This window comes from Nicotiana tomentosiformis, chromosome 3 (genome assembly GCF_000390325.3).
Source record: "Nicotiana tomentosiformis chromosome 3, ASM39032v3, whole genome shotgun sequence".
Lineage (NCBI taxonomy): Eukaryota > Viridiplantae > Streptophyta > Magnoliopsida > Solanales > Solanaceae > Nicotiana > Nicotiana tomentosiformis.
Window position 1 is genome coordinate 57,172,769 of NC_090814.1, and position 72,089 is coordinate 57,244,857.

The 72,089-nt window shown below is 38.3% G+C and overlaps 2 protein-coding genes and 1 long non-coding RNA gene across 4 annotated transcripts; 1 reads left to right on the forward strand and 2 right to left on the reverse strand.

The window, feature by feature from the left end:
* The first annotated feature begins 12,344 nt into the window (after positions 1–12,344).
* On the forward strand, positions 12,345–16,064 carry LOC104097773 (probable sugar phosphate/phosphate translocator At3g11320). Its single transcript, XM_009604389.4, has 4 exons — positions 12,345–13,159; positions 13,664–13,767; positions 13,883–14,111; positions 15,473–16,064. Exons 1-4 carry the CDS (start codon positions 12,710–12,712, stop codon positions 15,617–15,619), a joined length of 930 nt encoding a protein of 309 aa, XP_009602684.1. The 5' UTR covers positions 12,345–12,709; the 3' UTR covers positions 15,620–16,064.
* Positions 16,065–29,389: 13,325 nt separating this feature from the next.
* On the reverse strand, positions 29,390–32,905 carry LOC104097772 (LIM domain-containing protein WLIM2b-like). 2 transcript variants are annotated; one of them, XM_009604387.4, is made up of 6 exons: positions 32,727–32,905; positions 32,328–32,521; positions 31,868–31,967; positions 31,740–31,774; positions 31,554–31,643; positions 29,390–29,878 (listed from the first exon to the last, which is right to left on the reverse strand). In XM_009604387.4, exons 2-6 carry the CDS (start codon positions 32,460–32,462, stop codon positions 29,669–29,671), a joined length of 570 nt encoding a protein of 189 aa, XP_009602682.1. In that variant the 5' UTR covers positions 32,463–32,521; positions 32,727–32,905; the 3' UTR covers positions 29,390–29,668. The 2 variants fall into 2 exon arrangements, with proteins under 2 accessions (XP_009602682.1, XP_009602683.1); XM_009604388.4 differs by having other exon boundaries at positions 32,622–32,811.
* An 11,263-nt stretch (positions 32,906–44,168) lies between these two features.
* Positions 44,169–45,712, reverse strand: LOC104097771 (uncharacterized). Its single transcript, XR_686610.4, has 2 exons — positions 45,645–45,712; positions 44,169–44,426 (listed from the first exon to the last, which is right to left on the reverse strand). It is a non-coding gene; the product is annotated as an uncharacterized lncRNA (long non-coding RNA).
* Positions 45,713–72,089: the final 26,377 nt, after the last annotated feature.

The window sequence follows — 72,089 nt, forward strand, 5'->3', positions numbered from 1 at the left end:
AGGATTTTCCTCCAGCATATCCCAAGCGCATGTGCCATAGCTTCGTTGCTTCTGCCTCCTTGTCATCATTGGATGTCACTGTTGCTGTCGCAATAACTGTACTACCGTGATAGTGGTACATCTTATTATTTCGCCGAATTCCCTTCATTACCACTAGTGCACCGGAGCATATTCTCATTATCCCATTTTCTGCAACGACTTTGAGCCCCTTTGACTCTAAGGCTCCTATAGAAATGAGATTTTTCTTCAATTCCGGTACGTATCAAACATCTATTAATGTTCTGATCAATCCATCATTTTTCCTTAATCGGATTGAACCAATACCATATGCGGTAAGAGGATTGTTATTTGCGGTGTGAATAACTCCACATTTTCCTTCTTGAAAATCAATGAACCAGTCCTTGTTGGGACACATGTGATAGCTACAAGCTGAATCCATCTGCCATATGTCAGATGGTTTGAATGGCTCCGTTGTAACTAGTGAGAAATCAGAGTCGTCACAATCAACTACATTTGAATCCATGACAACCTTCCCATTGTTTGGTTTGGCCTTATTTTTCAACTTTGGACAGTTTTCTTCCAGTGCCCTTTTTCTCGGCAAAAGGCGCAATCATCTGTGCTAGGTCTGGATCTTGACTTGGATCTTCCTTTCTTCGTTCTCATATGATTTTGATAACGACCTATCACAACCAGTGCTTCTCCTTCTCCACTCTTTTGCTTTTCTCTCTTTCTTTGTTCATATCCGTATAAGGCAAAACTAGCTTCTTTGAGAGATACATCATCATTCCCATGAAGTAGAGTTGTTTCGAGGAACTCGTACTCATCGGAAAGTGAACTTAATAACATTAAGGCCATATATTCATCACTAAAGGTTATATCCATATTATGCAAATCTGTCACCAACTTATTAAAACTAGTGATGTGATCATTCATTGTAGTACCAGAAACATATGTGAAGCGCAACTGTCTTTTTTTCATGTAAAATTTATTTTGACCTTTTTTCTTCAAGAATTTATCCTCCAATGCATTCCACAATTTACTTGCAGAAGTTTCTTTTGTGTATGGATACTTCTGTTCTCTTACGAGGTAAGATCGAATGGTACCACAAGCAACGCGGTTGATAATCTTCCAATCTTCTTCTCTGATATTGTTTGGTTTATTTTCTTTTATGGCAATATCTAGCCCTTGTTGAAAAAGGACACCAAGAATCTCAGCTTGCCACATCCCGAAATGTCCTGACCCGTCAAAAATTTCAACTGTAAAATTCGCATTTGACTTAATTCTTGTCGTAAGCGAAGATGACAACGACGTACTACTGACACCCGAGGTGGACTCTTCATTTTTATTATCTCTCATTTTGCTACAGATACTATTTATTTGCTGACAGTACAGAACACCAAAGTAATTCTTTTCTAATGTGAAAGTTCACACTATGTTGCAACCACGGAGCATACTAAGATAGAACCTTGGCTTTGATACCAATTGTTGCGGAAGCCGAATATATAGAGAGTGATTAAATCACAACTACTATATCTAAAGGTAGCTAATAAATAATAAGTGAGACAATAATAAAAAGAATACCAGAAATTAACGAGGTTCGGCAAAATTTGATTTTTGCCTAGTCCTCGGACACAATCAACTCAAACTTTATTTCACTCCAAAAAATACAAGTGAAATACTACAAGATAGAAAGAAAATTCAAATACCTTAGGTGATAAGAAGGCAAGTGAGAGATGTTTACAAATGAATAAAACCCTTGCTATTTATAGAAGGAAAATGCCCTTAATAATATCATGCATGACATCATATTAAGTGTGATCATGCAATGTAAATGCATGAAAAATGCATCTACCAATTCCTTCCAAAAAAGAGGCTTCAAATGTTCACACTTGTTCACATTAATCTTGTCAAATTCAACAAATCTCCACCTTGGCAAGATTCGACTTTTTCAATTTTCTCTCATTGATAAATTTTGATTGTGTCTTCAACTTCAATCTTCAAAGTTCAACAATGTTGATCAAGTTCAAACAATGTTGAAACTTCATCCCGGTCACTACTTTTGTTAGCATATCGGTAGGGTTGTCTGTAGTCCTAATTTTCTACACCATGACTCCACCTTCTTCTATAATATCTCGTATAAAGTGATATCGAACATCAATGTGCTTCATCCTTGCATGATAAACTTAGTTCTTTGCTAATTGGATAGCACTCTGACTATCACAAAATAGTGTTATGCTGTCTTGACCAATACCAAGCTCTCTAAGCAACCCTTGAAGCTAAATTGCCTCCTTTACAGCCTCCGTAATTTCCATGAACTCTGCCTCAGTAGAAGACAAAGCAACCGTTGACTACAAAGTAGACTTTTAACTAACTGGTGCATTTGCAAAAGTGAAAACATAACCAGTAGTTGATCTACGCTTGTCCAAATCACCTGCATAATCCGAGTCACATTATCCAATCAGATACTGACTATCTTCCTGCTCAAAAATCAATCCAACATCTACAGTATTACGAATATACCGTAGAATCCATTACACAGCTTGCCAATGCTCCTTTCCTGGATCATGCATATACCTGCTTACAACTCCGATAGCATGTGAAATATTAGGTCTTGTGCAAACCATTGCATACATCAAGCTACCAATGACATTCGCATATGGCACTCTTGACATATACTCTCGTTCAACTTCATTCTTCGGCGACATAGCAGCACTAAGCTTAAAGTGAGGAGCAAGAGGAGTGCTAACCGACTTCGTGTTCTCATTCATGCCAAATCGATCTATTACTCTCTTCAATTATTATTTCTGAGATAGATAGAGTTTCTTTGAATGTCTATCTCTTTTTATCTCCATGCCAAGAATTTTCTTCGTCTCACCCAAATCCTTCATCTCAAACTCCTTTCTTAGTTGAATCTTCAACTTCTCAATTTTCTCTTGACTTTTGGAAGCTATCAACATATCGTCAACGTATAGGAGAAGATATATGAAGGATCGGTCTTCAAGCTTGCGCAAATACACACAATGATCGTATTTGCTTCTTCTGTACTTCTGCCGCAACATAAATTTGTCAAATCGTTTGTACCATTGTCTAGAAGATTATTTCAATCCGTACAATGATTTTTCAAGTTTGCACACCATATTTTCCTTTTCAGCAACTTTGAATCCTTCTGGATGAGTCATATAGATTTCCTCTTCCAAATCTCCATGTAAAAATGCAGTTTTTACATCTAACTGAACTAGTTCCAAATTCAACTGTGCTACCAAAGCCAACAAAACTCTAATGGAGGAGTATTTCACGACTGGAGAAAATACTTCATTGTAATCAATTCCCTCCTTTTGAGCGTACCCTTTGGCCACCAATCTTGCTTTGTAGCGAATATTTTCTTGGTTAGGAAATCCTTCTTTCTTTGCAAATACCTATTTGCACCCAATTGATTTCTTGCCCTTCGGGAGATTGGCCAATTTCCATGTGTAATTCTGATGAAGGGACTGTATTTCTTCATTCATGGCAATCCTCCACTTATCTTCTTCTGAACTTTGGACTGCGTCTTTATAAGTGGTAGGAACACCATCAGCTACAATTGAGGCTGCACAAGCCACCGTCTCTATGAGACGAACATGTTTCTTTATTGTTCTTTTTGGCTTGCTAGTTGCTATTGATTCAAGTTGTTGTTGGAGTTCCTGAGTTGGAATCTTCCCTTCCACTGACTCTTCTTCCAGGGGAAAATCTTCTATCATTTCCTTATTTTCTCCCTGTGTTGGAAAAATTAATTTTCCCTCAAACTCCACCTGATTTGAAGCACCATCAGTTTGTTTGACATCTTCAACTGTCACCTTATCTGTTATGGCAGATTCATCAAAGGTAACATCTCTGCTGAATATAATTTTTCTTGTTTCTGGACACCATAATCGGTATCCTTTGACTCCAGAAGTAATCCCCATAAATATAGCTTTCTTTTCCCTCAGATCCAATTTTGACTCTTTCACATGATAGTATGCACTTGAGCCAAACACATGCAAAAAATTATAATCTTCAGCAGGTTTTCTATACCATTTTTCAAATGGTGTCTTACCTCCAATAGTGGCAGATGGTAGACGATTAATGAGGTGGCATGCATATGTTATTGCCTCAGCCTAAAATTCTTTGTCCAAGCCAGCATTGGACAACATATACCGGACCTTCTCCAGCAAAGTCCAGTTCATGCGTTCTGCCACTCCATTTTGTTGTGGTATATTTCTGACGGTGAAATGTGTCAAAATGCCATCATCTTCTCAAATCTTATTGTAAAGATCATTTTTGTATTCTCCACCGTTATCTGTGCTAAGACATTTTATCTTTCTGCCTGTTTGAGTCTCTATCATCGCCTTCCATTTGAGAAAATTTCCCAGCACCTCATCTTTGGTTTTTATAGTATACACCTATACTCTCCGGGAAAAGTCATCAATAAAGGTTACAAAATAGTGTTTCCCACCTAATGAAGGTGTTTTGGAAGCACCCCAAACCTCACAATGAACATAATCCAAAATACCTTTAGTATTATGGATTTCTGTTCCAAATTTAACCCTTGTCTATTTTTCCTTGACACAATGCTCACAAAACTCCAAATTGCAAGTCTTTACTCCTTTTAACAATCCTTGATCTAATAAAATCTTCAAGGATTTTCCTCTATCATATCCCAAGCGCATGTGCCATAGCTTGGTTGCTTCTGCCTCCTTGTCATCACTGGATGTCACTGTTGTTGTCCCAATAACTGTACTACCGTGATAGTGGTACATGTTATTATTTCGCCGAATTTCCTTCATTATCACTAGTGCACCAGAGCATATTCTTATTATCCCATTTTCTGTAACGACTTTGAGCCCCTTTTACTCTAAGGCTCCTATAGAAATGATATTTTTCTTCAATTCTGGTACGTATCGAACATCTGTTAATGTTCTAATCAATCCATCATGGTTCCTTAATCGGATTGAACCAATACCATATGTTGTAAGAGGATTGTTATTCGCGGTGTGAATAACTCCACATTTCCCTTCTTGAAAATCAGTGAACCAATCCATGTTGGGACACATATGATAGCTACAAGCTGAATCCATCAACCATATGTCAGATGGTTTGAATGGCTTAGTTGTAACTAGTGAGAAATCAGAGTCGTCACAATCAACTACATTTGAATCCATGACAACCTTCCCATTGTTAGATTTGGCCTTGTTTTTCAACTTTGGACAATCTTTCTTCTAGTACCCTTTTTCTCGGCAAAATGCGCATTCATCTTTGCTAGGTCTGGATCTTGACTTAGATCTTCCTTTCTTCGTTCTCATATGATTTTGAGAACGACCTCTCACAACTAGTGCTTCTCCTTCTCCACTCTTTTACTTTTCTCTCTTTCTTTGTTCATAGCTGTATAAGGCAGAACAAACTTCTTTGAGAGATACATCATCATTCCCATGAAGTAGAGTTGTTTCGAGGTACTCGTACTCATCGGGAAGTGAACTTAATAACATTAAGGCCATATCTCCATCACTAAAGGTCACATCCATATTCTGCAAATCTGTCACCAACTTATTAAAGCTAGTGATGTGATCATTCATTGTAGTACTAGAAACATATGTGAAGCGCAACAGTCTTTTTTTCATGTAAAGTTTATTTTAACTTTTTTTCTTCAAGAACTTATCCTCCAATGCATTCCACAATTTACTCGCAGAAGTTTCTTTGTGTATGGATACTTCTGTTCTCTTGCGAGGTACGATCGAATGGTATCACAAGCAACGCGGTTGATAATCTTCCAATCTTCTTCTCTGATATTTTCTGATTTATTTTCTTCTATGGCAATATCTAGCCCTTGTTGAAAAAGGACACCAAGAACCTCAGCTTGCCACATCCCGAAATGTCCTGACCCGTCAAAAATTTCAATTGCAAATTTCACATTTGACATAATTCTTGTCATAAGCGAAGATGCCAACGACGTATTACTGACACCCGATGTGGACTCTTCATTTTTATTATCTCCTATTTTGCTACAGATACTATTTATTTGCTGACAGTATAGAACACCAAAGTAATTCTTTTCTGATGTGAAAGTTCACACTATGCTGCAACCACAGAACATACTAAGATAGAACCTTGGCTCTAATACCAATTGTTGCGGAAGCCGAATATATATAGAGTGATTAAATCACAACTACTATATCTAAAGGTAGCTAATAAATAATAAATGAGACAATAATAAAAAGAACACCAGAAATTAACGAGGTTCGGCAAAATTTAATTTTTGCCTAGTCCTCGGACATAATCAACTCAAACTTTATTTCACTCTAAAAAATACAAGTGAAATACTACAAGATAGAAAGAAGATTCAAATGCATTAGGAGATAAGAAGGCAAGTGAGAGGTGTTTACAAATGAACAAAATATTTGCTATTTATAGAAGGGAAATGACTTTAATAATGTCATACATGACATCATATTAAGTGTGATCATGCAATGTAAATGCATGAAAAATGCATCTATCAATTCCTTCCAAAAAAGAGGCTTCAAATGTTCACACTTGTTCACATTAATCTTATCAAATTCAACAAATCTATTTTAAGTTATAATTTGCGCAACTCTTCTCTCTCCATAGAATATTCCTAATCGTTTGCAATAAAACACCCAATCCAAACAAATAATATATTTTTGAAAAATTCGAATTCGAAATCATGGCTTCGAAGCTTTTTTAATGGTTGTCAATGGTGGAGAATCAAACACCTTCAAAATTTATTGATTGGCAATTTCAATTCGATCAATCTAGCCAAATAATTAATATCCATCTACTGCTAGCCCGCCATCGGAACGCCAACAAGAAAATGGGAAGCCCAGAAAAGATCCAAACTCCAGCCATGGCAAAATTCATATTGATAAAACAATTAATCCCTTTCTTCGCCATTGTTAGAGAAAATTATGAGCTTTAGAAGAAAAAATCTTGTAGGATCAGTGTACAGAGAGGGTTGATTTCAAAGAGAGAGAAAGGAAAAAAGTATTGTGATTGGGGGGATTTACTAAATTAATGGGCTACAATCAAGGGAGACTCATTTAAGACTAATTTGTATATAATTGATAAATTGTACATGACCATGTAATTAAGTTAAAACTTGATTAGGAAGGGTAAATAAGTTTCATATGTAATATAGATGGGTAAAAATCCCTTTTGAAAAACAATAACAAAAATAACACTTCAAATATCCGAAATAAATTAAGGTCAGTTTTATGAATTTTTATTGACTATGGGTGTGTTTGGTATGGATAAAATATTTTTCAATTTTCTCTGGCTGGCTTAAATATTTTGAAAAATATTTTTCTTATTAATTCATTTTCTTCCAATTGGAAGAAAATGACTTCCCTACCAAAAGGAGGAAAAATATTTTTCAAAACTCTTTTTCAATATTACTCACCCTATTCCCTCCCAACCCCCATCCCCTCTGCCCCCACCCTACCCCCACCACTACCATGCCCTGGCATCCCCACCAACCCCTTCCCTTCCCCCTACCCCGCCCCTGGACCTCGACCTACCATCCTCGCCCGCCCTTTATCTATTTTGTCTCCCATAGTGTTTGCCCAAATTATATATTTTCAAAAAATATTTTTTGCTACCTAACCAAACACCAAAAAATAAGAAGAAACCCATTTATTTTCAAAGAATATATTTTTCAGGAGAATATTTTCCATACCAAACACACCCTATATGTATAAAAAATAATATTGACATATATGTGTATATGTATGTTTTTATATATATAAATATGTATATATAATATATAGCAAAGCCAGGAATAAAATATAAAATATAATTTTTTGACCGGTAATATTTAATTGACATCCTTTAAACATACGAAACTCTGTAGTGTATAAAAGTAAAACTTATTGAAGTGTATAGAATGAAATGCCAATTCAAAATTTCAAATTACTCCCCCCCAACTTGCAGGCCTAAAAAAGAAAATTTGGGAAGTGTTAGATGTAAGTAAATAAGTAATTGAAGCAATGTGAAAGTAAAAGTCTTGGCAAGCTTTGGTTGGGCCTCACTATTCTCTGTTGACCTTTCTAAATTGAAGTTATACTAATTTTGTTGACCTCTCTTTTGCATGTCTGAAGAAATTTCAAATATATATGTATGCAGAAACTATCAATGACCACGTTGTCTAATGCCTGTCTTCACACGATTTAAGGACCACTTTTTTCTTTTCTTTCTTTAGTTTATCTTGGGAGTTTCCTTTTGTCATTTTCTTTTTCGTACTCTACCGAGTAAAAAATGTTTTATATTCGTAATATAATAGGTAAGTTACACATTTATTGTCGGTCAAAATATAATTACATTCGTTAATTAAATATATATTATATACATATTGTATATTAATATATAAAAAATATATTTTATCAAATATAATATTATTTTTAAAAGCAACTATACCGTGTAGTTTCCCTAGTTTAATCCCCGGCCCCTTATTTGCTGTTTTGGTTTTGTGATTTCAATTAAAGCTGAAGTTCATGTTTTTCGAGCAAAGCTACAATTTAAAACTACTAAATTAAGGCAAGCTACTTTAATTAAAACTGAATGGGTGTTTAGCTCTAATTTTAATAAGTGTTTTGTGCTTTTACTTAACCTTTCACCAAATAAATTGGAAACCCAACCAACTAGTTAAAGCATTCAATCATCAAATTATAATCCCATCTACAAATCCAACTAAATTAACTACTCCACCAAATGCACTAATTTTCACTTGTTTGGTAACAAAAAAAAAAAATACTATGTACTCCATAAAAGATAAATAAACAGAACTGCTAGTTGAAAATGAACTACTACCGTATTCGCCGGCAGACGTCGAAACTTTAATAATTATCAATTAAGGTTCAAGACACACTTACAAATTATTTTTCGTTCATTTATTCTGATAGTATAGTATTTACTTTTCTGTTTCATTAAATACAAGGAGGCTAAGGCCTTGGATCTGAATCTTAATCATTCAGATTTCAGATATTAAATGTGTTTGTTTTTAAAGTCCGAATCTTAATTATTAAGAGTGTTTATTTTTTTACTTCACAACCACTTAATGGGTCTGAATAGGTATGTATGGTTAAAATTTATACCAAAGATTTAATTTCATTAAGATTCTATAATCCACATTCATTATTAATTATCGTCAACGTCTAACATTATCAACTATCATCATGCCACCCATCACCACCATACTCAATCATAGCCGCCACCATTATCGACAACCACCACACCACCCACCATCCCCACTTCCCCCACCACCATCATTCTCGACCACAACCACAAACTCATCCACCTTAACTACCACAACTAACCACCCCATCGCCATTGACAACCATAGCAAGCACTACCTACCATTATAAACTATCATCACCTTCCTCAATCATATCAACAACCACTACCACCACCCAACATTATTAATTATTACCACCCACCACCACCATTCTCTAATCATAATCGCTATCACTACCATTCACCACTAGCTACTATCCAGAACCACCACCATAAATCAAAACCACCACTAACTACCATCTCTAGTAAGCATTCACAAGCACTGCCATTAGCTAGCACGATCACTAACTACCATATTTTAAAAAAAATATATATATTTTATTGATAGAATATTAGATTAATTAATATTTTATGACAAGAGCGGATTGCTCTAGTGGTCCACTTCCAACCAAAAGGTTGTGAGTTCGAGTCACCCCAAGAGCAAGGTGGGGAGTTCTTGGAGGGATGGAGCCGAGGGTCTATCGGAAACAACCTTTCTGCGTACACACTACCATCCCCGTACCCCACTAGTGGAATTATACTGGGTTGTTATTGTTGTTTATTAATTTTTAAATAAAGATACATTTTATATATTTAGTTGTTAAAAAACAAACAATCTTAATCATTTAGTATTCAGATCTTGATACACATCTTAAGATTCAGATTTATTAATCTTAATGCACATCTTGATATTTAAATGTATATTTAGATTCAGATGTGTTAATCTTAAAAAAAAAAAAATGAGGCAAGTAGATGGTAGTTGGCTCCCTGGCATGAAAAAAAACGAAAAACTAAATTAGTTCAATTTAATATGAAAACGAATTTTTAAAATCCATACTAACGTGAAAAAAGAGTCCCTTTGCTTGCTTCCATAATATAAAGCTTCCCTCTAAAAGATGTTACATTGAATCCTCCTCCATTTTAATATTCAAAGTAAATAACATTTTTTATTTTATTTTTTCTCACAATAATATTTTTTTTGTTTTAACTTATATTTTAAGGCCATCTCCAACGCTGCCTTCATTTGCCATAATGCAGTCGGTTTTCGGAGAAATTTAACTCTAATGCTGCTGCATTTTTGACTGCAAAATGAGGGATGAATTGGAGTGACACTATTTATCTCCTCCATTACTATTCCCTATTACGTTATTATTATTTTTATTATTTAATTCTTTTAATTGATCTCTTTATATATACCTAATTATGTTTATGTAATATCTTTATAATATTAATTTTACATCTTACTTTGGCGTATAATTTTGATAAATTAATTTTCGTGCATTTATTATCCGTTAATATATATATAATCTATAATATTTTTTACAAATTATATTATTTAAAAATTTATGGTATATAATAATTTTATATTAAATAGTTATATAAGAAAGGAATATTAATTATATGTGATGAATATGCAAAAAAGAAGAAAAGATAGAATTTCTTTAAAATAAATAAGAAAATAAAATTTAAATAAAAGATAATAATATAAAATTAAAGAGAGAGAAGAATATAAAATGAAATATATTTTTTTTGGAGTAAAAAATAGAGTAATAGTTGGCGTAACTTTACTTCATTTTGAAGTTTACTCTATTTTGGAGGAGAAAATAGTGGCGAAGGTTGAAGATGGCCTGACATGCTTTCTACTTTAGGATGGCCAATGTATCTTACACCAATCTATTCTTAAACAAAATTTTCGAATTTTTAAATATTTAAAATGAGTAAAATATTCATATTTAATTTATGATGTGTTGTTTGCACTCTTTTCAACTTGTATACTTTCTTCCATAACTATTACTAATATAGGTAAAATACATAAGTTACCACCTTATTTATGGACAAAATCCCTGGTACACATTTTTTACGGACGAAAATAACTTTACACACTAACCTTTTCAGAGTGTATCTAATACACACTACTCTTGTTATGTGGCAACGTCCGTGTTTAACAAAAATTATAAGCGCGTTAAACGGAATAATTTTTGTCCCAGTTCTTACTTAAAGGACACGTGTCAAAATTTTAATTTTTACTTTTTAAAAAAATATTTGTTTCCCTTCACTTTTAACACCCTCCTTCCCTCCCTGTTCTTCTTCCCCATAACCCCTCCCCTATGTGTTCATTGTTGACTTTCCCCCTTTCCCCATTTTCGTCTTCTTCCCTACCCCTTTTCCCCATCTTTTCGGACCACAATTTTAAGAATAGCAATAATATATAAAGGCTTTGGAAGAAATTGATTAAGAAAGTTAAAAAAAATCTATATAAGAGAATTTTATAGATTTGGGTTTGAATCTTAATTTAGTAGTAACAACTTAGGAACACATATTTAATGTGGTAAGATAATAATTTGGTGGTTGAGGAATATCAGAGATGAGCCAAAAGAAGCCGAGATTTGACTGACTCTATCGGAGTGAATCGAGCAGCCATGGATCTCGCCATAACCAATTTTAATGGAGTTTTGAGTTTGCATCCTATTTCTTGTGTTAGATCTGAATCTGGACTCACAAAGTCGTGACTAATGTACTTGCGTTCCTGATTTTGCTTTGTAATCGAAAGGTGATAATTGTGGATATTTTTACGGTGGACGTCAATGAAAATTTGGTGGAGAAGAGAAAGAGATGGAAGGAGAATAGTTAAGGGCTATGTTTGTAATTTTATATTAATTTATTTTATTTTAAAATTAATGACACGTGACACTATATTATTGGTGCGTGATATGCCTCACTTTTTCTGAGATGCTTAAATATAAAAGTAGTATGTATTAGACACATTCCGAAAATGTTGAGTGTGTAAGATTATTTTCGTCCGTAAAAAGTGTGTAACATGGATTTGATCCATAGGTAAGGTTGTAACTTATGTATTTTGCCACTAATATATGATATAAATTAAATTAATATTTAAATATCATATCCAATCAAATTATCATCACATAATAAAATTGTAGAATATTATTTAATTTAACTCAAAAAAGAAAAGAGGAAGAAAATTTAAGTCTACTAGTTAATTACTCTCTGAAAATTACATATATAAATGGAATTATAGTAGTAGTACTAAACTAAAAGCACTAGCCGAATACCCCCATTCTTTTTTCCCCAAATACGCGTTTACCTTTCTGTATGTTTACAGCAGCAGCGTCGGTAGTCTTCTAAACTCCCTTTCTTTTTTTCTCTCTACTCCGGCGTGCCCTTGTCATTCAATTTGCTGTTAACTCTACACATTTATATACCCAAAAAAAAAAAAATTACGAAAGAACGTAGCTTTTATTTCTTTGTTCAAGTGTTGTTGTCAACATACCTCTGTTGACGAAAATTGAATCAGATCCATACATGTTGAGATCTTAAATTCTTGATATACTTTTTGGGTATAAATTTTCTCTTTTGAGGTTCTGGGTCACAGAAAATAGGCGAATCTTGGATTTCTATGTCGGCAATGAAGACAACGGGGAAATTCTTCACGATTGGGCTAGTAACATCATGGTATTCGTCGAACATTGGGGTTTTGTTGCTGAACAAGTATTTGCTAAGCAATTATGGGTTCAAATATCCAATATTTCTTACCATGTGTCATATGACTGCTTGTTCTTTGCTAAGTTATATAGCCATTGCTTGGATGAAAATGGTACCAATGCAGACTATAAGATCTAGGGTTCAGTTCTTGAAGATCTCTGCTTTGAGTGCTATATTTTGTGCCTCTGTTGTTAGTGGCAACATCTCCCTTAGGTATTTGCCTGTATCCTTCAATCAGGCTATTGGTGCTACCACTCCCTTTTTCACTGCTGTATTTGCTTACCTAATCACGTTCAAGAGGGAGGCTTGGTTGACTTATGTCACTCTCATTCCTGTTGTCACTGGGGTTATCATTGCCAGCGGGGTATGTTTTTCCTCTATCCCAGTTTTACTTGAATTTTCGTACTATAGTTAATTAATTCGGTCTCTTGTGGTTGATTTAATCGATTGGAGTTCACATTTATACCCCCTTTAAAGAAAATTTGCATTCTTTTCTATTGCAATCTATAGCAAACTTTGTTTTTGTCCCCCCAAAACCCTTTAACCTCAACCCATTCGCATATTAGAAGTCATATGATAAGGTGTATTAAGATATAAATTTTTTTAAGAGAAATATTGTGGTAGTATTTTGAAGGTAGGAGGTCATTTTGTCAATGATTGATTAAATACAGGATCTTGCTGCACATGAGAATGTTAATAGGTGGGCAATGTTTAAGTTGTGCGAAAAGATGTATTTTGTGGGCTAGGCTTATTGAAAAGGCTGATTTAGATTTTGGATGACTTAATTATATTGACACTTTAGTTTCGTAGTTTAGTGCTGCAGGTGGAATCTGTCTTGCGACTGATTTGTTTTAGTTTATCTTCTCAGGGAGAGCCAAGTTTTCATCTATTTGGGTTTATAATGTGTATCGGCGCGACTGCTGCAAGGGCACTCAAGTCAGTGGTTCAGGGAATTTTGCTTTCCTCTGAAGGGTAATAATGCTGTTTTTGTGTTTCAGTAAATATGTAGTCGAATTCTATGCTCTTCATTATGGTCAATCCGGAGATAGGATAGGATGCTGAATTGTTTTGTGTTTACATATTACAGGGAAAAGCTGAATTCCATGAACCTTCTACTCTACATGGCTCCTATAGCAGTCGTGCTTTTATTACCGGCAACGCTCTTGATGGAAGATAATGTAGTTGGTATAACACTGGCACTTGCAAGAGATGATATAAAAATCATCTGGTTATTGCTGTTCAATTCTGCCCTTGCTTATTTTGTAAACTTGACCAATTTTCTGGTCACAAAACACACCAGTGCGCTGACTCTTCAGGTGATTTTTCTTGATTCTCCGTTCAAGATATATTTAAGATGATTTCTTGGATTTTTGGTATTATCAGTTTAGATTATGCTTATTTTTGAAATCGGATTCAGTGCTGCTTTCAGTTCTTGATAAGTAAAATGGGATCAATTTATACTGTCTTTTTTGCTTTTGTCTGGAAGGATTCATCTTTGAATTATATCGAAGAGCTATTTTACTTATTTGAAAATCCTACGCATTTTCCTCTCTTTCGTCAAATACAGCTCCTATCTCACATAATATTTGAATTTTTCAAGCACTTCTAAACTTTTTCCCCTAATGAAAAAAAATGTTCTGGAAGAGGGGTTGTCTGAATTTTGAGTTCTTGAATTCAATATGGCTGGAGTGTTTCTTCTATCCTAGTATGCTGTATATGTGGAGCTTCAATATTTGAGCTATGATCTCTTTCGGATTTGTAAACATTGTGGGTTTGTTTGTTATGGTGATTTCTCAAGCACCATGATTTCTTTTAAGCTTAATATTTATGTGAATTGCATGGGATTTAAGCTTCCCCTGATTATCATAGAAACCAAATAGGTGAAGTATGGTGCTGGTGAATCAAACTTGTAAGACTTATAGACATGTGCAAGTAGAGTATGTATAATATCAGCGGAATATTAGGACTCTAACTGAAGTTTGGGGAGGAGTTGATATAGTCATGCTTAGCCTTATATGAGGAATCAATTGACAGACCTATTTTTGAGAAGAATAAGTTTTGTATTGGAAGACTCGGCCTCTTACTATTGAGTAGGGATTGAGATGTCATAAACTATGAAGACGAGTCCTCCGTACCAATATGACGATCCCTACATCTAACGTGTTGATTCCGTACAACGAATACAATCAACTTTCATTAGCCTATAGATTAAGTAACAGAGTTTAAATGATATCAATGTTAGGTTTTGAGGTTGGTTGACAAGCATACTAAATATTCTGGAAGTGGTATAATTTGTTCTGGGGTAGTCACATCAGGGCTTACGCCTTTTCCCATACGGTTTTGTCATGGTTAACTTCGCCTAAGAAAATGGTTGTCGTTTGATGGTAAATTGGGAATGCAAGTTTATGTTTAGCAAGAAAAGTCTAGTTGGATGTAAAATTTAAGGAAGAAGAGAAAGTTCATTTTATGGATAAACTTGAAACAGTATTGGGTTAAAACTCGTTCAATAGTGTGGCCTACTTATATTCTTGTCCCTCTATCATTCTTATGTTTTTGGCATTGGGTTTTGAAGTTTATTTCCATTACCTTTCTCTTTAGGATTATGAAGAAGATGTTTCGTTTTTTCCTGGATCTCCTTCATAGGTGTTATGTTTAACAGAATTTCACCGTTTCACAGGTCCTGGGAAATGCAAAAGGAGCTGTAGCTGTTGTTGTCTCAATCTTAATATTTAAGAATCCAGTGTCAGTTATAGGGATGCTTGGCTACACACTCACAGTTTTCGGGGTAATACTCTATAGTGAAGCAAAGAAACGTAGTAAGTGAGATATGGACCTGGAAAAACATCAACATCAACCACGACTTTGATATCAATTGATGTTCAAGGAAAGATTCAACATCTTCAGGATGCAAGTGGAGTGATGCGCTTGCAGTTGGTATCTAGGAATTTTTCCCTCATTTATTTTTTGCCAGGTAACATGGGAAACGGGTTTCAATCTGTACCCGGGAAGAGCCTGAGTAGCCTGAATAGATCCATAATAAGTGACTTGATTTGTCTATACATTCTTCCCACCATATGGTTAAGAATGAAAGATCTTTTATCTTTATTCTTTGAGGAAATTGTTGCCTAAGACTACATTATATATTACTGTAGTTATCAGGATGATTTATAAATTGAAAAGAACTGAAATTTAGAAATTTGTAAATCGTTTCTCTTTTTATGTAGAAAAAGAAATGATTTTTGAGCTAATATTAAGTTATGTTACTGCCACTTTTTTGAAAGGACTGTTGGAGATATATGTGCCTAGTTATTGTACTTCTCTAATTTGTATGAAATCCAGATTGTGCTAAAAGTCTGTATAGCGCTTACTTACGTGAAAATTAAATTCATCTTCAGATTCGACATTTCTTGGGTGCCTATCCAACTTGTTTATACCTTCTACAATAAGAAGCTTTTCAGAAAATAACCAACTGAGATTTGTAATTCCATGTCTCAACAAGAGCGACAACGGCTGAATTTGAAATGGTCAGCCACTTCACATTTTGCTTGTTTCTAAAGAACCCATCTTCACATCCAGGTAAAGGAAGGTTGCAATAAATTAAAAAAAGAATTTTAATTATGTTGAATCCTCTAAGTACTAAAAAATGGAATGGATACATAGAATTCATATAATTAATCCCAACTAATTTGGATGTACGTAAGTTGATTGATTGATATTGAAACTGAGATTTGGATACTGAAAAAATATCCTACTAGAACTGATCCATTTACACCTAACTACTCAATTTCCCCAACAATAACTACACGTCTACACCTTTGGTCTGGCCTTAGGCTTTATTTTTCACTTCGCCATAAGTTTGTATAATTGTATGAGCTCAGTCTCTGCTGTAGGCTTAACTTCAAGAAGAGGCTTGCTTTCTTCTGCCTGCTCAGTGTATGGGTCAAAATTTGCCCTTATAATATTTAAGACAAGATAATACTAAAAAAGGAATTCTCGAGTCGTCGTTAGTCGAGATGGGCCAAGTAGCAAGATCCATAGTAGACGAGAGTCGTGGTCGAGATGTCAATAAGGGTCGAGATCGAGCATCGTTGATAGAACTATAACGGCTAGTTTTCAAGATAGGATGTTGAAAGAGAATATTCTATTAGATATTCCCTGCGCTTGTACTATTAGGGTTTCATAGGAACATGTCCCATATAAATAGAAAAGAGAGACAATGATAAGGGCATGTGATATTCATTTGTAAGAACACACTTTGACAAAAAAGATTCTCTCTCTCTCTCCTGCTAAGATACAAACACTACCTTTTCACTGAGATTCTTGTCTATATTATTCCATACTTTTCCGTCAGATCCGAGAATAACTCGAATATTCAGGGATTTGTCTGTCACTCATCATTGTCAGGAGGAACAATCATCTAGTTCATCCTTTATTGGGTGAATCATTCCTCCTATTAACTTAAATGTCATTTATTATTATTCATTGCTATTAAATGCTACATTATTGCTCATGCTCTTTGGAACAGTTATCGCATATTGTTATCACTATTTAACCAAATCCATCTAATGTTTATTGCACCCTTGAAAGCTACATCTAGAGATATTATTGTTAACTAAGTTTAACCCAAAATTACATAAATTTAATTATTTGAACCAAGAGCCATATTTTTTGTCAAACAATTTGGCGCCGTCTGTGGGGATTCCTTAGTTAAACTTTTAGTTTCTTCTAGATCTACAACTAGCACAGGTCACTAACATAAAAAAAACAAACAAGATCTCCTTTCTTTGTGTACACAATATCATTGAAAATGCAGGTGATAACGCCCTCACAGCCATTCTAAAAAGGATGGAAGAAATGGAGAATGAAAACAAGGCGCTCCGAGATCAAATGAAAGAACACCAAGAAAGAGTCGATAAAATACCAGGCGCTCCTAAACTGTTGCCGAAGAGGGACGCCGACCGGTTTGTCGAACAGTCGTACAACGATGATGCAGCCCCACATACCATACCAAAAACCTTTAAAATTCCGCCCTACCTCAGGGTATATGACGACACAACCGACCCTGAAGATCACATGATTCATTACGTCACCGCCGTAAAGGGAAATGATCTCGCCAAAGAACACGTATCTTCCATTTTGCTAGAAAAGTTTGGCGAAACCCTTACAGGAGGGGCATTAATATGGTATTCGCAACTACCAGCACGCTTCATAGAGACTTTTGAGGAAATGGCCGACAAGTTCGTAACGGCCCATGCCGGAGCCAAGAAGGCCGAGGCAAGAGTGAACGACATATTCGCTATTAAGCAGTACCTGGGAGAGGGACTAAGGGACTTCCTCGCCCGGTTCAACCGAGTGAGGATGACTCTACCAAACGTATCTGAAGGGATAGCGGTCGCAGCCTTTCCGAATTGGCTGAGTAGAAATAGTTTAAGAGCAACTAGAAAACTGTTGAGTTGGTTGATGAAGTATCCCCCAACCACTTGGGATGAAATCCACAATGTTTACTGTGCCGAGGTCCGAGGTCCGTGCAGATGAGGACAACCTGAACGGACCGACTCACCGACTAACCTCGGTGCAAGCTGAATCAAGAAAATATTGAAGAGACAACGCCATAAGAGATCATCCAATTCCACGACCTAATAGGGAACAACATTAACCATATACCAGGGTGGCCGTTGCGCCCTCCCCCCCACTACGAAGAAGGTCCATCCAGACCAAAGACGGGAACTTATCGGAATGACCGAGGTATGCCTCCCCTATTATATGCTCACAACTTTTATGTGTCACCTACAGAGATAGTCTACGCTCTGAAAAAACTCGGACCAAAAGTGAAGTGGCCGTCGAAGATGAGATCGGACCTGAATACCAGAAAGTCCGACGCTCTCTGTGGGTTTCACCAGGAACGAGGACATAAAACTGTGGACTGCATCACCTTGAGGCAAGAAGTCGTAAACATGTTGCGACAAGGTCACCTCTAAGAGTTACTGAGCGACAGGGGAATAACCAATTTTGCTAGAGGACGTGAACACCAAGGACCGCCAAAACCACCCTCACCAGCTCGTACCATCAACATGATCATCGGCGACAACAATGATGTTTCAATCAACAGTGTGAATTTCACCACTACCCATAAAATCAAGCGATCTATCACCCGCGAGCGGTATGACAAACTCGAAGAAAGTATCATCTTCGACAAGTCGGATGCCGACGGTTTGACCTTTCCTCAAAATGACGCCCTCGTTATTACTTTATGTACTTTAGATACCGATGTTAAATGCATTATGATAGATGAAGGGAGCGATGTGTGCATTATCCATCTCCGAGTGCTTACCCAAATGAGACTCGAAGATAAGATAGTGTCACACTGCATCACGCTAACTGGTTTTAACAATGCAGTTGAGCAGACATCCGGAGAAATCACACTCCCCGTTCTGGACGGTGGTGTAGCTCTGGTGACAACATTCCATATCATAGATCAGGCTACCGCGTACAACGCCATAGTGGGACGACCATGGATACATCCCATGAAAGCTGTCCCCTCTAGCTTATACCAAGTAATTAAATTCCCAACTCTATGAGGGGTTTTCAGTATGCGAGGAGAACAACGCACATCACGAGAATGTTACCACATTGCCTTAGATGACACAGCCACCCAACAGAGAAAAGACAAAGAAAAGGAGACATATCAATCAACATGGTCAAGGTCGGAGCAAGAGGAAGCAGAGAACATCATCAGGGAACCAGATACGGCCAAAGTCACTGGTTCGACCATAGAAGATCTTGACCCCGTTCAGTTGGATCTCAACGACCACAGCAAGAAGGCTTATATCGGCTGCAAGCTTCGGGAACCAGGTAAATTCAGTCAAATCTTAACAACTAACACAAATTTATTTGCTTTCAGCCATGCAGATATGCTGGGCATCCCAAAAGAAATCGCTACACACAAATTAAACGTCGACCCACTCCACCCCCAGTGAGGCAAGTCAGGCATAAATTAAACTCCACAATTAATGACGCAGTACGCAAGGAGGTTGAAAACTGTTGGAAATGGTTCCATCAGGGAATCGAAGTACCCCAAATGGATCGCTAACGTAGTGATGGCCAAAAATAAGAATGGAAAGTGGCGGATGTGCGTGGATTTCACATATTTGAACAAGGCATGCCCGAAGGATTCATTCTTGTTGCCACATATCGACCAACTCATCGACGCAACGGCCGGGCACGAGCTGCTAAGCTTCTTGGATGCATACTCAAGCTATAATAAAATCCTTATGGAAGAAGAAGATCAGAAAAAACCACGTTCATCACCCACCAAAGAACACATTGCTACAGGGTCATGCCTTTTGGACTAAAGAACACATGAGCTACTTATCAAAGGTTGGTTACAAAGATGTTCAAAAATCAGCTCGGCAAAACAATGTAGGTATATATAGATGACATGCTGGTCAAGTCCAAAAAGGGAGAAGATTATATCGAGCACTTGAAAGAAACTTTCGAAATACTCCGATGGTACAGAATGAAGTTGAACCCGAAAAAAGCGCATTCGGTGTTGCCTCGGGAAAGTTCTTGGGTTTTCTGGTATCACAACGAGGAATTAAGGTCAACCCCGACCAAATCAAAGCCATCGAGGGGATACCAGAACTCTTAACCACGAAGAAATAAGTCTAAAGGTTGACCAGTCGCATCGCTGCTCTATCAAGATTCATCTCGCGGTTGTCGGATATGTGCCATAAATTCTTTGGCGTACTCAAGAAAGATAACGGCCTTGAATGGACTTCTGAATGCGTCTGGCCCTGCGAGAACTAAAGGCATACCTATCGTCTCCACCTCTACTTTCAAAGCCCGAGCCGGAAGAGCGTCTCCTCGTCTATCTGGCCGTATCCGAGGTAGCCATAAGCGCAGTCTTAATTTGTGAAAACAAAGCTACGCAATCTCCCATCTATTACATTAGCAAAATACCCGTCGATGCCGAGACGAGGTACCCACACCTCGAAAAATTGGCTTTGGCCTTAGTCGTAGCTTCACGAAAGAATAGACCATATTTCCAATACCACCCTATCTCGGTCGTCACGACCTTCCCCTTCAGAAGAAATTTACATAAACCAGAACTATCGGGAAGGCTGGACAAGTAGGCCATTGAATTGAGCGAGCATGGTATCACCTATCAGCCGTGAGCGGCAATAAAATCATAAGTACTCGCCGACTTCATGGCCGACTTCATCGCAAAGATAATGCCTGAAGTCGAAAGAGAGGCCGCCCAAACTTCCCTCCAAACACAAGAGCTCTGGGTCCTATACACCGATGGCGCATCCAATGCGTCGGGATCCGGATTGGGACTCGTACTCGAAGTCCCAACAAGCGAAATGAATCGCCAGTCCATAAGGTGCCTGGATATGACTAACAATGAGGCAAAGTATGAGGCCATAATTGCAGGTCTAATACAACACTCAAATATGGAGAAAAATTGTGCTTAGATTCCCAACTCATAGTCAATCAAGTCACGAGGACTTTCCAAATCAAGGAACAAAGATTGCAAAGGTACCAGACTGAAATTTGTAAGCTACTGCCCGAGTTCAACGAATGTCAGCTCGACCAAATCCTACAGGCATAGAATTGCGAGGCAGATGGCCTCGCCAAACTAGCCGCAGCCACCAAAAGCATCGCAACCGGAGACAAAAACGTGGTCCCATTCCTCAACTCATCACTAGACCAGGTCGGGGTAAGAACCATAAACCTAACTTGGGATTGGTGCAATCGTATTGTTACGTACTTGCAGGACGACACACTCCCTAGCGACAAAAAGGAGGCCAAGAAACTAAGGGGTCGTTTGGTATAATGTATAAGAATAATGCTGAATAAGATGTATTAGTAATCCTGGTATTAGTTATGCTTGCATTAGTTATGCTAGCATTAGTTATGCTGACATATTTCTCATCCATTATTTGGTTTGATGTATTAAAGCATTAAATAATTTCTAAAAGAATTATTTGTTTACAAAAATACCCTCATAACTAGTCCATCACTTTATCTTTTTAAAAGAAACATATAATTGAGGAATGTTTTTATCTGAAAAAGGTTTTAAAGAATTATTTGATTTGTTTACCTATATTGTAGTATAAAACTTAATATTTATTTATAAAAAAGAAAATATGCTAAGTATTTATTTGTTTACTAGGGATATAACTTTATTTCCCACTTTCTTGGATTATTTCAAACTTGCATTAATATAATGGTATATTTTAATCAAGTATAAATTTTGAAGGACAATTTTGTCTTTAACTAAGCTAATGTATGCATTAAAACCTATTGCATTGCTAATATCATGGTTTCTAATGCATTAGTTATGCATATGATAATACAAAATAAGGTGCATAACTAATGCATAGGTTCTAAATGTTTACAAAATAAGGTATTATCAATACAAAAGCTAATGCATGCATTATTTTAGCTAATGCATCCTACCAAACGACCCCTAAGAATGCAAGCGGTCAGGTACAATATCCTCCCGCAATGATCTGTACAAGAGGACCTACGACGGCCCTCTGGCGAAGTGCTTGGGCCCGAACCAAACTCAGTGCCTCCTAGAAGAAGTTCATGAAGGCCATTGCGGGTGCTCACTCCCGCAACCGGGCACTAGTCAGATGCCTCATAGGGGCAGGATATTACTGGCCCACCATGAAGAAGAAAGCCACGGACTTTGTAAAGCAATGCGAACAGTGCCAAAAGTACGCCCCAATGATCCACCAAGCAGGCGAATACCTCCACTCAGTCACATCCCCTTGGCAGTTCATCAAATGGGGAATGGATATCGTGGCCCCTACCAGTAGGGCGAGGTAACCTACGATTCCTTTTTATTTTAACTAACTATTTCTCTAAGTAGGTGGAAGCAGGAGCATTCGCCCAAATACGGGAACAAAAAGTAATCACCTTTATATAGAGAAACATTATCTGCCGATCCGACCTTCCCCAAGAAATCAGTTGTGACAATGAACCCCAATTCACATGAAGGAAAACCGCTGAATTCTTTGAGAAATGGCATATCAAGAGGATACTCTCGACCCCGTACCACCCCGCTGGCAACAGGAAAGCAGAATCATCCAACAAGCCAATACTAAACATCATGAAAAAGAAGCTCGAAGACGCTAAGGGACTGTGGTCGGAAATACTACCAGAAGTATTGTGGGCCTACCGAACAACTCCGAAAACAAGCATAGGAGAGACGCCCTACTCTTTGGTCTACGGGACCAAGGCAGTAATATCAGTTGAGGTCGGAGAACCCATCCTAAGGTACTCCCATGAGAGCGGCACGAGTAACGACGAAAGTAGGAGGCAGGAACTCGACAAAATCGACGAACGAAGAGATATGGCCTACATAAAAATGGTCGCCCAAAAGCAATAAGCAGAACGCTATTACAACAAGAAAGCAAAGGTCAGGACACTCAAAGTCGGAGACTATGTACTGAAAGCTAAAACTCAAACGAGCAAAGATCCCAGGGAAGGCAAGCTGGGAACAAATTGGGATGGTCCGTATAAAATCACAGCCGAAGCAAACAAGGGCTCGTTCCAATTAGAAATAATGAAAGGAAATCTACTACCAAACAATTGGATATTAGCCACCTCAAATACTTCAACTTCTGAGAGAAGAAGTGCCCCCAAGCCGTACTCTTTTTTCCACACTTGAGTTTTGTCCCACTTAGGTTTTCTCAAGGAGGTTTTTAACGAGGCGGTGAAGGGATTTTAAGTCGAAGTACATGAAAGAAGGACCGTGGTTACTCTTTCATTGTTCAACCTCTCATTATTCTCCAGATCGGTCAATGAAGGGACTAGATAGATAGGGACTGGGACTGGAACGCTAGTCAACACCCAAAAATCTGTAAATTTCTCCAAGTATGTAACAAAAACAATAATGTCAAGGCAATAAACTTTACACTTATCAGCACATCTTCCTCAAATTCAGGTTATGTTCGACCTCGCTTGAACTAACACCTACCGGCCCTCGGCCATAATTAAATTCAGGTTATGTTCGACCTCGCTCGAACTAAAAACTATCGGCCCTCGGCCATAATTAAATTTAGGTTATGTTTGACCTCACTCTAAGGTCTTATATAATTTTATGTTGGATGATTTCGACCGGGGATTTAAATAACTATATCCTAGTCTTTCTTATTATCGTTACTTGGCTGGCTATTACGTATTATTTCCATTGTTTAGTCTCCAAAGCGAGCATCAGAACTAACACCTACCGGCCCTCGACTGTGATTAAATTCAGGTTATGTTCGACCTCGCTCGAACTAACACCTATCGGCCCTCAGCCATAATTAAATTTAGGTTATGTTCGACCTCGCTCTAACTAACACCTACTGCCCCTCGGCCATAATTAAATTCAGGTTATGTTTGACCTCGCTCGAACTTACACCTACCGGCCCTCGGCCATAATTAAATTTAGGTTATATTTGACCTCGCTCGAACTAACACCTACCGTCCCTCGGCCATAATTAAATTCAGGTTATGTTCGACCTCACTCGAACTAACACCTACTGGCCCTCGACCATAATTAAACCCAAGTTATGTTTGACCCAGCTCGAACAAACACCTATCGGTTCTCGGCCGCGATTTAACGAAGGGTCACGACCAAGCAAGTCGACGACCTCGGCCATGTTTCAACGCACAAAGAAAAAAAAGAGCAAAGGCAGCCAAACAACAGAAGCAAAAAACATAGAAGTACGGAAAATAAACCACATGTAAAAAAGAAGATGCAGAGAACAACTTTGGCATTGCATACTTAAAACATTTTTACAAAGGCTCGTGAAGACGCCGACAAAAATACACAATAGTTTACAACAAAAAAAACTACTGATCACCACCATCATAATCTTCTGCGCCTTCACCGCCTCGGCCACCGACGCCCTTGCCATCTTGATTCCCCTCATCACCTTCGCCCTCTAGATATGCGGTATCGTACCAGGCAGCCTCCTCAAGTCGATCTACACCTTCATCATCACCTTCACTGGCCTCAGGCGTAGCAGGATCATACCCACAAGCAAGTCGATCCTCGCGAGCCTTCACACGAACACCTTTAAGGGCATCATTAGAGACGGACCCCGCCGCATGCAAATCTCGAAAGATATCTAACTGGGACTCATCATGAACCCACTTCTCATATAAGTCCCGAGGAACGTTGGGAAAATACAAAGTGTGGGAAGAGGACGATTGTGCCAGTAATTGGGCTTTCTCGGCCTCCAAAGCAACCACTCGATCATGGAGAACAGAGGTCTCTCTTTCCAACTCCGCGATCCTTTCATCAAGCCGTTCTTCCTTGAGCCTGGTCGTCGTTAAGTCATTCTCCCGCTCAGAACGGAGAGTTCGAATCACCACCTCAAGGGACTCTGCCTTATTCAGAGCCTCCGACCGCGCCGCCTCTACCTTCTCTAGCTCTTTAGCTTTTTCGACGACCTCACCACCAAGGGTTTCCGCCCTGAATTGGCACTCCTCGAGCTGGTCATGCAACGCGACTACCTGAGCTTGGAGGTCATTGCACTAAACCTCGACCTCCTTGCTAATCTCGAGTTCTTTTTCTTTGATCCTCAGCGTCCCCTCCAGAATGCTACACTTCCCTACCATTCGCACCAGCTCCTCGTCCCTAGCTTTCAAATCTTCCCTCAGTTGGCGCACATCGCCGCTTTCACAGAGCTGACACCGAAGCTCCTAATACTTATCAATGACCCTGAAATACTTGTACCTCAACTCACATATATATCTTTGCGCCTCTACTCCCGACGAGCACTCTCGATCTCTAGGATGATCGTCTACAAAACAGGCAACGAAAATTAAAAGACTATGAAAGAGCATACCCAAGGAAAGACAACCAACAACAAAGATGCCTACCCGAAAGGCAATGCCGACGATATTGTTCGACAGGTCATGATCATTTATACTATGGAGGGTCGTTCCCTCAATCTCGGAACTGAGAGGGACAAGGGAGGGGATAATCTTCTCAGTATCCATAAGAAGATTACGGTCCATCAGGATCGTAATTGTTCTCGAACCCCTCTTCAACCTCACTTCGAACTGAGTAAGCCCCTCGTCAATCATCCTCAACTCTTCTGTATCCATGTCAGAATCGGATCCGACATCCTCCTCAGCAACGGCCTTGCCTCTGTCGCCCGCCAAAGGAGGCGCGTTCGCTGCAACACCGGAAGACGAGCCCTCATCTCGTCCTGGAAGAACAGGACCGCGTTCGCCCACCACATCGTCGACCGCATCCCCAATGGGCCGTATATCCATATCCTCTAAGCCAACGTCCTCGGGACTAGCTTTTGGGCTCTCCCCGATAATCATTGTGGCCGTCTCCCGAAGGCTGAAGGTGCAATCTCCTACATCAGCAGCCGCCAACCTCTCGCCCACGATGTACACGACCCTCCTCTTACTAGGCATCAAGTCCCCATCGTCTGGCAACGACTCCTCTTCTTCATCTATAGTACGGTACAAGGAAGAAACCAAAGGCTCTGCGTTCGAAGTCTCCGCGGCTAAAGAAGGAACAAATACCGCCATAGCAGCAGGAGAGACCGAGGAGTGAGCGGAATCAGTCGCGGTCATAGAAGGGGCAGGAGACTAAGACGCAACAACTTTCCTCTTATGGAATGCGGGTGCGGGAGCTCTAGACCTCTTTGAAGATCCCCTGGTCAAAGCTGAGAAAAATACAAGGAGAGAGGAAAATAAACAAAGGTGAACAAAAGAAAAAGAAACCCAAGATGCCAATAATAAGAGAAACTTACCAGTCGAGAGGGGAGCAGGTCCAAACTTCGTCAAAAAACCCGACCACCCGCAAATACCTATAATATGAGGAAGAAGTCGACCAACCTAATCGGAAATTTCGGCGACCGAAGGAGGAGGCATAGTCTCGGCTACACAAGTAAGGGACGTGAAGTCAAAATCCATGGTCAGGCACAAGGAAAAAATCAACTATCTACAGGGAGATTGAATACTTACGAGTATAATTCCAAGTATCGGGAAAATCGTCGACATTGGCCACCACGTCTTTGGTCTTGACGATGAAAAAATTAAACCAGAATTGGCGATTGGCCTTGTTATCCATCTTCATAGCCAAACATTTACCCCCTCAATGGCGAAGATTTACCATCGCCTCCCTATAAAAGCTAGGGGCGAAAAGATGTATCAAATGTCAAAGTGTCAGTTCGACCCCGGCCAACTCGGCAAATTTGGTGAGCATCTAGAAAAGTTTGTAAACATACGGCGCGAGCTGAGCCGGGCAAACACCGTAATAACGGCAGAATTCCTCCGCCAAAGGAAGGAGAGGAAGAGTGTAGCCAACTTGGAATGGGTAAGCGTAGTACCCAGGACAGTGAGTCATCACGACGTCCCCCCTCCCCCCGCCGGAACAACTAAACATGATTGGGAATATTGAATTTAGCCCCAAGCTCTTCCAATTCTTTCACCGTCATCATTAACCGGTAAGCCTCAGGTTCGGTGTCAGGGGACTTGGTAAAATCAGACCGGGAATCAGGGTTGCGTGGAATTATCTCTTCTACTAACGAGAAGGCTCCATCGTCAGCGGTGGCAGGAACACCCTCCTCATGAGGAGGATACACCACTGCCAAGGGGGACATAACTCCCCCCACCTGACTCAGAAGGTATGTTAGACATCGTCTTTAATAAGAGAATAAGGTTTCAAAAGAAGAAAAAGTAAATGAAGAACAAGATAAGCCTCAGAAATAGAAGAAAAGGAGTGCTTTGCAAAGTAAATAAGACAAGTTGGTGATAGCGGAGAAAACGGAGTTTGAAAAGTTCCAAAATCGGAAAAGCTTCCCCTATTTATAAGTTTGGGAGGTACCAGAATCGAAACTATATGGGACATAATTAGCACGAAAATCGAACCGATAGAGCCAATCAAGAGTTCCGCCTGAATTGATGCAATGCATCGGGAAATGGCGTCATTACGACGCACGGGGCCATGGCGTCACCTCTATTCATGGCCCAAATAACTCCAAATAATTTCCTGGGCAATTTGATAAATTCAGAATATGTGGACCACAAAAAGCCACGTAGTCCCATCTCCACAACCACGACCCCTACCAACTATGCACGACATTGTCTACTCATCGACCTCGTACGGTGGCATAACCTCAATAAGCAGAGGGACTAACTGTATGTGTCAAAATCTGCCCTTATAATATTTGAGACAAGATAATACTAAAAAAGGAATTCTCGAGTCGTCGTTAGTGGAGATGGGCCAAGAAGCAGCAAGATCCATAGTCGAAGAGTCAACGAGAACCGTGGTCGACATGTCAATAAGGGTCGAGGTCGAGCATCATTGATAGAATTGTAACAGTTAGTTTTCAAGATAAGGTGTTGAAAGGGAATATTCTATTGGATATTTCTTGCGCTTGTACTATTAAGGTTTCATAGAAACATGTCCCATATAAATAGAAAAGAGAGACAATGATAATGGCATATGATATTCATTTGTAAGAACACACTTTGACAAAAAAATTCTCTCTCTCTTTTGCTAAGATACAAACACCACCTTTTCACTGAGATTCTTGTCTATATTATTTCATACTTTTCCATCAGATCCGAAAATAATTTAAATATTCAAGGATTTGTATGTCACTCATCATTGTTAGGAGGAACAACCATCTAGTTCATCCTTTATTGGGTGAATCATTCCTCATATTTACTTAAATGTCATTTATTGTTATTCATTGCTATTAAATGATACATTATTGTTCATGCTTTTTGGAACAATTATCGCATATTTTTATCACTATTTGACCAAATCCATCTAATGTTTATTGCACCCTTGAAAGCTACATCTAGAGATTATTGTTAACACTCAGCATCTTTGGTTTGTCACTTGCTCTGCTAGCAGAGTTGCCTTTGTGAAGGAGTTCGTATAATGAAGCAGAACTCAAGCTTACATGCATCTAAATGGTGCAACATGATAACAAGGATTCATGAAGCCGATCACAATTAGCTTGAGATTGATGTGCAGTTGTGTATGTTATATAATTGCGCTGAGAATAGGTTGGTTTTAGAATTCATACTCTAAAACTTTCTTTTTTGACCGTCTGTTGTAATCTTTTCAAGTAAACCATGTACTGGTTTTCAACATCTATTTTTAAGGAGAAAAAATTGCTAAAAAAGACATGCCACTAAACCTAAGGAAAGACGTGACATCTTGTGAAGCAAAGCTTAATAATATATAGAAATATCCCAATTTGCTAAAACGTAGATCAAACATAGGCACAAAATACAGAAAATGAAGCTGTTTTTGTGACAGGAAAGGGTAATGTCATCGTTAGTTCTAACTTCCTCATCTTAATCCCATGCCGCCTTATCTTTGCCTTCTTTTTTTTTTGTTGTTGCTTGAGTTTCTTATTCAAAATGCTCCTAATGAAAATTTACGTAAAAAAGAAATAATATCATACATTTATTTATTTGGTGCAAACACGACAAATAAATTCGCATCCAATGGATTTATTTATTTGGTGCAAACACGAAAAGTAAATTCGCATCCACTGGAGCTGTTATTTGACAGGTAAGGACGCATCAGCAACTAAGCAGAAGCCAAATATAGAAGAGTAACAGAAGAATACTAGTAAGTAACAACACTGTTATGTATCACACAATTAGCTCCTGCCAAAGATCATTTGATAGGGGCAGGAATTTCAACATCCAAAAGTTAAATGATACAATAAATCAGGATAACAGCCTTCACGATGGTCAAACACATATAAACCAGTAACCCAAAATGATAAGGTTACCAGCTAATGAACAAAGAAAGCGCAAGAAACACACTCAAGAATTATCAAATCCATGTGGATTGATAAAGTAGTTGACTGAAACATGGAGTTTAAGAATCTGGAACGGTTGCAGCTGGACGTTTCATCGAGGCAGACTTGATCAAATGATTGTAGCTGCCTTTCTCCTTGAAAAGCTGTGAAAAATGAGGTTTGCAGTACAAAATCCCATTTAGGGCGGCATAATTTGAAGGAGATAAAGAGCATCCACCATGAGAACACTTGAAACATGTCTTATGATAACTTTGGTTCTCCACTGTCACCTAAAAAAATGCAACCAGCATTACATCAATCTCAGAAATTAAACTGTTGCAATAGTAAAGCTTGTGTTTACTGCTCCAATTGTGATCTAAAAAAGAAAGGCAATTGTAGAAACTTCCCAGGTAGAAAAGAAAAAGTAACAACCTAGAGTAAACGTTGGATAACCCCTCCAAATTTCAATGCTAGAGACAGTACTCAGTAGACCAGGTCAATTGTTGCAAGCAAATTAATATTTATATTTCCCTTCTCAAAAAATTTAAAATGAGGAGAGGAGTGCTAAGACAAGAGTGGGTTGCTCTAGTGGTGCGCACCCTCCACTTCCAACCAAGAGGTTGCGAGTTCAAGTCACCCCAAGAGCAAGGTGGGGAGTTCTTGGAGGGAGGGAGCCGAGGGTCTATCGGAAACAGCCTCTCTACCCTAAGGTAGGGGTAAGGTTTGCGTACAAACTACCCTCCCTAGACCCCATTAGGGGGATTATACTGGGTTGTTGTTGTTGAGGAGAGGAATGCTAAACTCAGAATCTGTGGGCTAGAAGTAGGTCACCAATGTATTGTTCACTTACATATAACTTCCAGCATCAAAGATATGATATTCAGAAATCATCTCCAAGCCGCCAAGAACATAAATCATAAATCAAGAGAAATAACTACTTGCTGGACAAGAGAATGTATGGAAGCATTAGACAGCTCAGCTATTTTTCTTGCGTCATATCCCATTCTGATCCAAAAACAAGCTCTTCATACAAATTAAATTTCGTAACTGTGTTACAACTTCAAAGGTGGACATTCACCATTGTGGGGCAACTGACAACCACCAAAGAAATATTGTAGCAATATAACACGTGATCTGCCTCATAATTTTTCAGAGTTAGCATTCACTAGAATGTGCAAAAATGGAAAAGATTGGTAGAGCACTAGATGACTGGAGGAGGGAGAGACGGAGAGTAAGATGCAAAATGCTCAAACTCACCAATTTGCACAGCAAGTCAGTTTTAACTACTATCACGGCCAAACTATTAACAGTCAATTTGCGACTGAATAAGAATAGATCTTTGTGGACTTCAGTTGTTATGCTAACTTTATACCATCTGTAAGATCAATCCTATCGTGTTAACCAACAAATGTGGCGTAAATACCCACAAAATACAAGCTCTTGAATTTCTCAATAGAGTTCATTTAAATATATTTCACATATATCACCAGAGTGCATAATAGATATTGAGCGAGTAAGATGTAGATTTGAAGAACAAGCAAGTTTCAACCAACTTAATGTCTTTTAGCTGTCTTACTCTCCCTTATATCATCTTAAATTAATACCAAAAACTCGTGCAGCAAGATGGTCATGTATACAAAATTATAAGTAAAAGGTTGTCCTTGCTCTCTAAATGGAAACGCTGCTTGTGCACTTTCATATTGAAAAGCTACTTAAACGCTAATTGTGCTTTCACGCGCCACTGAAAATCAGTAACGTTCTGAGAATGCTAAATCCACAACAGGAAATTGATGACACCATTGCCACAGACAAGTAACTCATTGACGCATCAAATGAGCGAAATGGGCAACCCCTTTTCCCAATTGAAGGTCCAGAATAGGAACTTACAGTAAAAGAAAGAATACAACAATTTGCTTTTCAACAGAAACATCAAGGCTAAGGTAAAATTGAGGAGCCTTTGTCTACCTTCTCAAGTGGGTAAGCTGTTTTACCACAAGTCGCACATTTTTCCTGTGTGCCAGAAAACATGCCGGCAGCTTTACTAGGCGATCTTGTCTGCATACCAAAATAAGAGAGGAGAGAGTAAGAGGCATGGTTTGTTCTTTTTCAGTTTGTTAATTTTGTATACAAGTAGATGCAAAGAAAATTTACCAGCTCCGGAGTTAATTTCTCAGCTGACTTTGCAGCTGTGAAAGTAAAACACATTGGGTATTATGAATAAAGCAGATCAATTATAACTTTGGAGAAAGAATTAACTAAGCAAGAATAAATAGACCTACGTGATTGAAAGTTCTTGTTGAAGTTGCCCGACTCCTTGAAAAGCTGCTCAAAATGGGGCTTACAATACAGAACACCTTCCATTGAGGAGAAATTGCTCAGCTAACAAAAAGTTCACAGATACATAACATCAGTCAATTGAGTCTAAACACCATTATCCTTTTCATATGGAATTATTCAAATCTTTATCTTCTTCTTTTCGGATAAGTTGAAACTATTCAAATCTTGGGTACAGTTTCCTCAATGCTTGGCCTCGTCCAATTGTCAATGGTCAAAGTACAACTACCAATGCAGTATGATCCAACATGGAGATATTTTTCTTTTTTAGGATAGTATTTGTGAATCAAGACAAGTTTACTCTTTTTCCAATTTCACAACTTTAAGACTAATACTATATGCACAAAAAGCAAACAACATAAAGTGAAAACCAGATTGTAGTTTATATAAGCATAGCAAAAGCACCTTAAGTGTTCCTTTGCAATGGCTGCATTTGAAGCAAGACTTGTGATAATTAACCCCATCAGCTGACAACAGCTCCACCGGGTAAACTGTCTTTTCACAGGCCTTGCATTTCTGTTGTGTCCCAATAAAAGACATAGTTCTTCTAATGACAAATAAAACTCTAGATCTTCCTTTTCCCCAGCTCAGATTCGACTCTGTAGATGCAAAAAAGACTCAAGTCTTTCAGATATTTGCAATCAATTTCAAGAATATAACCGATCTGATGTAAAAACAAATTGGGTATCAGTACTTTACCATCAAATCGCCTAGCACATTTTTTTCTTGGGTTCTAGAGAAATTAGTTTCTAAAAAAGTGATCTTGAGCTTTTAGAAAAAGTTGGTAAAGTCAAAAATACATACCTTGAATTTGTTGATCTACAAGCCTGTCACGAATTTTTTATGTGATGATCAAAGTCAAGTTGATAAAATGGAGGAGAAATTGGGGAGGATTTTAAAATTCTGGGTTCATATGATATAAGAAATTCTTTGACATATATTTATGGGGGGGGGGGGGGGGGCTGGAATTTGGAGCCAGAGCAGAGGCAGCGAAGTGGATGATGATGATGTGGGGCAATTGGAAGGCAAAAAAGGACACAAATATCTTTTGCTGGAATATGTAAAAATTCGTTCCATGTTTTTGACTCGTTTCTTTACCGTCTTAATGAAGTTGACCACTTTTCAGTGCTAAATCAGCCCTAAACCGTAGTAGCTCTATGTTTTTATGGGTAAAAATTGACCATATTTCGACTAGAATATTATAGATACAAAAAATTTTCATTTAAATAAGAGGAATTTTCAGAAACTATTTTTGTTTAGTAGCGGTTAAGTTATTATGGCTATCATATACATAATTACTTTCTATAGCTACTATTCAGTTATTACGGTAGTGTATTCGCTATATTCGCGCTGTTGTATTCATGAATACAGCAACAAAAAATACCTAAAATCAGGGCAGTCCAGTTGTACGCACATGTATTCACATGTATTCGCGCCATGTATTCATGAATACAGTAACGACAATGACCTTAAAAATAAGTTTGTCCAGCTGTCTAATAACGGAAATAATATCAATTAACGGAAATACATTAACGATAATATCAATGGTTGGTGATGAACCTGCAAATACAATTCCCTTGTTACATGTGAATGGGTAATTGGAATTTTCCCGAACCTAATCCTAATCTCATTAGTCGTTGCCATCCTCTCCTCTGTCCTTTCCTCTTCCATGTCAACATTCAAAATCAATTCAGCTATGAAGAGACCATGCCCGCTCCACTTTGGGAAAAGATACAACTCATATCAGAAACTTTGATCAAGATATTTTGAAACTCATAGTAACAAAGATGAAATCCAGCAAATCGAGATCTAGGGTTTGAGAACAATCTAGAGAGAGAACCTGCAAATAAAGAAGAATCGTGGTTCAACAATGGGGAAGACAATGACGTTGTGAGAGAGAGATCGTGTAGAGAGAAATAAGATACAGTGATTTTTGGGAGAGAATAAACTGAAAGAATGAGAGAGAAAAATATTAGACAACGTATTTAATAGCTTAGCGGTAGAAAGTGACCATAAATACATATTTTACTATAAAAACTAAAAGGTAACTATAAAAAATAATATTTTAAAAGAGTTTTTATTTATAATAAATAGGGTGTAAAGCTTTGCTACATGAGGTAAAAGTTCCAATAAAGAGGAATTTTCAGAAACCACTATTGTTTAGTAGCTGTTAACTTCCTATAGCTATCATATACATAATTACTTTTTATAGCTACTATTCAGTTATTATGGTAGTGTATTCGCTGTATTCGCTCCGCTGTATTTATGAATACTGCAACCAAAAATACCTAAAATCAGGGCAGTCCAACTGTATGCGCATGTATTCACATGTATTCGCGCCATGTATTCATGAATACAGTAACGACAATGACCTTAAAAATAGGCATGTCTAGCTGTCTAATAACGGAAATAATATCAATTAACGTGATACACTCCTAATATAACTCAACAAAATTAATTCTAACATGCCTTATTATCAACCCAATTAATTAGAATAATTTTTCACTTGTATATAACTTTTGTATTTAGTGTGTTTCAATATTTTTTTTTATTTGTTGCATTCATTAGATTCAAGGTTTGTATTTACTGTATTCGCTATTTTGTATTCAATGTATTCAAATGTATTTGCATTAACAATGTTTTTAGTTGTTCCTAATACATGTTATTACTGTTGTATTCAGTATATTTTATTGGTTGTATTCACTATATTTCTATTTGTATTCAGTATATTTTACTATATTTCACTGTATTTTAAAATTAAATATATTCACTGTTTATATTTTGTTCTATTTAAATATTTGTATTTAGTGTATTTCAATGTTTACATCATGTATTCATGCATACTGTATGTACAGTATGCATGAATACATGATGTAAACATTGAAATACACTAAATACAAATATTTGACTACACATGTATTCATGCATACTGTACATACAGTATGCATGAATACATGTGTAGTCAATTGTATTAAAAAAATACAGACCTTCACAATATATAAATACATGCAAGAAAATGTATTTATACAAAAATACAATGTGTTTGAGTGACTTTGTACAATATATAATATATATGTATCATTGTATGTGACTAAATAGAAAAGAAGAGAAGAAAGTTCGTCGGGGATGTCGTTTTCCGGCCAAGACTCCTTGTGTTGACTGTACACGTCGCAATAAAGAACTCCAATGCTTCAAAGAATAATGCAACCAGAAGAATAAGGCAAGATGTAACGTAACCTTTCATGAAAGATTTGCAAACTTGATTGGGTATGCCACCAAGCAAGATAAGAAACCCCATTTATGGGGAGAATTTTCAAAGGAAAAAATATTGCAGATCTGGAGGCTTCAACAAATGATTCAGGTTCATGAGCATATTGAACTGAGATGAGGTAAGCTCGATCTTTTGGAAAAAACGATTCGTAAGCCTTCAATAGGATAAGAAACTTGAGAGGATCGACGAAGTTGAGAGATTCAATTGCAGTAACCCTAGAGGATTCAACCTATTTTGCTCGAAGAGAGAGAGAGAATCGTGTGTTAATTGAAAGAAAGAGAGAAGAAAAACATAAATAGCGTATTTCATGTCTCAATGGCCTTTGGGTATGGGTTTGGGTTTTGTTTAGTTTTTGAAAAAAAAATATTAAAAATCTTTTCTTTTGAGATAATAAATAATTACTCCTTGAAGTTAGTCGTACTTTATCAGTAGAAAACTCATATTTTATGGGGGTCTTATGACTCCTCTTGAATTTATTAGAAGTGAAATAAATATAAATATTTTGGGCCCACATGGCACATAACATGTTTCCACGATGGGAGAGCGCTTGAGAACTAAAACTAATCCCTCCAAACCTTTACTTTTTAGTCATTTAGCATCCTTTTTAAATAGGTTAATTCTCTCCATTCTTCTACAAAAATTTAGACCCGTCGTTGCTGCTCTGATTTTGGTTGCTCAAAAGCACTGCTCCTTTTCCTTTACGTTATTATCAGGTATGAGATCAAACATCTTCTGTTTTATCTCTTCTCCCTGAAATTCCATCATTATATTCCTATCTACAGTATTTTAGGTTTCACTATTGAAATAAATCTCTCCTAAATTTTTATTGTTAAATATTTAAAACATCGAAAATCAACTTGATTCAGCTTCATATGGACGAGCATGACCCAATGTTGAATGTGAAGTTGCATTCCAAGCATGGAGAGTTTCTACCATTGCAAAACTTCTTGGTAGAAGAGGAACCTTGGAAGAAGATTTTGGTCTTGTCCATCTGATTGTCTTCCTTTTCCAGCATTTGATGTTCTAGAAAAATTGTTAGTTGAACCCTTTGATGCATTAAATTAACCTTCCAAGTTACTTTCTCTCACTCATTTTCCAAAAATTAATGTACCTGAGACACTGGTAGTTGATCCTTGTGATGCATTAAACCAACTCTCTAGTCTGCATCTGGAAAACTTATTGGTGCTCTTAGTTGAGCACTTGGTAGAGTAGTTGGACAACTTCTCTTGTTGTGTCCCTTTATTTTACCCAAGATGCAGGTCATTTTCGTCCCATGCCTAGATAGTTTTTCAGTTTTTTTGGTTTCGGTACCTTCCTTCCTTCTTAGTTTCTTTAGCCTCCTTGACACTTTCTTGATTTCAGGTGGGGCAATTGGAGGGTTTTTAGATTATAGTCACATCTTTATATTATTCAATGATTGAATAAAGTCTGAATAAGTCCTGAGGCAGAGTTTCTTGGTATACTAGTGAGCAATGTAATCTGTAGGTTTCAATTTCTTATGATGAATTGCTACAATGGCATGTCCGCAAGGAATATCTTTGAGCTGCCATGATCTACAACTACAAGATATATCATTCAACTTAACAGTGTGCTTCCAATTTCCTTCCATTATTCATATCCTATTCTATTGTGTACATTATTGACTTTGCAGTATTTTCCTGTAAATTCTTCAAAGCAATAGGGGAGATGTGAGTTATTCAGGTATTTGAGAACTCTCTTAACTAGGTTGTTCTCTTCATTGTCTTCACTTTAATCTCCTCAAGCAAAGTAATTATTATTTTTTCCTTAGAAAAAATATCCATGCATCAATGTTCTTAGTGATAGTGTTATTCACCATATTACACTTATTAAAATATGAGAATTAAATCTTATACCACTTTTCTTTATTGTAGTATAGCAACTCTTCAACAATGTTCTTGCCCAACATTATACATCTATTAAAGTTCTGTTTCAACTCAGATTCAAATATGGATCTTGCACATCTCCAATATCGCTTCTTCTCTCTATACCCTTTCAGGTTATAGACCAATTTGCTAACATATGTCTGGCATTATGCTCAACCATTGGCAAAAACTCCCTCACATCACTTTTCAATCCTTACAAGATGAACTTATTTATCAGTAATAATTAAAAATAATAAAATAAGGAATGGCTTGATAGATATTATTAGGATAAAAAATCAGGGTAATGCAAAATTTTGTCAAATAATGTTATAACGATAATAATAAAGACAATGCAAGTTAATAATAACAGTAATTAAAGCAGATAGAGAAGGCGTAAATTTAACGTGGTTCAATCAAGGTGACCTACGTCCATAAGCGGAGAGGAACTATTTCACTATACCATTATGAGTATAAAAGAGAGTACAAAATACTCTAATTAATCTCAAATATATCCCGAGAGAATAACCTTACAAGATTATTCCAAAAAAAGGGGTTCACACAAGCATTTTTTCAATACTCACTCTCTTACAAAATACTCTCAATAAAGGAGGATAAAGAAATACAAGAGAATGAAAGGCTCTTGAATTAGTGTGTTTAGAAAAGAAGAGCAACATTAAAGACAAGAGAATGAAAGGCTCTTGAATTGGTGTGCTTAGAAAATAAGAGCAATAATACTATTTATATGAGAAATTGAACAAAGTTCTGCTTGTTTACAAAGGCAAGTTGCAAACTTGCAAAGAGATCTTTACCACTTATTCAAATTTGGAGACTAAGAATATGTATAGGTATATGCCTACTTGCCTACTAAGAATGTATTGGATTTTGCAATAAAGAAATAATCTTCTCCTTTTTGTGTAGCTAATTAGGTCACTTTACAAATCTCCAGTTTAGTCTAATATTGATTGATATAGTAAATTGCTCAACCCTCTCGGTAAAAGCCCTTATGGGCTAAATTATTCTTCATAAATATCAATCAAGTTCAAGCATTGCTTGAACTTGCTAACTGGAAGTGGCTTCGTGGACATGTTAGTAAGGTTGCCTCTAGTATTGATCTTTTGAACAGAGACTTTTCCTTCAGCAATGGTTTTCCAAATAAAATGATACTTAATATCAATATGCTTCGGCCTCTCATGATACATCTGGTCTTTAGTCAAATGAATGATACTTTGACTCTCACAGAAAATAATAATACTACCTTGGTGTAAACTGAGTTCAGCAAATAAACCCTTCAACCATAAGGATTCTTTGATTGCCTTAGTCACTGCCATATATTATGTTTCAACAGTAGATAAAGATACAATATGTTATAACGTAGCTTTCCAACTGATAGCACAACCACCAATACAAAATACGTAGCCCGTTAGTGATCTTCTTTTGTCAAGATCACATGCATAACCTGAGTCTATAAAACCAACCAAAGTGTTAATATTTCTTCCAAACTCCAAATATGTGTTTGAAGTACCTCACAAGTATCTAAAAATTCATTTCACACCCTGCCAATATGTTTTACCATGCAAGCCATATATTGGCTTACCATACTCATTACTTGTGAAATATCTGAATGTGTACATACCATTACATACATAATACTGCGAACTGTACTAGAATAAGGTACATATGCCATATACCTTTATTTTCTCTAACTGCAGTGACTAAGCAGCTGATAACTTAAAATGATCAACAAGAGGGGTACTCGCTGGTTTAGCAATATTTCATGCCAAACCTCTCCAAGACTTTTGCCAAGTATTTCTTCTGGGTCAGGAATATCATGTGGACTCCTTGATTGTTTTTTATATACATGCCAAGGATTTTCTTAGTTGTTCATAAATTTGTCATCTAAAAATTCACATTTCAGCTGACTATTTAAATTGTGAATTTCTATCAAATCCTTAGCAGCAATCAGTATGTCATCAACATATAACAGTAAGTACATAAATAAACTATCATTTAACTTTCAGAAGTAAACACAACTATCATACATGCTCCTCGAATAACCATGACCCAATATAGAGGAATTAAACCTCTTGTACTATTATCTTAGAGATTGCTTTAATTCATACAAGAATTTCTTTAATAAGAAAACATGATCTTTTTTCCCTTAATTTTCAAATTCTTCGGGTTGATGCATGTATATTTGTTCCTCAAGTTCACTATGTATGCCCTTCATAGGCAAAACTCAAAGAAGAACCTTCTTACTCTCCATGAACGCTACCTCACGAACCTTCCTATCAACATAACCCTTCTTCCTAGAATGCGCTCTATGAATCCGCTTTTGAATTAATTTCAATTTCTCCAAGGCATCACGAACTAAATATGTGCCAAATAGTCTAGCCTCGCCAGGCTCAAAACAACCAACCGGAGAATGACATCGCTCCCATATAAGGCCCTATACAGGTCCATCTAGATGCTCGACTGAAAGTTGTTATCGTATGCGAACTCTGTTAATAGAAGAAATTGATCCCACTGACCTCCAAAATCTATAACACGGGCTCTCAACATATCCCCCAAAATTTGAATGGTTCGCTCGGACTACCCATTCATCTGAGTGTGAAATGTGGTGCTCAACTCAACCTACCTACCCAACTCATGCTAAACCGTTCTCTAGAAATATGAAGTAAACTGTGTGTCGCAATCCGAGATGATAGAAATAGGTACGCCATGCAGGCGAACAATCTCCCTGATGTAGATCTTAGACAACTGCTCCAAAGGTAGGAAGTCATGACTAGAAAAAAATGTGCAGACTAGGTCAGTCTATTCACAATGACCGGGAACAACGTCAAATCTCCTCAATAGCTGTGGAAAACCTACCACAAAGTCCATAGTAGTACGCTCCTACTTCCACTATAGTATCTGAATGGTTTGAAGCTAACCATCTGGTCTCTAATGCTCATACTTGACCTACTGACAATTCAAATACCGAATAACATACCCAACAATGTCTTTCTTCATCCTCTGCTACCAATAATGTTGCTTTAAATCATGATATATCTTCGTAGCACCCAGATGAATAGAATACATCGACACATGAGCCTCCTCAATAATCAACTCTCTCAACCCATCCACACTAGGAACACAAATCCGGCACTGAAGTCGTAATACATCGTCGTCACCAATGATCACTTCCTTAGCACCATCTTGATGCATTGTATCCTTGAGGAAAAACAAGTGGGGATTATTATGTTGACAAGCCTTAATGCGCTCAAATAAAAATGATTGTGAAACAATACGTGCAAGGACTCTGCTAGGCTCCAAAATATCGAATCTCACTAACATATTGACTAAAGCCTGAACATCCATAGCTAAAGGACTCTCCACAACTGGAATAAATGTTAAACTCCCTATACTCTCTGCCTTTCTGCTCAAGACATCAACCACCACATTAGCCTTCTTCGGATGATAAAGAATAGTGATGTCATAGTCCTTCAATAGCTTCAACCACCTCCGCTGCCTCAAGTTCAAATATTTTTGTTTGACTAGATGCTGAAGAATCCGATGATCCATATACACCTCACAAAACACGCCATATAAGAAATGCTTCCATTCTTAAGCGTGAATACAATAGCTATTAACTTCAAATCATGCACTAGTAGTTCTTCTCATGGAGCTTCAACTGGCACTATGCCAAGACAATCACCCTACTATCCTGCATCAACATAAACCCAATGCCAACTCGCAAAGCATCACAATATACCGCATATAACCCCAATTATAAAGGCAAATCCAAACTGGAACTGTGGTTAAAGCTATCTTGAGCTTTTGAAAGCTCTCCTCACACTCATTTGACCACTTTAATGGAGTGCCCTTCTGAGTCAACTTAGTCAATAGGGCTGCAATGGATGAAAATTCCTCCACAAAGAGAAAAGAATACCCACCCAGGCCTAAGAAACTCCCAATCTCTATAGCGGTAGAAGGTATGGGCCAACCCCGAACTGCCTCAATCTTCTTCAGGCCCACCTTGATCCCATCACTAGATACCACATGACCCAAGAACGTCACTGAGTCCAACCAAAACTCGCACTTGGAGACCTTACAACGTCTTCTCCCTCAAAGTCTAAAGCACAATCCTCAAATGCTACATGTGCTCCTCCCTACTACGGGAATATACCAATATATAATTAATGAACACAATGTCAAAAGAATCTAAGTAAGGAGGAAACACATTATTCATCAAATGCATGAAGGTTGTTGGGGCATTAGTCAAACCAAAAGATATCACCAAAAACTCATAATGCCCATAACGAGTCCTATAAGCAGTTTTAGAAATGTCTGAATCCCTGATTTTCCACTAGTGATGCCCCGACCTCAAGTGAATCTTCGAGAACACCCTGGCACCTTGAAACTGATCAAACAAATCATCCATGTGCAGTAGTGGATATTTATTCTTAATACTTACCTTGTTCAATTGCCGATAGTCAATGCAAATTCTCATAAAACCATCCTTTTTCTTAACAAACAACGTTGGTGCACCCCAAGGTGACACATGAGGCTTGATGAATCCCTTATCGATCAACTCTTGTAACTTCTCCTTCATTTCCTTCAACTCATCAAGAGCCATACAATACGGAGGAATAGAAATAGGTTGAGTATCTGGAGCCAAATCAATGCCGAAATCAATATCCCTATCATGTGGCATGCCTAGTAAGTACACATTCGAAAACTCCCTCACAACTAAAACTGACTCAACAGTAGGAGTGTCAGCACTAACATATCTGACAAAAGATAAATACACTAAACATTCCTTCTCAACCATCCATTGAGCCTTGAAAATAAGATCACTCTGCTATGAGTGTAACCAAGAGAACTGTTCGGCTCTAACCTCGGCAACCCCAACATCGCCAATTTCACAGTCTTAGCGTGACAATCAAGAATAATATGGTACGGAGATAACCAATCCATACCCAAGATCATATCAAAATTCACCATATCTAACAATAAAAAGTCCACCCTCATCTCAAAACCACATATAGTGACCACACATGACCTATAAACTCGATCCACCACAATAGAATCCCTAACCGGTGTATATACAAGAACAAGGGTAACAAGCAAATCATGTGGCATATCCATACAAGAAGCAAAGTATGATAACACATATGAAGAATTAGAACCAGGATCAAACAATACTAATACATCATTATGGAACACATAAATAATACTTGTAATCACTGTATCTAAAGCAACAACCTCGGTCCTTCTTGGGAACGTATAGAAACTGGCCTGAACTCCACTGGACTTAGCTCCCTCTCTAGGACGACTATGTCCTGGATAACCTCCAACCCGAGCTGGCTGAGCGGGTCATGTAGCAACCGGTGTGAAAATCATAGTCTGACCTACCTGCTGCACTAGACCTCTGCGAAGACGAGGGTAGTATTTCCTGACATGCCCAACTCTCTATACTCATAACAACCTCTGAGCGAAAATGACTGCTGGGCATGAATCAGACCCCGTGAACCAGAATACCCACTAGAGGGACCTGGTACTGATGAACTCTGAACAGATATAGCGCAATAAGAACTTTATGCTGGAAGTGCACTGAATGATGACTACACAGAAGCTCTTCGACTAGGTTTATAGTAGGAAATGATGACTGCGGGACACTGAATGATAAGTTGTCCTGCTAGAATGGCCTCTCTTGAATCGACCTTGTCCTCCAGACGAGGCACCACTGAAGCTACCAGAATCTCGAGACCTCTTATCCCTACCCCGTGTAATCTCCCTAGTCTCACTGTGGATGTACTCAACACGATCCTCTATCTCCACAACCTAGTAAAATAAAGTTTTAGTCTCTGCCTCTCTAGCCATAGCAAGCCGAATACTGTAGTGAAGACCCTCAATTATTCTCTTCACTCTCCCCTCCTCAATGTGAATCAAAATAGCAGCATGATGATACAACTTTGTAAACCTCATCTCATACTCAGTAACTCATATCTAACCCAATTGAAGGTACTCAAGCTGCCTCATCAACTCCTCTCTCCTGGTGCGTGGCGCAAACTGCTCCATAAAAGCCTTGGAGAACTGAGCCCCTATAATAGGAGGTGATCCAGCTTATAAACCAATCACCACTTCTTGGTTGGACCTTGTATCTGGAAGGCAATGAAGTCAATCCCATTGGACTCAACTAGTCCCAAATTGCGTAGAATCTCATGTCAACGATCCAAGAATCCTTGCGCATCCTCTGAAGGTGTACTACTGAAGTGAGGAGGATGAAACTTTATGAACTTATCTAACCTCTTTAGCTTATCAGATAACATCACATGTCTATCTTAAGGATGCACGACAATAATAGGTTGACTCCATCTAACTAATAACATTGCAGAGGTCTGATAACCATGGGCCACCTGCTCTAGAGTACGGGTAGCTGGAGTCTATGGTCTGCCCCTTGCCTGGGAAGTAGGTGGTATAGTAGGAAATGCCCCAACATGAGCCAAACTCTCAAATCCCCCAACCATGTGAATCAAATTATCATGAATAGCTGGTGAAACAAATAAACCCTGGGGAACCTAAGCTGGCACCTCCGGCTCGACATAATCATGAACTTGTTCCTCAATAGGAGCTACTAGTGGCTTCATGGCAGATGCCCAAGCAGGGACCCTAATTGTAGTGCGTGCTCCATCTCGATCTCTGCCTCGGTCCCATCCTATCATAACCCTGCCTGGTTTACTGGCGCCTGCTCAACTGCACCCGACGACCGTATCCTCACTATATGTGAGAGAATATGAGAGCAGAGATTTAAAATTAAGGATAAATAAATCCGCACGATAAAGAATGAAAGAAAGTGAAGTTTCCTAACAGCCATGTAGCATCTCGAAGATAAGTACAAACGTCTCTGTATTGATCCGCAACACTCTACTAGAATTGTTTATGACTCGTGAGACCTAAGCAACCTAGTGTATTGATACCAACTTGTCACAACCCAAAATTTTACCGGAGTCGTGATAACACCTAACACTAGTTGCTAGGCAAGCTAATAATCAATAAGCAGAAGGAAACTTAAATAACAGTATTAAATAGTCTCAACAATGGAATAACATAAATAACTGAAGTCAATAGTAACAATATAACTGAAAACCATCCCACGACCTAGTGCCATCGAGTACATGAGTTTTACAAATACTAAATGCAGAGTCGGAGTCCAAAAGACATTACTGTCTGAAAGATGGAAGAGTAATATCATGAACTAAGAGAAAATGGAGTTCAAGGCATGCAAACGGAACAACAGCTACCTCAAAATCTCCAAAATTGGTATTGATGCCACTCTCTAGCAATCACCTCTCTCAACAACACTTGGATCTGCACATAAAGTGTATAGTATAATATGAGTACAACCGACCATATATACTCAATAAGTAACCAACCTAACTTCGGGCTGAAAGCAATGACGAGTTTGGCAAGGTCCAATATTCATTTCTAATAGCCAATAATAGAAATAATGGTATATAACAGCAAAAGGAAAAGTAGCTCAAATAACATCTAACTTAACCTTTTCACATTAAGAGAATAATTAAGCATGATTTTTAAGAATAATAGTTAAGGCATATATTCTTCCACAGAAATCACCTAAACATAGTTTTTATCAATTTAACTATGATTTCAAGTCCTACACATCAAATAGAGACATCAAATACCAATTAGCATGAGGGAAGAAATACAACTATATACCTGCATGACAAGTATTCATGACAGAATCAATAATATCATAGTTAAATCATCAAGTATACTAAATCTCAGCACATGCATAGTGCCTGGCACACATACCCTTCAATCATCACACACAACCACACTTAGCATTATACGGGTACCTGACGCAAGTCCCTCACCAAGCACATATATGATATGTGTACCTGCACCCACACATTATTACCTGACTCCGAAGGGACAGGTTCTAGGCCAAGTGTTAATCGGATCTAAGTTAACGATCAATATCACTTAGCCCAATATAGGGTGTGGCACACGCGTCACCTCACAATTAATACCACTTAACCAATGTTAGTCCTGCGTACGCGTCACCTTACTATCAGTATCAAAGCGGCTTTGTGGCCCAAGATCAGTCATCAACCGCTGAATTGTCAAATGCTCATATCTCACAGTACTCAGCTTAACTCGTGTCATGCATATAAGGACACCAATAACATGTGAGATAACATATAAAGAATGCTCAGAGACAAAGATATAATACGATGATGTAACATCATAACTGAGAATATGCCTACAATGAAGGCAAAACAACTCAATAAAGCAAGAATAGCCCTATCATGTCTCAAATAGATAGTCACATACCCTAGACATGATTTCTAGCATGAATAATAGTTCACGTAGTCATACAAATAGAGAACAACGGGGCATAATAGCAAATAAGGCAAATAATAGTTTAAAGTCTACCCGGATCTTGAATAACCCTAGTACATGCATATACGCTCGTCACCTAGCACGTATGTCACCCTCAACATGTATCAAATACCATAGACAACGAAACATTGCCCTCAAACCATGTTTAGACAAGTTACTTACCTCGAAGAGCGCGAATCAATACCTCAAAATGCCTTTCCTCACGAATCGACCTCTGAGCGGCTCGAATCTAGTCAAATAACAAACTATGATGTCACATAATGCTAAAGGAAATATTATCAGAGCATAAAGGCTTAATTTTTAATAAAAATACAAAGTCAACCAAAAATTCAACCAGGGGTCGCACCCCAGAACCCGATAAAAGTCACAAATCCCGATCACTCATTCCAACACGAGTCCAAATATACAAGTTTCATCCAAATCCGACTTTGATCGGGGTCCAAATCTTACTTATTCATTCTCCAAAATTTCTCACAAAACACCCAATTTCTCCTTTAGATTTCATCAACCAAAAGTCAAAATCAAGGATAAAATCATAAATAATAATCAAATCTGAGTTAAGAACACTTATCCAATTTAAGTGGGTGAAAATCGCTTCAAAAGTTGCACCAATCTAAGCTCCCAATCTCAAAATATAATAGAGTAAAGTCGAAACCTCGATTATAATATTTTGCATAGCGATTTTCGCTTTTGTGGACAAAATTGTCGCTTCTACGACATAGCTTCTGCGGATAAATGCTCGCACCTGCGAGCTCACTTAAAGTCCCGACCATCCACTTATGCGCCAAGTAACGCTTCTGTGGGGCCACACCTGCGTAAAAGGCCTCGCAAATGCGCCTTCACTTCTGCACTATATCCTCCACAGATGCGGGACTTCCAGCTTTCCGCCAAACCCCGCTTCTACAACCTCACATCCACTTTTGCGGACTCCTGCGGACCAAACCTCGCAGGTGCAAAACACCATAACCAGAATTGTAATCTAACATCCAAATAGTCTGGAATCCACTCGAAACACACCCGAGTCCTTCGGGACCCTGTTCAATCATACTAACGAGTCCTAATACATTATCCAAACCTATAAAAAGGCTCCAAACACCATAATTAATATCAAAACCAAGATCGTCGCTCAAGATCAATCTCTTAAGTTCATAAACTTTCAACTTCAAACCAAGCATTTGATTCAAGCCTAACCAATATGGAATTAACCTAAACTTTGCATATAAGTTCCAAATGACAAAACAAACATTCCAAGTCTCGGAACCATAATCCGGACCAGATATCATCAAAGTCAACTCCCAGCCAAACTTGTGAATTTTTTAAACCTTCAAATTTCCAACTTTTAATAATTAGAGTCAAATCAACTTAGGAGCTTCCAAGTTGAAATTTGAACATGTGCCTATGTCCAAAATTAACATACGGTCCTGTTGAAACCATCAAAATATCGATCTAAGGCCGTTTACATAAAAATCAAATCTTGGTCAACTCTTATAACTTAAGATTTCAACCATGGAGTTAAGTGTTCCGCTTCATTCCAAAACCTTTTGAAACCAAACCAACTATCTCAACAAGTCACAAAATAACAAACAAGCATACGAGAAGCATCAAATAGAGGATTGGGGCTCAAATACATAAAACGACATGCCAGATCGCTATAAATCTCTGTCGAGCAATCTCTTATAGGCACATGCCTATTTGCCAACTAAGAATGCGTGTGATTTCGCAATAAAAAAAATAAACTCTCTTTTTTGTGTATCCAATTAGGCCAATTTACAGATATAAATAATCTTCTATATGTTAGAAATCAATAATAGCTTTGTGCCATCTCCTAACTCGAGATCATTCTTCAACAACATTACAAATTATGACCATGTATATGTATTTTTATACTCCACAATAACCTAGGCTATAGGCAGCATTTGATTATTTCCATATTTATAAACAACTACTAGTAATTATTCCTTACATATCCCCTTTAAAAAACAACCATCCAAATCAATAAACCTTCTATAACCTATCAGGAAGGTATCTTTGGAGCATCAAAGCAAACATAAAATTTATGAAACACAAGCTTACCATTTTCATATATGTCCCCAACTTTCATCAGACAAATGGAACGTTGGCTGGTTCTTAGCACCTTATCTTTATATCTCTCAAACTCAATAATGTGATTACCCATAATCTCCTTCAATACCTTGGTCCTAGATCTCCTAATAGTTGTCTTGTCACATGAATACCCAAGTTATTCCTTATAGTCTCTTGAAACTTGAATATTTTTAGGCCATCTTCAACCCTTCCCCATTTCTTCATAATGGGGGCAACTTTTGCCATAATGGAGCTCCAACCCTCCCCCATTTTTGCCTCCAAAATGGGGATGAATAGTGTTCCTCTAAATATGGGGACACTATTCATCTCCCCCATTACTATTCATGCGTATTTTATTATTATTTTTATTATTTAACTCTTTATATATACCTAATTATGTTTATGTAATATCTTTATAATATTAATTTTACATATTAACTTTGGCGTATAATTCAAAAGCGGATTCATACAGCGCATTCTAGGAAGAAGAGTTATGTTGATAGGAAGGTTCGTGAGGTAGCGTTCATGGAGAGTAAGAAGGTTCTTCATTGAGTTTTGATAAATTAATTTTCGTGCATTTATTATTTTTATGTAAAATTGTAAGTTAATTTTATTATAAGTTATAATATTTAATATGAATTTTACCATTATGTAATATGTATTGAATTATCTTGTATCTCAATGATTTCACTTTTATTTGAATTATCCTTTAATATATATAATGTATAATATTTGCTTATAAATAATATAATTTAAAAATTTATGGTGTAAAATAATTTTATATTAAATTATATGTGATGAATATGTAAAAAAAAGAAGAAGATAGATTTTCTTTAATAGAAATAAGAAAATAAAATTTATATAAAGATAATAATATAATATTGAAGAGAGAAGAATATAAAATGAAATATTTTTTTTGGGAGTAAAAAATGGAATAATGGTTAAAATAACTTTCCCATTTTAGAGAGTATTGCATTTTGGAGGAGAAAATGGACGAAAGGGTTAGAGATGGCATTTATAGTTGGTAGTTTAGTGATCGTGTCTCTTTAATGCTTGGCAAGAAAATTAGAATTACAAAGATAGTTTCTGGTTTGATTTTAAACACTTGTAGATCGGGTGGTAAGTTTTGATCATAAAATCTTGATTTTTTGGATCAAGACGTCCATAGAATTACATTACATACCTTTAAGACATTTCGTTATAACTTTTTCAGGTTCATTCATAAGCTTTTTAATTTGTTTCTTCGCTTGAATTACATACCTAGTTAATAGTTCCCTAAACTACACTACTAGAAATTCGGCAAAAATCGACCAAGGTCGATCGACCAACTTTGGTCGATTTTTCAATTAAAATAAATAAAAATTAATATTAAAAAAACCGACTAAAATTGGTCGGTTAATTCGGCGGGTCATTTAAACAAACCGATCAACTTTGGTCGGTAATTTTACTTTTTAATAAAATCGACCAACTTTGGTCGGTTATTTTCGTGCGAAAATACAATTAAAGAGTATAAATTAAATAAAAGACAGTCTTAAAACAAAATGTACCAATGGTCTAGTGGTAGAATAATATCCTGCCACAGTATAGACTCCGATTCGATTCCCAAATGGTGAATCTTTTTATTACATAATTAAAATACCGACCAACTTTGGTCGGATTTTTTTTGCAATATTTTTTTTTGAATTTAATTGACCGACCAAAGTTGGTCGGTAATTTCCGACCAACTTTGGTCGGTATTCCTTTTCGATCACAAAAATACCGTTCACACGTAAATGGTCGCGTTTTGGTCTGTTTTTGACCATTACCGACCAACGTTGGTCAATTTTTTTGATCGGTTTTTACCGAATTTCTAGTAATGCTACCTAATACTCTCAAATATAAGCCCCTCTTCTTGCATAATCTTCTTACAAGAAGAGTCAAAGATTATTATGTTACTTTGCTTCTTTTTCTTGATAGATTTTACCTTTGTTTTCAACCTCTTCCCCATCTTCCACATCATCTGTTTCAAAACATCCAGCTTCAAAGCTTCCGTAGTAAGGTTCATCACCATACACCTTATCATCTAAGCTCTTTTTTTATCCTCTAGTTTGTTGAGCATTAGCATACTCATCATAACTTAAATATGCTTTGGTTGAGGATTTCCTTCACCTAGAGGAACTTTTTTTAGTGTCATGTGTTTTTTCCATCTTTTTACTCTTCTGGAACGACCTCTTCTCTTTTCTAAAATTCTTATACTCTTCATTCCTACCTTAGTCTTCAGTCCCTTTTTTTACACAGCTCATGATGTTAGAACTATGAAATGTTATCACTTATTAGTGCTCTCTCTATCATATCCACCACCTTTTAAAATATCATTTACTGCAGGGTCACCCTCACCAGTAGGCTCTCCAGCAGTTTCTGCACGCTCATCCTCACCAACAGGGTTAATAGTATTTTCATTAGGGTTATTTTTATTAGGTTTATTTGATTTTGAGTAGTCTCATGTGTTAGTGCCTAACTAGTCAATCACTCACAAGTTCCAACCTCATAAAAAATATCACTAGATTCCTTACCTACCCTAGCACCATTAAAATATACTTTTCTATCAAATACATGGTATGGCACTCTAACAATAGGTTCATCACATATCTGAGACACAAAAATGTCCAAAATATCCTCATTTTCGAGAGCATCAATAATGACACAAATACTCCTATCACTTTTGACTTCTACCAAATTGCCATGGTACAAAGTCCTAATGAATATATACCTGTTAATCGGATCGGGCTAACCCGTTTACAACCCGGTTCAGCCCGGTACTATAGCGTAGAGGGCGGGCTGGGACGAGTTGGGCGGGGAGCGGGTTTCAAATGAACAGTTTTTTGATACCGGTGCACCGGAACCTGCTAAGCCCGTTAACGAGTTTTTAACGGGCTACAACCCGGTTCAGCCCGGTTTTTACTTTTTTTTATTTTTTATTTTTTTATTTTTATTATTTTTTTATTTTGACCGTTGCCAACAGTCAAATTCAAATATGACCGTTGGCCAACGGCCCTTTTTTGCAGAAATAGCCATTTCGGCCTACCCCTTAAGAAAATAGCCCCCACACCCCCTAATATTTGATAAATTATAATTTTAACTTTTTAAAAACTATAAATAGCCCCCTTCTTCTTCATTTTTCCTCACAATTCACTCTCTTACTACTCTAATTCTCTCTTGATATTATTGATTATTGTTCTTAAATTCTCAATTACTTATTATTTCAAGTTTCACCAAATACTTAGTTTATCCATTACAAAATTGTTATTATCAAATATCAAGTATTCAAGTGAAGTGTGGTATCAACTATCAAGTATCGATCTATCAATTGAAGTTTGATTTTTGATATCAAATTTAGTGCGGCATCCGGAATCCCGGTACACTCGTTCTATATCTTTCTCTTCTTTGGTGTACATTTATTTTATTATTTAAAATTATTAATTTAATTTACATAATGGATATATTTAGAGCAACCAAAAAAACGTGCACTAGTAGAGGTGGTAGTAAGAAAACTTCCAAAAGATCAAGAGGTGATGCTTGTTCTTCTAGTAGCTTTACACATATTTCTGAAAGTTCACCTGAAAATTTAAATGTAGATTATGAGCGACTTCAAGAAAATTATGGTATAAATGATGATTTAGATGATAATTTAGATGATATTCTACCACCTAATAATCTTGAAACACCGCCAGCTACACCTGGTAATGCTAGTCAAACTCAAAATATTAGGGGTGGAAGTCGTGGTAATACAAGTAGGCCTCCCCTCCCTATTAAGAAGAATCAAAGATTAAGAAGTAAGTGTTGGAATTTTTTTGACAGACTAGAAGAAGATAAAAATTATGTAAGATGTAGAATTTGTAAGGATATTTATAAACATGGGACCGGTAAGGGAGGGGAAACGGGTCAATTTCATAGGCACATGATAGACAATCACCCTCTTGATTGGAGAGTAGATGAGGAAGATGGGCAACAAAAACTTAACCCGGGTACTGGAGGGTTAATGGGTAAATACGATATTAAGAAAGATCAGGAAGAATTAGCTAAAATAATTAATTTAGGTTATTTACTTTTTTAGTTTTGCTGCTTCACCATATCTTGTTACTTATATTCAAAGAATTTATAACCCTTTGTTTAAATGTATTCCTAGAAGTACTTGTAGAGCTGATATCTTTAAGCTTTTTGGACAATATCATACATATATACGTTATTTGTTCGTCAGTCTTTCTTGTAGAATTTCTCTTACTTCTGATATTGGTCGTGAAATGGTAATGATTAGTTGACTGTTACATGCCATTGGATAGATGATAATTTTTGTATGCAAAAACGTATTATTGCTTTTAAATATGATGAAGATCAAAGTCATACTGGTGCATTTATAAGTAATACTATCCATGAAGTTGCTATATTTTATAATCTTGCAGAATAAGTTTTGTGTGTGTCATTTGATAATTCTTCTAACAACAATGTTGTTATTACAATATTAAAATTGCATCTATACCCATCACTTCCTGAAATATTTCATGTTAGATATGTATGTCATATTTATAATTTGATTGTGAAGAGTGGCCTTAAATTATTTAGAGATGATATCACTTTAGTTAGAAGAGTTGTTGGTGTAATTCAAGGAAATAATAGAAGTGCTAGATTAAATGCATTTAAAGAAAAATGTATACACTATGGACTAAAACCAAGACTCATGCCTGAAGAAATAGTTACTATGTGGAATTATACTTATTTATTCTTAAAATATTATTATAAATATAGAATGCCTATAACTGAAGTTGCTAATTCTCATTGTACCGATCATAACCGTTTGTTAACATCTTGAACTTAGGATGTCATTGAAGGTGTTGTAAAGTTTTTACAAAAATTTTATGTGGCTACACTTGAGTTTTCTGGAGCTTATTATCCTACTATTGCAAATGGTTTAGTTCATATTGCTGAAATTTCTCTTTTACTACATAATTTGAAGAAGAAAGAAGGATATACTTCTGTTGTTGAATCTATGCTAGATAAGTTTAAAAAATATTTCTACCCAATTCCCCCTATCTACCTAATTGGTGCTATTTTAAACCCTTCTATCAAAATGGCCACTTGTCGCCAATTAATCACTGCTTTATATTCTTATATGGATATTGGACCAACTGAAACTCCTAATATTAACACTTGTATTTCTGATCTACACAAATATTTAGAAATATTATATAATTATTATGCTAACATTGTTGATGCTTCTTCAGCTGTAGATGCAAATATTCCTTCAAGTTCAGTTTCAACATCTGAGACCAGTGCTTTGGATGATAATGATGGTGTTGGAGATTATTTGATTTGGTATACACTAGGGGAATATCAACAAACCAGTAGCAGGAATATTGATGAACTTCAATTCTACTTGCAAAAGTCAGCAGAGCCCCGCACAAAAGAATTTCTACCACTGGGTTGGTGGAGGAGCAACTCAAATCAATTTCCTATTCTTTCGGCCATGGCTCGAGATATGCTAAATGTGCCGATTTCAACAGTCACATCAGAGAGCGCATTTAGCCAAGCAAGGCAATAACTAGGAGATGCCCGTCATTCATTGGGTAGCAACGCTTTGGAAATTCTAGTGTGCTTCAGAGATTGGATAACATCAGAACGACGAAATCAAGGGCCTGACGAGGTAGATGAAGCGGAGGACCAAGAAATTGGTGATATAATGGTTTATGGTTCTGATTCAACCAATGCCGGAAACCAAGAAACTCATGTTGACATGGATGAACTTACAAAAATGATACAAAGCATGTGATGTACTATTTCTTTCTTTTTTATATATAATTATTGTAAACTTTTAATTTGCAAGTTCAAAAATAACAAAATTAAAAAAGAACTTGCAACTTAATTTGAAGTATTATATATTATTCAATAAAAATATCAAATGAAAGTCTTCGGAGCTTGATCCTTACATATTGCCTATTGGTCTTATTAAATAATTTTTTGTAGCCACTTACTTTCAAATTTTAATTTTAAAATTATAAAATTCAAATTTCAAATTTAAAACTTTAAACTTCAAAGTTTAATTCTAAGCCTTAAAAGTTTGCAAACGCTTAAGTATCAATAACATTGAATAAGAAAAATAAAATTTACTTTAAAAAAAATAAAAATTCCACGACCCGCTAACAGCTAGATATGCCCGAACCCGGACGGACAAAAAAAAACTCGAAAAAGTACAGCCCGCTAACAGACCGCAACGTTAAACGGACGGGCTGATTTTTTTTGTGTCCAGTCCGTCTCAGCCCGCCCGTTAAACACCCATAATATATACTCATCTCCTTTCTTATGTGAGTGCGGGTGATACATGATTTTTAAAGTGGATTATACTTATTATGTATTTTTATTTGTAGAAATGAGTTTGAATGAAATGTGATTAAAAGAAGACCATTCGACGCGAGAAGAAACGAAGAAACAAAATTTGAGAGCGTGCCTAGAGCATGTGCATCGCACAGACGCTAGCACGCTAGCAACTTGGCCATAAAAGCAAAACAGTGAAGTATGCCCCATAGACGCGGGACCTAGCACGCTCCTCCAGCGCTCCTATATGAACTTGAATTTATTGAAGCCGCCTCATGCAAATCCTAGGTCATATAAAAACATTCTAAAATGTTCCTTTGAAGGGACATAACACTTTTGGATGACCCAAAAGGTTATCTTTAAATTTAATAATTATTTCTGTGTTCTAAGACCTTGAAAAGTACTATTTATTATTCTTCAACTTGCATGCGCAGTCCATATAATTTTTCAGAAAGTTTTTATATGAAAATTTGATTAAAATGTGAAATAGAGCCTTCAAACTCAATTGAGTTGACTTTGGTCAACATTTTGAGCAAATGAAGTCGGATAAGTATTTTGACAGTTCTGGTAGGTCCGTATCATAATTTGAGACTTGGGTGTATGCCCGAAATTTAAATTGGAGGTCCCTAGCTTGAAATATCGCCAGTTGGCTAAAACAAGAAACCTAAAGGCTCAAATATTTCAAAGTTTGACCAAAAAATGACTTTTATTGATATCGAGGTCGGATTTGAGTTTTGAAAATTTTCATAGGTCTGTTATCTCATTTATGACTTTTCTGTCGAATTTGGTGAGAAACGGAGTTGATTTGACTCGGTTGTGAAAATAGAAGTTTTAAAGTTTTCTTAAAAGTTTCATTTGATTTGGTATCCGATTCGTAATTCTAGGTGTTAAATTGGTGTTTTGATCGCGCGAGCGAGTTTGTATGAGGTTTTTGGACTAGTGTGCATGTTTGATTTGGAGCCCTGGGGGCTCGGGTGAGTTTCAGACAAGCCTCGGACCATTTTTGTTCAAGAACAGATGGCTGGAAATCTGATATTTCCCAGTTCTGGTTTCCTTGATCGCGATCGCGTGCCTTCATCCGCGATCTTGAAGGCTTGTTGATCACTGATGAAAATTTGTAATATGTGATCGCATAGTATTGTACGCGATCGCACAGTTGGAAAAGCTAAGGCACTGCGAACGCGTGGGCAAAGCCGTGTTTGCGAAGAAGGAATGAGGCAGAAGCTGAAGCACCAAATTTGTGCTACGCGATCGCACAAGTCAGTACGTGATCGCGTAAGGCTGAGAAAAATGTTCTCTGCGATCGCATGACCATTTACACGATCGCGTAGAGTTAAAAATCTAGGCAGCCAAAATATGCTTCGTAATCGCAAAGAATTATCTGCGATCGCGAAGAGTAAAATGGACCAGGCAGAAATTATTCTATGCGATCGCGAATGAATTCCCGCGATCGCGATGAGTAAAAATATGGGTAAACAGAACTTAAGTTCTGAAAATGAAATTTCGACCCATTTTCTACCATTTTCGATTTTGAGCTCGGGTAAGACGAGTTTTGGGCAATTTTCACGGGAAAACATAGGGGTAAGTATTCCTTATTATATTTCATAATTTCACACTCATTTACATCATGAATCCGTGAATTTGTGAGGGGGGGGGGGGGGTGAATCAGATTTTTATAAAATCTTCCAAAAATATAAAATGAAGATTTGAAAGCCAATCTGATATCGGAATTCGATAATTTTTGTATGATTGAACTTGTATTGGAACGGGATTTCGGATTTCGCGAGTTTTTCTGGGATTTGAGATGTGGAACCCACTGTTGATTTTTAAAATAAATTTTAGATTTTATCCGGAAAATTTATAAATTCATATGGAATTAGTTCCTACGATATTGAGTATATTGAATTGTTTATGACTAGATTTGAGGATTTCGGACACGAATTCGTGAGGCAAAGGTTTATTGGATTCTTGAAAAATTGGTTGCAAATCGAGGTAAGTGTCGTATTTAACCTTGACTCGAGGGAATAGAACCCTTAAATTATTTGTTATGTGAGATGCATGTGAATGACGTATAGGCAAGGTGACGAGTGTCTATACGTCGTCAAATTAATTGTTTGCATAATTACTTGAAAAATCATTAATCGTTTAAATCATGAATTAATTATTATATTAATTATTTCACTCATATTCCTTGTCAAATATTAATTCTTGAATTCCTGCAATAATTGTTACATGCTTATTTGACTTATGTGTCTTAATTATTATTGGACATTTAGCATATTAAATATTAAACTGCCTATTTTCTTCCTGATTTCCATAATTAATTGCTAATTGTCATTGGTTGTTCATAAATAAATTATAATTATTATGTGCCTTGATGCTTAATAGTTTCTCATTGAACGTGGTATTTATTGGAGTAATTTTTATTATATTTATGAGTTGTTAAAATATATAGGGGGATCGGGTTGCACGCCGCAACGGAAATGAAAGTAAATATATTGGGGGATCGGGTTGCACGCCGCAACAGACTTATTTAAAGTCTATATTGGGGGATCGGGTTGCACGCCGCAACAGACTTAATTAAAGTTTATATTAGGAGAGCGGGTTGCACGCCGCAACATAATTGATTGAAATGAATATATTGGAGGAGCGGGTTACACGCTGCAACAGAATTGAATATGAATATATTGTGGGATCGGGTTGCACGCCGCAACGGAAATTGATTGAAATAATAATTGGTTATGACTGCTGAGTTGGCTTCAACTGTTGAAATGATTTACCTGATTTATTTCTATTATTTGTACAGGTTAATGTAAGTGACCGGCCTTAGCCTCGTCATTACTTAGTCGAGGTTAGGCTCGGTACTTACCAGTACATGGGGTCGGTTGTACTGATACTACACTCTGCACTTCTTGTGCAGATTTCGGAGTTGGTCTCAGCGGCGTATCATAGACTTGCTCGGATTTCAGCTACCCAGAGGAGACTTTGAGGTATAACTACACAGCGTCCGCAGTTCTGAAGTCCCCGTCTACTTTACTTCAGTTGTGTGTTTGCTTTCAGATAATTTTATTTTATTCAGACCCTTATTTGTATCATTCTAGAAGTTCATGCACTTGTGACTCCAATTCTGGGATGGTATTTAGACATCGTTATTATTATAGATTATTCACTACATTTCAGACTTTACTTCCGCATTTGTTTCTTTATTATTAATTAATTTAAAATTGTTTTAAAATGGATAATATTATTCTAACATTGGCTTGCCTAGCAAGTGCAATATTAGGCGCCATCACGGTCCCGAAGGTGGAAATTTTGGGTCCTAACAGAAAGACTCGCAATGAGTTTCTACTTCTTCTTTCTATTTTCTGTTGTTGGTTATAAATGTTAGTACTGTATTTCTATATACTATTATAAGTACCTATTTTTCTTATCTAGAATCTTGATGGAACCTTCTATAGAATAAATTATTGTTATATTGTAGTATAATTGATCCTTTGAATTTCTCTACTTATTTAACTATATACTTATTTTAGATGGTTGAAGGACCCTCGATTAACTTTGCCTATTTATTATGTATTGTTCGAAAGAGGATGTGTATTTAGGTAGTTTTTTAAATAATGTCACTCCCTAGGTATATGAGAGATTAATACTGCGGGTTTAAAAGCGGGATTAGAGATAATGAAGCTTCAACGTGATCGTAGCGAGCTTTGAGAAATTACCAGCTAAAGTAGTTCGAGATTATGTCTAGTATATTATTATGATTGCTCGAGAAAAAATTGCAGCAAGTAGATTGATCATGATCAGTAGAGAATAAATTAGCAAGATTTTGGGTGGCATAGCGAGAAAAATATAAGGCCCCGTAAAATTTCACCTAAAACCCGAGGTTCCGTGGTGGCGAGGTAGGCTAATATGTTTGGTGATGGTAAAATATTCCACTAAAACCCGAGGGCTGAGAATATTCCCCCGACTACTACACTTCCTGATTCCACTACACCTGGTCAGACCGCACCAGTTCATGGACCTACTGAGGGTGCAACGATCCCTCCAACTGATATTCCAGTTCCACCTCCAACCCCAGCTTCCGGTCCCCGTGTATCCGATGGGGATCTTAGGGGAGCCATACATATGTTAGCTCAAATAGTGGCTTCCCAGGCCCAGAGATCAGATGTTGTACCTACTTTTTTTTAGTCATCCAGGGGATTCCACTAGTTCCAGGGTGAACAGATTTCTCCAATTGGACCTTCTAGTGTTCACAGGTACTGATCCTGAGGAGGACCCCCAAGATTTTATTGACATGATACATAAGACCTTCCGAGTTATGTGTGCTACTGAGACAGAGGGAGCAGAGTTGGCCTCCTACCACCTGAAAGGGGTGGCCTATTCTTGGTTTGAAATGTGGGAAGACTCCCGTGAGGAGGGAAGCCCTCCGGCGAGATGGAGTGAGTTTTCCGACGCTTTTATTGATTATTTATTGCCTATCGATACTAAGGCAGCTCGTGCTGCCGAGTTTGAGAACCTAAAACGGGGGAGCATGAGTGTGTGGGAGTATCAAATGAGATTCACGCGCCTGTCCAAATATGCCATCTACATGTTGCCTACTATGGAGGCACTAGAGTGCGTCGGTTTGTATAGGGCCTTAGCCCCTTGGTTATTAATGAGGCCACTACAGCTTCCTTAAATTTTGATATGAACTATGGTAAGATGGTGGCATTTGCTCAAGCCACAGAGACCTGTAAGTTGAAGAATAGAATGGAGCGAGAGAGCAGCAATAAGGCTCGGTCAGCGGGCAACTTCAGTGGTACTACTGGTGGTGGTAGGACAGCTTTCAGGGGAGGATCATCAGGGTCGTCCTAGTCGTACGCTTAGTCTTCAGTCAGTGTACCGCCATCAGGGCCCAGTCAGTAATAGGGGAACCATTTTAGGCCCAGCCAGGGCAACAGGGGACCCTACTAGCAGGGTCGGTCTGGTGGGAAATTTCAGCAACAACGGAGGCCCCCATGCCCTAGGTGTGGGAAGATGCATTTTGAGACCTGCTACATAGACCTGCCCATATGCTACTGGTGTGGTATGAGGGCTCACATTCAGAGGGATTACCGTTCGTTTCACCAGAGCATGGGCAGAGGTACAACATAGCCAGCCAGTTCTGCTGCTACTACATCCTCAGCATCTTCTCCAGCTCGAGGTACCCCAACACCCGCAGGGCATGGTGCAGCTGGGGGTAGCGCATATAGTTCGAGAGAACCCATCCATTTCTATGCTATGAGAGGTTGCCAGTTTTTAGAGGATTCTCCACATGTTGTCACAGGTATATTGACTGCCCAATCTCATGATGTGTATGCTCTTATTGATCCCGGTTCCACTTTGTCCTATGTCACTCCCTATGTTGCTACGGGATTCAGGATAGAACCGGAACAACTCCATGAGTCGTTCTCTATATCTACTCTGGTTGGTGAGTCTATTGTGGCCGCGTAGGTTTATAGGGATTATGTAGTCACGGTGCATGGTCGAGACACCATGGCCGATCTCATTGAATTAGGGATGGTCGATTTTGAAGTAATAATGGGGATGGATTGGCTTTACTCATGTTTTTCTAATCTTGACTGTCCAACCAGAACCATTAGGTTTGAATTTCCATTTGAGTGAGTGATTGAATGGAAGGGGGATAATGTAGTGCAGAAGGATAGGTTTATTTCTTACCTTAAGGCCACAAAGATGATTAACAAAGGGTGTATCTATCATTTGGTCCGGGTTACGGACACTGATGCTGAGGCACCTACACTTGAGTCTGTGTCTGTTGTGAATGAATTTTAGGAGGTCTTTCCGGATGAGCTCTCTGGGATCCCACCAGACAGGGAGATTGATTTTGGGATAGAATGTGTATTGAGTATCGTCAGCTCAATAAGGTTACAATAAAAAAAAGTGCCCACTACCAAGGATAGATGATTTGTTTGATCAATTACAGGGTGCTAAGTACTTCTCCAAGATTGATTTAAGATCCAGGTATCACCAATTGAAGATCAAGGAGCAGGATATTCCAAAAACAGCTTTCAGGACCCGGTATGGGCACTTTGAATTTCTAGTAATGTCTTTCGGGCTAACAAATGCCCCCGCAGCTTTCATGGATCTTATGAATCGGGTCTTCAAACCTTTCCTCGACTCCTTCGTGATAGTGTTTATTGACGATATTCTTGTTTATTCGCGGAGTCGGAGGACCAGGCCGATCATCTCAAGGCAGTGTTGCAAGTCCTGTATCAGCATCGGTTATATGCGAAGTTTTTGAAATGTGAATTTTGGCTTGAATCTGTTACGTTCTTGGGTCATGTTGTCTCTAGAGAAGGAATTGAGGTTAATCCCTGGAAAATTTCAGCCGTGAAGAATTGGCCTAGACCTAATACTCCAATAGAGATTCGCAGTTTCTTGGGCTTAGTTGGATATTATAGAAAATTTATGGAGGGGTTCTCTACTCTTGCCTCTTCGTTGACTAAATTGAAGCATAAGGAGGTTAAATTCCAATGGTCAGATGCTTGTGAAAGGAGCTTCCAAGAGTTGAAATCAAGATTAACTACGGCACCGATGTTGACTCTACCAGAGGGTACAGATGGATTTGTGGTATATTGCGATGCTTCAAGGATCAGACTTGGGTGTGTATTAATGCAACATGGCAAGGTGATAGCGTATGCTTCTAGGCAACTCAAGAATCATGAAAAGAACTATCCAACACATGACTTAGAGCTTGCAGCAATGGTCTTTGCGTTGCAGATTTGGCATCATTATTTGTATGGGGTCCATGTGGATATATTCACGGACTATAAGAGCCTTCAAGATATTTTCAAACATAAGGAATTGAATTTAAGGCAGAGAAGATGGCTTGAGTTACTCAAGGATTATGACATCAACATCCTGTATCATTCGGGGAAGGCTAATGTTGTAGCGGATGCTCTTAGCCGGAAATCTATGGGCAGTTTGGCTCACTTAGAGGCATATCAAAGGCCGTTGGCCAAGGAGGTTCATCGGTTGGCTAGTTTGGGAGTTTGTCTTGCGGACTCTAATGAAGGAGGGGTGATTATGCAAAATAGGGCTGAATTATCGCTTGTGGTGGAAGTCAAGAAGAAGCAATTCAACGATCCATTGTTGGTACAATTGAAGGAGGGGATTCAAAAACATAAAACCATGGCCTTTTCTCTTGGCTTGGATGATGGTACCCTAAGGTACCAAGGGCGACTATGTGTTCCAAATATGGATGGTCTTCGGGAAAGAATCATGACCGAGGCTCACACTGCTAGGTATTCTGTGCACCCGGGGTCTACAAAGATGTATCATGATCTTAGGGAAGTCTATTGGTGGAACGATATGAATGGGAATGTAGCGGACTATGTGGCAAGATGTCCAAATTGTCAGCAAGTGAAGGCCAAACACCAAAGGTGCGGTGGGTTGGCATAGAACATAGAAATTCCAATGTGGAAGTGGGAAATGATTAACATGGACTTTGTCGTAGGGCTATCTCGCACTCCTCACAAATTCGACTCGATTTGGGTAATTGTGGATCAATTCACGAAATTAGCACACTTCTTACTCGTTAAGGCTACCAACACAATGGAACAGTATGCTCAATTATACATTAAGGAAATAGTCAGGTTGTATGGCACTCCAATTTCTATTATCTCAGATCTAGGGGCACAGTTCACGGCTAATTTTTGGAAGACATTTCAGTAAGGTTGGGTAATCAGGTGAATCTTAGTACAACCTTCCATCCACATACCGATGGACAGGCAGAGCGGACTATTCAGACGCTTGAGGATATGTTTTGCGCTTATGTTCTTGACTTCAAATGTAGCTGGGATGATTATTTGCCGCTCATAGAATTTACCTACAATAACAGTTATCATGCCAGCATTCAGATGGCACCGTTCGAGGCTTTATATGGTAGGAGATGTAGATCTCCCATTGGGTGGTTCGAGATTGGGGAAGCGAAGTTAATAGGGCCAGACCTCGTGCATCAGGCTATGGAAAAAGTTAAGATCATTAAAGAGCGGTTGAAAACTGCTCAGAGTCGTCAAAAATTCTATTCGGATGTGAGTCGTAGGGATTTGGAGTTCAAAGAAGATGATTGGGTATTCTTAAAGGTTTCCCCCATGAAGAGTATAATACGGTTTGGTAAGAAAGGAAAATTTAGTCCGAGGTATGTCGGGTCATACAGAATCGTTCAGAGGATTGGTCAGGTGGCGTACAAGCTTGAGCTACCACCTGAGATGTCATTAGTGCACCCGGTATTCCATGTGTCTATGTTGAAGAAGGTAGTTGGAGATCCGTCGGTTATTGTGCCAGTAGAGACTATTGAGGTTAATGAAGAACTGACCTATGAAGAAACTCTAGTTGCCATTCTTGATACCCACCTAGTGTTTGATAAAATACTCAAATGAGCTGGAACCATAAACTCTCTCCTAATATGTGTTCAATTTTGCTATATTTCCAAATAGATCGAAGAAGTTAAGAATTCCAGAACATTGTAGTAATTTGAAAAGGCTCGAGGCAAGGTATGTTGGCTAAACTCTTATCTTAGAATTAAACCCCGCAATGTCCTTGTAAGTCTCGTGACACCCTTTATAAATTGTTTTTTTGTCAAATAAGCCTTGTGTCAAAATAATACACGCTCAATATGTATTCCAAAGATTCTTGTTGTGTTGAGTTAATGTTTGAGAATGTGGTTTAAGTATGGGTTGTGTGTTACTATGTTATGATTTAAAGGCATGAATTCTTATGAAAGTTACCATGTCAATTGTGTAAGAAGTCATATGTGCCTAAGACCCTAATTTGCTCAATATGTGATTAAAGTCTTAATTTTAAAGGCTTTGTTGTTAATTATTCATGATAATGATTGAAAATGGAATAATGAGCTGAATTATGAAGTACGGCCAATGTGCCAAGAATGATATTGCGCTATGGCCAATGATGTCAATAAAATGAATGACATGTAAAAGAATATGAATTGAGTGGTAAATACTTTTAATGACAAATGCTTTGGGAGTATCAATTAGCCACCGAGGAAGGGTAGGTCGGAACAACCTATCCCCAAAACTACACATGCCAATATAGGAGTGATTGAGGGGTAAATCCCCGTATTAATGTGATGAGACCGTTTCCCCTTATATGGGATGGGATTGGTGTGTTGAGATATTTTTCCCTTAAATGGGATGAGATTATTGCTAGCTAGATGTGATGTAATATCGACCCACACGACATTGTGGTGAGACGGCTTAGCCGATCGGGCTGAGACGCACATGGTAGTATTGTGAGTGTATGTCTCAGGTGAGATGGCTTAGCTGGTCGGGCTGAGATCGGACTCCATGCTAAAACACGATGGTATATCGATGCTAAAGATCTCCCAACTTAAATTACCGAAATCTAGTTAAAATTTATGTTTCCCTTAATGTGACACTTTGATACTGCTTGAGTCTCTTATTGATATCATGTTTTATTCTCCGTTTATTGTTGCTCGTTCTATTGAGAGGGTGTTTAGTTTTACATACTAGTACTATTCCATACGTACTAACGTCCTTTTTGTCGGGGGCGCTACATCTTTAATGGATGCAGGTAGTTCTATAGCAGGTGGTATTGATCAATGATAGCAGCACACCCTTTCCTAAGCTGATTTGGCGAGCCCCACTTCATTTCGGTGTCCTGCATCTTCTATCATTTGTACATAGCATTTTGAGGTATAGCCGGGGCCTTGTTGCCGACACTATCATAGCACTCTTTTGTTTCTGTTAGAGGCTACGTAGATATAGTGTGGGTTGTGTCTGTTTTGGGGAAGTTTAAACAAAAAAAAAAACAAAAATGTTGTAATTTTATCATCTGTTCCACTTCAACTATGATTGTACAATATACTATTTTGAAAACTTGTTAATGACGCAACCAATGGAAATGAACCGGTGTTGTTCACATGACTTCTTATTGACTTATTAATGAACTGTATTCTTCTCTTTCTTTGTGGGCGATTTGGGTAGACGGCACTGTGCAGGCTTGCTCAACCTAGATAACTCTATTGAGCGCCGGTCGTGCTCCCCGAGGTCGGGGCGTGACAAAAGGTTGTACTAAGATTCACCTGAGTACCCAAACCTTGCTGAAATTTCTTCCAAAAATTAGCCGTAAACTACGCCCCTCGATCTGAGATAATTGAAACTGGAGTGACATGCTACCTAACTATTTCTTTGATATACAACTGAGCATACTGGTCTGCTGTGTCGGTAGCCTTAATAGGTAAGAAGTGAGCTGATTTCGTGAGTTGATCCATAATCACCCAAATCGAGTCATACTTACGAGGCGTGCGAGGTATTCCCACCACAAAGTCCATATTGATCATCTCCCACTTCCACATTGGAATTTCTATGTTCTGTGCCAACCCACCGGGCCTTTGGTGCTCGGCCTTCACTTGCTGACAATTTGGACATCTTGACACAAAGTCCGCTACATTCCTATTCATATCATTCCACCAATAGACTTCCCTAAGATCATGATACATCTTTGTAGAGCCCGGGTGCACGAAATACCTAAAAGTGTGAGCCTCGGTCATGATTCTTTCCCGGAGACCATCTACATTTGGAACACATAGTCGCCCTTGGTACCTTAGTGTACCATCATCCTTGACAAGAGAAAAGGCCATGGTCTTATGTTTATGAATCCTTTCCTTTAATTGTACAAACAATGGATCGTTGTATTGCTTCTCCTTGACTTCCACCACAAGCGACGATTCAGCCCTATTTTTCACAATCACCCCTCCTTCACTAGAGTCCGCAAGACGAACTTTCAGACTAGCCAATCGATGAACCTCCTTGGCCAACGGCCTTTGATATGCCTCCAAGTGAGCAAAACTACCCATAGATTTCTGCCTAAGAGCATCTGCCACAATATTTTCCCCGTATGATATAGGATATTGATGTTGTAATCCTTAAGCAACTCAATCCATCTTATTTGTATAAGATTCAATTCCTTATGTTTGAAAATATCTTGAAGGCTTTTATGGTCCGTGAATATATTCACATGGATCCCATACAAATAATGACGCCAAATCTTCAACGCAAAGACCATTGCTGCAAGCTCTAAGTCATGTGTTGGATAGTTCTTTTCATGATTCTTGAGTTGCCTAGAAGCATAAGTTATCACCTTGCCATGTTGCATTAATACAAATCCAAGTCCGATTATTGAAGCATCGCAATATACCACAATCCCATATGTACCCTCTGGTAGAGTCAACACTGGTGCCGTAGTCAATCTTGATTTCAACTCTTGGAAGCTTCTTTCACAAGCATCTGACCATTGGAACTTAACCGTCGTCTACATTAATTTAGTCAACAGAGAGTCAAGAGTAGAGAATCCCTCCATAAATTTCCTGTAATACCCCCCTAAGCCTAAGAAACTGCGAATCTCTATTAGAGTTCTAGGTCTAGTCCAATTCTTCACAGCTGCAATCTTCTAAAGATCAACCTCAATTCCTTCTCTAGAGACAACATGACCTAAGAACGTGATAAATTCAAGCCAAAATTCATATTTTGAAAGTTCACATATAACTGGTGCTGATACAGAGTCTGTAGAACTGCCCTGATATGATCGACATAGTCCTCTCGACTTCGCGAATATATAAGGATATCGTCAATAAACACTATCACGAAGGAGTCAAGAAAAGGCTTAAATACTCGATTCATAAGATCCATGAAAGTTGAGGGGGCATTTGTTAGCCCAAAAGACATTACCAGGAATTCAAAGTGCCCTTACCGAGTCCTGAAAGTTGTTTGCGGAATATCCTGCTCCATAATCTTCAATTGGGGGTACCCGGATCTAAATCAATCTTGGAGAAGTACTTAGCACCCTACAATTGATCAAACAAGTCATCTATTCTTGGCAGTGAGTACTTATTCTTGATCGTTACCTTGTTGAACTACCGATAGTCGATACATATTCTTAGTGACATATCTTTATTTCTTACAAAGAGAACCAGTGCGCCCCAAGGCGACACGCTCGGCTGTATGAAACCTTTCTCTAACGCCCCAAGGCGACACGCTCGGCTGTATGAAACCTTTCTCTAACAAATCCTTCAATTGTTCCTTTATCTCCTTCAATTCTGTCGGTGCCATTCTGTAGGGTGGAATGGATATAGGCTGCGTGCCCGGCATTACATCAATCCCAAAATTAATCACCCTATCTGGTGGAATCCCAGGGAGCTCATCCGGAAAGACCTTCGTAAATTCATCCACAACCGGCACGCTAGGTGCCTCAACATCGGTGTCCGTAACCTGGACCAAATGGTAAATACACCCCTTGTTGATCATCTTTGTGGCCTTAAGGTAAGAAATAAACCTACCCTTCAGCACCACATCATCCCCCTTCCATTTAATAACTGGCTCATTTGGAAATTCAAACCTAACGGTTCTAGTTCGGCAATCAAGCTTGGCAAAACATGAATAAAGCCAATCCATCCCCATTATTACATCAAAATCAACCATCCCCAATTCAATGAGATCGGCCATGGTGTTCCGATCACGCACCGTGACAACACAATCCCTATAAACCCGTGTGGCCACAATAGACTCACCGACTGGGGTAGATACAGGGAACGGCTCATGAAGTTGTTCCGGCTCTATCCTAAATTCCATAGCAACATAAGGGGTGACATCAGACAAAGTGGAACCAGGATCAATAAGATCATACACATCGTGAGATTGGACAGTCAGTATACCTGTGATAACATCTGGAGAAGCCTCTGAACTCTGGCGACCCTTCATAGCATAGAAACGGATGGGTCCTCCCAAACTCGGTGTACCCCCCCTAGCTGCACCATGCCCTGCGGGTGCTGGAGTGCCTCGAGCTGGAGGAGGTACTGTAGATGTAGTAGCTGCAGAACTGGATGGTTGTGCCGTACCCCTGCCCACAACCTGGCAGGACGAACGGCAATCCCTTTGAATGCGACCCCTCAATCCGCACCTATAGCATATGGGTAGGTCCATGTAGCAGACTCCTAAGTGCATCTTCACGCACTTAGGGCATGGGCTCCTCCTCTGCTACTGGAATCTCCCACCAGGCCGACCCTGATGGTAGGATCCCTTATCGCTCTGACTGGGCCTAAAATGACTCCACTGCTGCTGACTGGGCCCTGACGATGGTGCACTGACTGAAGACTGGGCAAAAGACTGGGATGGCCCTAATGACCCTCCCCTGAATGCTGACCTACCACCACCACCCAAAGAACCTCTAAAGTTGCCCGCGGACCGGGCCTTGCTGCTACTCTCTCGCTCCATTCTATTCTTCAATTTATGGTTCTCTGTAGCTTGAGAAAACGCCACCATCTTTTCATAGTTCATATCATAATTCAAGACAATTGTAGCAGCCTCATTAATAACCAATGGGCTAAGGCCCTGCACAAACCGGCGCACTCTCGCCTCCATAGTGGGTAGCATGTATACAACATACCTGGACAGGTGCGCGAATCTCATATGGTACTCCCACACACTCAGTCTACCTTGCCTTAAGCTCTCAAACTCAGTGGCACGGGCTGCCTTAGTCTCGGCAGGCAATAAATGATCAATGAAAACATCGGTGAACTCATTCTACCTCGCCGGAGGGCTCCCCTCTTCACGGGACTCCTCCCACAGTTCAAACCAAGAATATGCCAGTTCTTTTAGGCGGTAGGAAGCCAACTCCACTGCTTTCGTCTCAGTGGCACGCATAACTCAAAGAGTCTTGTGCATCTCATCGATGAAGTCCGGGGGTCCTCCTCGGGATTGGTACCCGTGAATACTGGAGGATCTAACTTAAGAAACTTGTTCACCCTGGAACTAGCAGATTCTCATGGCTGACTGGAAGAAGTAGGTGCAACATTTGATCTATGTGCCTTAGAAGCCACTATCTGAGCCAACATCTGTATGGATCCCCTAAGATCCTCCTCAGAAACATTGGGACCGGAAGTTGGGGCTGGAGGTGGAATTGGAATATTAATTGGAGGGATCGCTGCACCCTCGGTAGGTGCTGGCACAGTCTGATCAGGTGTAGTGGAATCAGGCAGTGTAGTAGTCGAGGGAATATTCTCACCCCTCGGGTGCTCACCCGTTTCATCAAGTAAAGAATCAACTGGCACTCCCGGGGCGGCATTGGCTCCTTAGCCAATTCTTTCTTTCTTCCTAGGTGCCATGTACTGAAAATTATAGCAATGCAAGAGTTAGAGGAGGAACAATCTTACAATAATCTTTATCGCACGATCTAGAACATCAAAGGTGTTATTCTTAAATGCCCAAATAGCCTCCTAATTATAGATGTGGTCGACAACACACCGATAAGAAGGACTCTACCAGACACAGCTCCGGGACATCCTAGGGCACTTTAAAAATTTAGGCACTGATACCAAGTTTGTTACGCCCCCACCTCGGGGAGCGCGACTGGCGCTCAACCGAGATAACCCGGTCGAGCAAGCCTGTACAATACCTTCTACCCGAACTAACTCATGAATAAAGGAAAGATCCATTTCATTAATTAGACAATGGGGAGGACCATGTGAACAACACCGATTCCTTATCATTAGTTACATCATTTATAAAGTTCAAAATACATACACTTTCATAGTTTGAAGTAGAACGTGTGATACAAATACAACGCAACTAGCTTGACTTCCCCAATACCAACATACCACCCACACTATATCTACGGAGCCGCTAATAGATACAAAAGAGTACGATGATAGTGCCGGCAATAAGGCCCAGGCTATACCTCAAAACATAATACACAAGGAAAAAAAGATATACAACACCAATATGAAGTGGGGCTTACCAAGTCAGTTGGGAAGAGGGTGTACCGCTATCAATGATCAAAGCCGCTTGCTATGGAACCATCTGAATCCATTAAAGATGCAGCGCCCCCGGCAAAAGGGACGTTAGTACATATAGAATAGTACTAGTATGTATGACTAAACACCCTCTCATTAGAACAGGTAACAATACAAGAAAGAATAGTCATACAATTACTGGAAGCCTCAAACAATACTAAAACATCAAGTTAGGAGCAAAAACTGTTTTAAAGTAAATTTCCAATATTTTCGGTTGGGAGATCTTAGCACCGATATACCACCGTGATTTTAGCATGGAGTCTGATCACGGCCCGATCGGCAAGGTCGTCTGGCCCAAAGACATCAACTACAATCACAATCATTATCTCAATCTCAATCATTGTTTCAATCATAATATCAAGCACAATCGCCACCATATGTGCGACATGGCGTCCGATCACGACTCGATCGGCTAGGCCGTCTCACCACAATGTCGTGCGGATCGACATCACCCTTTTCTAGCAATCATCTCATCCCAATACAGGGGAATATTCTCATCACATCAATCTCATCCCAATAAAGGGGTACAATCACAATTCACTCTGACACCGGCACGTGTAGTTTCGGGGTTAGGTTATTTCAACATACCCTTCCTCGGTGACTAACGATACTCCTAGGGTGTTTATTTATTTAGAGGATTGACAACTCATTTCATTATCTTTTATATATCATTCATTTTATTGGCACCAATGGCCATAACACAATGTCACTCTTGGCACATTGGCCGTAACATGTACATCTCTTTCACTTTCAAACATCATCACGGATCATCAACAACAAAGCATTTTTGTTCAAGACTTTAAGTCCACATATGAGCAAATAAGAATGTTAAGCACATTGAGACTTCTTACACAATTTGGCATAATAGTTTTCATTTGAATCACAACTTGGAGTTATGACATTTTGATATGCAACCCACGCTTCGAGATCATTTTCAAATAGAACATAACATAACAAGAACATTTGGAATACATATTGAACATATATCTTTTGACACAAGGCTTATTCGTAATAATCAATTTATAATGAACAACTCGGGACTTACAAGGACATTGTGGGGTCCAATTCTAAGAGAGAAGTTTAGCTAACATACCTCGCCTCGAGCATTTTAAATTACTATGATGTTCTGGAATTCTTAGCCACTTCGATCTATTTAGAAATATAGCAAAATTGAACACAAATTAGGAAGGAATTTATAGTTTCAGCTCATTTGAGTATTTTATCATACACTAGGTGTGCATTAAGGTTTTAAGGTACTCCTATGGCGGATTCCTTTATCCCCAACCCAATATCTACCCTTTTCTAGCTCAACAACCTTCCTACAACTTTGTTTGGTACATGCATGCATAAATAATACCCCCACACCTAAGAATTACACTCTTCATTATCCATCTTCTATCCCAAACTCGAAATTGAAGACTAGGGTATGGAACCTTACATCTTGGATGAAGACCTTGTGACGTTTTCTTGTGAATTCTTCAAGACTTGAGCAAGGATTGGTAAAGAATTAATTAGGAACCCCTTTTTACTCTAGAGCACTTACCCACTCTCAAAATATCAGGTTTTTACCTTACAACTGGTCTTCAATGACTATATATCGGAATAGGGTCGGGGTCACAAAATTAGAAAAAATAAAGCCCCGATGCGATTCTGCGGTCGCATATGAGACCGCATAACATTTTTGCAGTCCGCAAAATGGACCGTGTAATGGTCCTCCAGAACTGGGCATTTCTGCCCCACTCAGCGACAGGTCTACGGTCCGCAGACCAATTCTGCAGTAGCAGAAAGGACCGTAGAACCTCCTTCCAAAATTTCTTATGCTGTACTCTGCGAGGAAAGTGCGGCTCACGAAATGATTATGCGGCTGCATAATGGACCGTAAAACAACCTCCAAAAATGGGCCATTTCTCTACTTCCCTCCGTGGCGGATCTACGGCCCGTAGAGTGATTATGCGGTCGCATAGTGGACTGCAGAAACGTCCTACTCTGCCAAAACCTTTCTTCAACTACCCAATGCAACATTAAACCCAAAAAGTCCGTACCGTGATGAGATAATCTCTACAATCATCAACACATAAGTCTATCTTAGCACCACGAAACCCAGAGTTTTAGGTGAAATTTTTCGGGGGCTTACAGTTTCTTGGCTATAACCCAACTCACCTCAGGTATCGCTATTTAGATTAATCTGTTGGACGAGTCTATGTTGCCCGACATTTTCTCTTTGATGAACACAACTTTCCATTTACCAAACCATCGATCCTTGGCCTTGCACCCAATCAGTCTCCGTCTATCGTGCCTTGGGCTTCCCTTACAGTTTTCATGTCTCCATCAAGAGTTGTTCACCAATCCTCTCTCTTTGGAGTTCTTCCTCCAGTGTTTCCTAATCCAACTCAATCACCTCCACCTTTACTAGTTCATCCTACCATAAATTTAGGAGACTTTTTCCCCATCCTTAAATCTTGATCACACTCCCAGTTAGGGATCTCACCAATTGAGGGCCATGACTACTATGAAATGTTCAACCCCGTTGTTAATACAGCTACCGTTCACATTGTTCTTACCTTGGCAATATCTCACAATTGGGTTTTGCGTCAATTAGATGTGAAAAATGCCTTTCTCCATCGTGAGCTGCAAGAACAAGTCTTTATGTTACAAACTTTCGGCTTCATACATCCTCAGTATCCGAATCACGTCTGTAATCTTAAGAAATACCTATACGGTCTCAAACAGGCGCCTCGGGCATGGTACATGCGCCTCCTTAAGTTACTTCTCGATGTTGGGTTTACTACTTCAAAATCATATACATCCTTGTTTATTTATCGAGCTCATGGTGTAGTGGCTTATATCTTGTCTATGTAGATGATATTATTGTCACTGGAAATAACTCATCATTTCTGGAAAGCATCATCTCGAAACTTGGTGCAGAATTTTCAATCGTGACCTTGGTCCCTTGAGTGTTTTTCCTTAGAATTCAAGTCTCTCATGGATCTACCGGTATCATCCTCTCTCTGGAGCAGTACATTACCTCTCTTCTCAAAAATACTAATATGCACCATTGTAAACCTCTTTCCACTCCTATGGTAATGAACTCAAAGCTCCATGTTAGTCACATTCCCCTATTCCATGATGTCACTTTGTATCGGAAAATTGTCGAATCCTTACAATATGTCACACTCACTCGTCCTGACATTGCCTTTGTCTTCAACAAAGCTTTCCAATTTATGCATAATCCCATAGTCAATCAATGGGTTGCAGTTAAGCATATTCTCCAATGTTTAAAGAACACCCAATATTTCTATTTTCACATTCCACGC

Coding starts and splice junctions, on each gene's coding strand:
- LOC104097773 (XM_009604389.4), top strand. CDS start 12,710: ATGTCGGCAATGAAGACAACGGGGAAATTCTTCACGATTGGGCTAGTA. Junction 13,768..13,882: donor ATTTTGCTTTCCTCTGAAGG/GTAATAATGCTG, acceptor TACATATTACAG/GGAAAAGCTGAATTCCATGA. Junction 14,112..15,472: donor CCAGTGCGCTGACTCTTCAG/GTGATTTTTCTT, acceptor ACCGTTTCACAG/GTCCTGGGAAATGCAAAAGG.
- LOC104097772 (XM_009604387.4), bottom strand. CDS start 32,462: ATGTCTTTTATTGGGACACAACAGAAATGCAAGGCCTGTGAAAAGACA. Junction 31,968..32,327: donor ATTGCAAAGGAACACTTAAG/GTGCTTTTGCTA, acceptor ACTTTTTGTTAG/CTGAGCAATTTCTCCTCAAT. Junction 31,775..31,867: donor CAACAAGAACTTTCAATCAC/GTAGGTCTATTT, acceptor TTACTTTCACAG/CTGCAAAGTCAGCTGAGAAA.